Here is a 72,089-nt window from a genome sequence, read left to right as displayed (position 1 = left end):
GTCCATGGTTTGTGCGATACGGGCATTAAAATCTCCCACTATGATTACATACGGAGAAATGTTTTTCAACTTTTTGTATTGACGAAATACTTCATTTAAGATCAGCAACTGTTCAAGAGGGATATATATTACCATAATTATCAGTACTTTATTTTTCAGATTATCGATGATTGGATTGGAAATTAGTAGATGAACAATAATGTAATTATTACTTTGCTGAATGAGTATAATATCGCCTAGCCTTTTTTTAATTATTAAATTAAGTCCGCCTGAAGGTCGTCCCGGAGCCGTAGGTTTTTGAGCCATTTGCGTAACAATGTAATAGTTTTCTTTATCTTGAATCTGGGAATCAGAAGTCAACCAAGTCTCCGTAATGGCTAGAATGTCTGTATTTTTTAATAGATAAACAAATTCTCTGGTGAAGATTTTTTGTAAGCCCTTGAGAGTTCCAATTCACAATAACGAAGTGGGAATTTCTTAGACCACAAATGTTATTATTCGAAGCTTTTGTTTTAACATATACAGCAGTTGAAGATATTGTCGGGTGACCAGATATCTTTCTTAATTCTTGATGAGGGTTGTTTTGATAGGTAATTTGTCATTTTGATTGTGATGTGGGTAAAGTAAACGGAGTAAAAGATTCAGAAAACACCAGTACCTCCCCAAGACGGAGCTATAGGTCAAAGAGTAATGACCGAATAACAGACTGTCTCCTCGTAGTCTGGAGAGATGACCCTCCTTCTTTAGCTTATAGTGAAACGGCAACAGCTTTTTCGCCGTAACGTGGATCCCTTATTAAGATCTTGGGCGATTTGAGTGACTTTCCATTCATTCGATAAGTTTTCTTGCTTCATTTTTATAAAGTTCGTAAAAAAGATATCTCGGATCTGTATATTTTTAAAGGTTAACTTAATGTGTGGAAATTCCGATTTGGACATTGGACTTACGGCGAGAAGATCCTCTATTGAGAATTCTTGTATGTTTAGTATTGACTTGATTAAGTTAAAAACTACTACTTTATTGGGTGGTTCTTTACTAGGATATCTGTATAATATTACGTTATTACGATACTGTTCGTTGACCAATGAGTCCATTCTAAATTGCATACTTTCGTTTTCTATCTTCAATTTTGCAATTTGTTGTTCGAGATTATAAATTTGAGATTTCATCTTTCTATTTTGGTCTTGAGTTTCCTGCACACTTTTACGGATTATATCTAATTCTTCTTTGATAGCAGACATTTGGTTAAGTATTTTTTCGTTGGAGGAAGTTATCAAATCGGAGAGTTTACTCCATAATGTTGTAGTTGAAATGTCGGATGTATTCGTCATGTTAGGGGAAAGAGAAGAAAGAGGTTCAACTGGCTCACCTGGAATAACTGCACTTTGAGGTTCTGTGCCGAGGTTCAAACCAGTAGATGCAGAAGGGAGTTCCGAAGAGTATTTTTCGGTATAAGCATTGTAGTCAGTAATGAATCGAACAGTAGAAGACGAAGATGAATCCTTTTTTCCTTCTAGTTTGGTACGATTGAGTGGTGGCCTTCCCCTTTTTGCTGGAGACCGTTGCATCTTACTTATTATTAGTGAATTATTCTTATCTATTTAAAATTTAACTTTGAAAAACAAAAAGTGGTAAATAGTCGATTGGCGATAGTCGGTCTTCCAGTGAAGCTAAGTGCGTAGAAAAGTTCACCAACAGCACCGAACGACAGTAACGCCCCCCTCAAATTATGAAATGATAATAGTATGATTCATAATAATTGGATTAAAATTTTTTCTATGACAAAATGAAGACTTTTTACAAATACAAAAACACAAAACAATACTGTTTTTATTCTGATGATTATTATAAAAAAAAACCAACAATCAATATAAGATTGCTGTAAAATGAGTATATACCTTTGGCTCTATGATAAAGACAAAAATATCACATATATCAATGTATAATTAGAAAGATTACTTATCTGGAAGCCTTGCTGAATTAAAATTATAAAATTTAAAGCAATATATATTTAATTTGGCAGCTTTCAAATGGAAATAATGCACAAATAATGGAATGCATGAAATTTTGGCATCTACAGATCAGTATCATACCAAGCTGTAATCTGATGATTTGCATCTTGTTGCTGTTGATGCTGAAGTCCAGGATCTAAACCTTCAAAATCAAGATTGTCGAGATCCATTGGGCCGTAAGCTCCTCCACCAACGGGACAAACATTTCCTATATCAATGCCTTGGATGGAATCAATTGGACCATTAGATTCATATCCTAAATAAATAAAATGAATAAAATTAACGTTTGTCATGTATTAAAATAAAGATCTTTAATTTTGTTTTTCTGACAATTAAACTAATTTATTAATCTATTTCTTTAATTCCAGCAGTGTAGATTATAGAATCAGTTCAATTCTGTCTGTTATGATTGGGCCTAATTTGCAATGGAGTCAGCCTAACAGTGAACAAAGCCTAAAATGTCTGGGCCACAAAATGTATCTAAAATTTCCAAAAATCAATAGTTGTTTTCGAATCAAATTTCTCAAAACACACATACTTTTGCCTCACTCATCTGACTAGCTGCATGAATAGTGGATGAAAATATTCAATTCTATTGAAAAAATGGATTCATACAGGATTTGTAGTGTTCTCACATTATATTAATTTAGATTAGCAGACATATTTCTAATTATAAATAGTTTCATTATAAAAACATGACACAGCCTTGCAATGAAACAATGGCAGCTGATAAATAATACACTAACCATTGCAATAGTTTCACACTGTTTTATTAAACATAATAAGCAATTTCAAAAACTTTATTTTGTTAATAATCAAATATTTCATAAATATATATACAATAATTTGTACAGAAAGTTAAAACATAACGGCTGTAAATTGTTATTTCATGTGGAGAATAAAATGTATAATCATAAAATTATTAAATAACATTATGGATTAAATATAAAAATTAAAAATTTAACTTCCATTTAAAATATTTATAAAACAAGTTTATCATCATTCTTTTCCGAGTACCATTTTGTATGTGCTCATATATGCATGCACAAACATAAGTTTATACAAAAATGTGCGCTTAACAATATTGAAAGTCTTTTGGGCATAAATTCGTGAAGTACGCTAATTGCCTTACTAGTCTATGTAAGGCAATTTTTAAAAATTTTGCATCAAAGAAATAAAATTTTTTAAAAACTAATTTCAAACAAATTACTATGAAGTTACATATTACAAAAAATATTAAATGATTACAGTTAAAACTATGATTTATGAAATACTTTATGATCTAATATTTAAAAAAATGTCAATTTAATTTTAACATAATAAATAATATAAAAAGAATAAAATGTAATGTAAAATATGCAATTAAAATTTTTTAGTGGAGATCATTACCATCATTTATTTTATATAAAAACTGTTTTACTAAATAATTTAAACGTTTCTTTTTTATATAAAAAAACAACTGATTCTTTTCTTAGAAAAGCCAGTTTTTAAAAGCACTCTATGTCTTCACACTAATTTCAAAGAGGTTTAATAATGAATTTTTAACACACTTTAGCCAATTACATAATATAAATAGGAAATCTGTTTATGAACACCATTCCATGAGTTATGCATATTCAGTCATTGATATAATTTTGATCTTAGTGAGAGAAAATTCATTAAAATTGGTGACAGTTAACACAGAATTTTAAAATGTTTGTATTGAAATAGCAGTTGCTATTATAAAATGATAAATTTTATGACACACAATACTGATTTTTTAATTTAGTTGCTGACAACTTGTAAAATGTTGAAATAAAAACAAAGATATTACAAAATTTTATATGCTATAAATTAGAAATGAAAAATCCTATAAAATTTACCAGTTTTCCTCCCATATTTGAATTAACATGAATTTCTTGTCCAGATTGATAAATCTGATCATGATTAGGTTCTTCTGATTCAAGAGTATTCAAGTCTGCATCAATGGGCTAAATATTTTTAAAAATAAATATTTAATCTTTTCCGTATATAATAACCTTAATTACAATTTCTATATTATAGAAATTGTTTAAAACAAGAAAAATTGAGACGATCAACTTCTTGCTTGAAATTATAGTACAAATTATATTGCATCGATTACTAGGAGAAACTGGCTTTCATTTAATTGTTGTCATTATTAGATGATGTGGGGAGAAAAAATATGACAAAATCTCAGAAATACAAAATATCTAGTATCAGCAATCTTCTAGCAGAATAACAAAATTGGTATAAAGGAAGATAGATCAAAATAATGTTAAATTAAACTAAATTAGTTAGGATCTGTCAAAGTACTATATATATATATATATTATATTAAATACGAGCATAATCTATTTTTTATTCAATTTAGAGGTACTGAGCAAGTGTTTGTATCGACTAAACAGGTTGTTTCGTTTGTATTTTAGTTTTCAAAAACAATATGGTAGGTTGTTCTGCACCAAACTTCTCATAACTGCAGACATAAAATATGTAGATTTTTTTATTTTTTTCAAGTGATGAAAATCGTCGAAAAATGTGGCAAATAAGTTCGAGAAGGGACTTAAACATATCTTAAAAATGTCTATTTACCTAAAATTAATAACTGAACGGATGATCTATAACCGAAATTTAAGAATCCACCTCGAAATGCGAGCGGAAAATATGTCACACTCACTTGGTTACGTATGTCGTTTAGCTTGATGGGATTATACAATGCATCTGGGTTTGCGTCTACTATATAATGATTCGATTAATCAACTTAACTGTAACAAGTTGACAACAAATCAACGTGAATTAGTTTACACGTGTTACAGTTAGTTTTGTCTTATAGCAATTAAATACGCAGAAACAAAATGGAAACATGCAATGTTTTATTTAAAAAAACTAAGCGAAGAACAAAAGAAACATTAATTACGTATATAGAAAACAAACAGTGAAAAATTCGACAACGAATTTACAAGAAAAAAGACAATTCGATTTGTGGAGAGAATTAGTTGAAAAATTAAATGCGTATATTGGAACTAAAAAATCCGTTGTTGAATGGAAAAAGTATTTTAATTTAATCCTTTCTTCACATTTTTTCCTTGATCTATTTCTTAAATTGTTCAATGAACTTAACACTTCTGATTAATAAATAATCTTTACATAGTGTCTATGCTCTTAATAATTTATGCGTTTGATTCACTATCATTTTTCGATGAATTAGATACTTCTTTTTATTTTGGAAAAATTTGCTGTATAATTTTATCAAGTATCAATTAAAATTTTTTTATTAGTGTTGACTTGACATGAAAAGAAATGGCATCTACTCGTGGTGAAAAAAATTCGTTGCCTTCTTAAACAACTCTTTCGGCTCTTTCTAATGCTCCGATTGCGATCAGAATTGCATATCAGTCAGCCATTTTCACTTTCGTGTATAGATCTCATATGCTCAACTCAAAGTGAGTAGGAACTCACATGGTGAGATAGGAAAGCGCGTGAGTTATAACTCGAGACTACCAATTCGACGTAAGAGTGTGAGGGTACCACGTGACATCTTCAACACGTTGGGAGTTGAAACAAGAAAAACTTGAGACTAAGGGCCCGGATATCTTTTCTTCCACTTGTCGAATAAAAATCAAATTTTGTAAACTGTCAGACGTCGCTTTTCCTTTGCATTCTAAAAACATTTGAGTTCGATTGTTCTAAAAATGGAGGCAGCAGTTACAAGCGAAGTTGACGTGCGCATGAAGCTTCTTTCTGAAGGTCTTTCAAGCCCTCGAGGAGAATGGAATTGAGACGTTTCCCAGTCTACAGTTATCAGAAAGAGTTCTTGGTAACAAAACGACAATGAGACAAGCGTGTACTTCTGGTGAGTTACACCCAATATTTCCAAGGGCTCGCAAATCTCGGAGTACGGAAAAGGAAAGTTAAGGAAATTATTAGAAATGAAAATTCACCTAGCCAGAGAACAATAGCAAAACGTCTGGGTATATTTCAGTTTACAGTTAACACCATTATACATGAAGATCTGCTAGCAGCTACCAAGAAAAAAGCATATGGACATCGCTTCACATCTGCGCACAAACAGAACCGAAAGACTAACGCAAGGAAACTCTACGAAAGGCATCTGGCTAGAGGAAAAAGCGAGTACATGGCCACCCTAGATTAAGCGTATATATACCTTCATTACTGAAATGGAACTCGGAAAATTCTGTACGTGCAACCCGGACAGGAATTGCCAGAAAAATGGCTTGTCAAATGTCACGGAAGATGGCCTGAAAAATTTATGATTGTTGGAGGAATAACAGGCTGGAGAATACTTCCTCTGATTAGAGCGTCAAAAACTTGTGAAACTTAACGCTAATTACTATGTGAAAAACATTTTGAATCCATACTTGGAACGTGAGATTCCAACGCTATATCCTGGAGAAGAAGCCAAAGTGACTCTTCACCATGACAAAGCGACCAGTTACGTAGCTATACAACCGCTTATCTCCAGAAGTTGAAGGCTGACGATGGATCGAACGACATTCCTGCAGGGGCCGGATGGCCCAGCGGTCAGAGTGGCAGCCTACCGCTCTGGGGACCCGGGTTTGAATCCCGACGGGTCGAAAAATTTCCAGGAGTTTTTCAGGAGGTGGTCCGTCCCTCACCACCCGGCCGCTCCATTGTGGGCCTGGCCCAACCCATAATGGGCTTGTTTAAAGCTTAAAGAGGCCCTCTTAGTGCCCACAGGGCGGAAAGAGTAAAAAAAAACACTCCCGCAGAGGACATACCCACCAAAGCACCTAACATCATCCCCATGGATTATTTTAAATCTGTCTTCCTGAAGAAACGTCTCTTTTTTCGTAAGGCTAAAATATTAGATGGTCTTTGGAAAGTAGTTGAACAGGATTGATCATAAGTATCGGTCGAAACTTGCAAGAAAGTCTTCGAATCGTGGAAACGGAGGTCGTGCTTTGAGCAAACTAGATAGAAAACACAGCAAACAGACAAAGACAATTCGTTTTTTGAGTGTTTCTTGAAAGAAACTAAGCGAAACAGTGAGTCGCGATTAGCAAATCACTTTTTTGTATAGTCTAATCCAGTGTTTCTATATGACGACTCGTTATCTGTACATACCTCTGACTCGTTAGCCCGCATTACAGCGCATCTGCACTCCATATGTTGTCTAAACCGGCGTTTCTATATCGTGTCTCGTTATTTGTACCCATCTCTGAGCTGCCAGTCTGCATAATCACCGCTTTTGTTTCCTAAATGAAGAAATTTATTATTTCTGCCGCGTTCTAAACGGGAAAAGTCGTCGCTGGTGTCTTTGGAAAATGTGACGTTTGTGGAATCCAAGTCTGCTTTTCCAACGGTGATTTTTGTCGTGTTGGCTTTTGAAATGTTAATGTGGGAAAGAAACTTAGCGTACTTTTTTTGTGCGCGTTTTAAAAGAGAAAACCGTTTTATTTCAGAAGTCGTAATAGTAATTCCTTGTTATATAAAAGTTTGCTTTCAGATTTTTCTAATTATGTCTTGAGAATCATGTAACTCCTATTTGGATTTTATTGGTATTCCGTTTACTTACGAGTAAGGTTTCTCAAACGAGATCCCGGGATCCCGGTTGTTCTATTAACCCGGGAAATTTTTCTCATCCTGGGAAATCCCGCAAATTTCTTAAAAGTTCATGTTTTTCTTATTTTGTGTTAAGGTCGAGGAAATTTTGCAAATAGAAAGTATAATTAACTCATAAACTGTCAGAATAAATTTGTATTTATTAATTTTAAACCTACTTATTAGGTTTATTTTTCATTTTTCCTCGTTATGGCACGTCACAAATGGTTAATAATCAATACGCAGCTTATTTGTGGCGGGACTCTGAAAATTCTTTACTTGTCGGAAACTGTAATAATTGCGCTTACGCTGTCTTAATTTTTAACCATGCCCGGTTGCTTCTATAACTGCGTAACGTCAAGTTGTGCAAATTGGGCAAGGATACAAACGAGTACGAAGTCTGCGAGTATGAAGTTTTTCTTCATAAACCCGATTATTAAAGACAGGCCAACTGCCGAGTTATCGGGCTATAAGCTTGGATGTTTCTATTAAAGCAGCCGAGGTAGACAGATCGAGAATACTAGAGAGCAAAAGAAGTTAGAAATCTTTCAGGCTATGGGTGGAAAAAACACATAACATCCGTCTTCTCTTAAATGCATTTAAAACAATTCCACCCACATCAATTGAATCGGCAAGGGAATTCTTGGACTTTTCATTAATTAAATAAGAACCAGATCGAGTGATTGGAATATCGACCATCTTTGCTTTTTAAACGATTACCCAAAGACACTACTGGAAAATAGATACAAAAGATAGTTTTTCCCCCTGTACATTATTAACTATTTAATAAGGATAAATACTTTGTGAAATTAATGTAGATACCTAAACTTTTTGAAAGAGTTAAGAAAACATTAGCTAATAAAATAAATTTAATACCAGAAAAAATGGACTCAACCAAAAAATATTTATATTATAGAAGTAATAAAAAGACAGGAAATAACAGAAGAAAAAGATGTAATATACTCATTCGATTGTAACTGTAGACAAAGAAAAACATATATAGGAGAGAAACAAAAAGCAAATTGAAAATACGTATGAAAGAACGCATTCGTGCTATTAAAGGTAATTATGCAAATTCAGCAGTGGCAATTCTAGAAGGTTGATAATGGCGTTCGCTACGTCTAGCATGGCGAGGAGATCGGTTTAAACTTCTTAACTTTTTTGGGGTGTACTATAGATTACTCCCTATGAAATTTCAGGACTTTGATTATATATTTAAACTCAGGGGACCGAGACGAGTTCAACGGTACCGTATTTTTGGACCGGAAACGAAAAATAAAAAAGTTATCACACTTTTTAAGTTACCATACTTTTTTAATGCTCTCATGCAGAGGCACCGTAGTTGCTAGTATTGCCATCTTGCGGTAAAGTCTGCAAACCGTGACGTCGGACTACGGTCATCCCCGGAGCGTTAAACACGCGATACGAGAGCGGAGAGAGCGACGAAACTTTCGTACATGATCGGTTATCCGAACAACCCCAGTTCCCGATTGATTCGGCCATAAACGACGCTCTACTGTATTAATAAATAACTCTTCAAAGAACATTTCAATAAGAAGTTACGAGTATAGGAATTACTAAAATTTTATCTATAACATTGATCTTATTGTGAAAAATTTTCTGATAAAATTTCAAATTGGAAAAATTACAAAAATTGAGACATTTTGGGAATAATTGACTATTTATCTGGCAACTTTGCTTTTGTATTTATCTTGAAGAAGAATGGCTTCGTCGACGGAAGAAGTTATATCTCAGGAGTCAGATTGAATATCAAATGATTAGCATTAATTGTTTCCTCCATGATCATTACTAAACAAGTAGGTCATCTTATGTTGATTGTGTCTACTTGAACCGAGATTGAATTCTACTACGAATGTCATTATAGAACAACACGTGTCAGGTGGGGACGTCCGCAACTCTTCTCTGCATACGTAACTTCAGCCAATTAATATCCACAAGTAAATGAGAAGTTATCAGGTAAGAAAAATGTTGCTGTTGATGACTTTAATCCGCGACCAAAACACAAGTTTTGAAACTTAGCTCTATTTTAAGGAATGTCACAACTCGCGTAACTAGTGAGTTGAAATGTCAATGTTACAATTTCAACTATAAAATTAGTTATTAGTAAAAGTACAAATTTCAATTATGTTAAATCTTAAACATACACTTGGTTAAGGAAAAGAACCTAACAGAAGTAAAACCCTTAATCAGCACTAGTGACTTACATTTCAACAGATATACACTGACTATAGAAGTGAAGATTAACTTGCTGTATCCAGGGCCGGATTTACATAAGGGCATTTGGGGCCTGTGCCCAAGGCCCCCACAAAACTAAAAAAAATTATGCTTAAACATAATTTTTTTTTCTATTACCGCGACAGCCTAGTGTGGTCTAATCATGAGGGCAACAGGCAGAGAAAACCAAACCCGGAAAAAAACCTATGAAACATCGGAAAATTTCGGGAAAAAATTTCACATAGGTATTTCTCAGTTAAATTAAAATAATTAGTTTTACACAATAAAATATATGTATGTTTACAATAACCTTATTTTTAAATGAAATTTAAAACTTCCTAGTTCAAATCTAATTGAAAGTACAGTATTTTGTGTAAATTTTCTAAATCATCAAATTTGCCTACTCTTAAAGGGAGGACCCCCCACCGAATTTGTGCCCAGGGCCCCTGGATTGGTAAATCCGGCCCTGGCTATATCAGCTTTTTATTTGTTTTTCTACTCCTAGCCTGTGGGCACTCAGATAGTCGCAAGTGGGTTCGAGCCAGGCCCACTGTATAATGTCGAACGTGGCCTGACATATCTCTGAAAATTTCCTGGCAGTTGTCGACCCGTCCGGATTCGTTTCAGGGTCGTAGGCTGGTACCTTAACCGCTCGGTCATTCGGTCACTGGTTTTTGAAAATTAGAAAATGGGTGCAGTGGAACCTCGCTTAACGAACATAATTCGTTTCAGAATCTTACTCGTAATGCGAAACACTCGTTAAGCGAACCAAATTTTTTCCATAGAAATTAATGTAAAATGCGATAATGTGTTCCACGCCGAAAAAGTGCTCAAATGTTTTATGTATAACGTTTATTCAAAAAAAAAAATTGTACAATATACACTGTTAAGAGTAAAATGTCCTGTCTACGGTAAACCCGCCTCTTACCCGTCGCTGGCCGTTTCCGATCTTGGCGACACTCTGAGAATTTAAAGTCCGGTCACATTTTAAATGTCTACTCTAGATGTTAAAAGAGTATAAAGTCCTGTCTACGGTAAACCCGCCTCTTGCGGCCGGATGGCCGAGCGGTCAAGGTTAGCAGCCTACCGCCCTGGGGGACCCGGGATCGAATCCGGACGGGTCGAGAAATTCCCAGGAATTTTCGGGGGGTGGTCCGTCCGGATATGTCGGTCCCCGTCCCTCACCACCCGGCCGCCCCATTGTGGGCCTGGCCGAACCCATAATGGGCTTGCTATAAGAGGCCCTCTTAGTGCCCACTGGGCGGAAAGAGTTACAAAAAAAAAACCCGCCTCTTACCCGTCGCCGGCCGATTCCGACCAAAGCGACACTCTGAGAATTTAAAGTCCGGTCACATTTTAAATCACAATCATCGGAACACAATTAACACTAGCAGAGTCGATTTTATAGACAGAGAACAGCCTATAAGGAAAGAATCAACTCCGCTAGAGTTAATTGTGATCTAATGATTCTGAATGGACATTCACCAAAACTTCAAATATATTTTATTTTTTATCTTCAATATTGTAAAAATTATGACATTTTTTTTGTATCCTTCCAATTGAATGCCAGAGACCTTTCTGCTTCATCTCTTGGCACAGACCTACTTTTGCATATATGAAATCTCAGCAATTATTTAATTTTCCTAACAATAGAATCATCTCTACTGTTAAATGATCTAAACTTTATCCAAATTTTTTAAGAACTTGATCACAGCTACAAATTAATTATTTCAATAGAAACAAAATCAAAATAAACCAAAAAATCAACTAATTTCCTAACTAACAAGAACTCAAATTCTATTAATTAATAGAGTACATAAATGAAGTTCAAATGACTCTAAACAACTTCAAGAACATAAAAAATAGCTGTGATCAAGTTCTTAAAAAAAATTGGATAAAGTTTAGATCATTTAACAGTAGAGATGATTCTATTGTTAGGAAAATTAAATAATTGCTGAGATTTCATATATGCAAAAGTAGGTCTGTGCCAAGAGATGAAGCAGAAAGGTCTCTGGCATTCAATTGGAAGGATACAAAAAAAATGTCATAATTTTTACAATATTGAAGATAAAAAATAAAATATATTTGAAGTTTTGGTGAATGTCCATTCAGAATCATTAGATCACAATTAACTCTAGCGGAGTTGATTCTTTCCTTATAGGCTGTTCTCTGTCTATAAAATCGACTCTGCTAGTGTTAATTGTGTTCCGATGATTGTGATTTAAAATGTGACCGGACTTTAAATTCTCAGAGTGTCGCTTTGGTCGGAAACGGCCGGCGACGGGTAAGAGGCGGGTTTACCGTAGACAGGACATTTTACTCTTAACAGTGTATATTGTACAATTTTTTTTTTTGAATAAACGTTATACATAAAACATTTGAGCACTTTTTCGGCGTGGAACACATTATCGCATTTTACATTAATTTCTATGGAAAAAATTTGGTTCGCTTAACGAGTGTTTCGCATTACGAGTAAGATTCTGAAACGAATTATGTTCGTTAAGTGAGGTTCCACTACACCCATTTTCTAACCTTCAAAAACCAGCGACCGAATGACCGAGCGGTTAAGGTACCAGCCTACGACCCTGAAACGAATCCGGACGGGTCGACAACCGCCAGGAAATTTTCAGGGATATGTCAGGCCACGTTCGACATTATACGGTGGGCCTGGCTCGAACCCACTTGCGACTATCTGAGTGCCCACAGGGCTAGGAGTAGAAAAACAAATAAAAAGCTGATATAGCCAGGGCCGGATTTACCAATCCAGGGGCCCTGGGCACAAATTCGGTGGGGGGTCCTCCCTTTAAGAGTAGGCAAATTTGATGATTTAGAAAATTTACACAAAATACTGTACTTTCAATTAGATTTGAACTAGGAAGTTTTAAATTTCATTTAAAAATAAGGTTATTGTAAACATACATATATTTTATTGTGTAAAACTAATTATTTTAATTTAACTGAGAAATACCTATGAAATTTTTTCCCGAAATTTTCCGATGTTTCATAGGTTTTTTCCGGGTTTGGTTTTCTCTGCCTGTTGCCCTCATGATTAGACCACACTAGGCTGTCGCGGTAATAGAAAAAAAATTATGTTTAAGCATAATTTTTTTTAGTTTTGTGGGGGCCTTGGGCACAGGCCCCAAATGCCCTTATGTAAATCCGGCCCTGGATACAGCAAGTTAATCTTCACTTCTATAGCCAGTGTATATCTGTTGAAATGTAAGTCACTAGTGCTAATTAAGGGTTTTACTTCTGTTAGGTTCTTTTCCTTAACCAAGTGTATGTTTAAGATTTAACATAATTGAAATTTGTACTTTTACTAATAACTAATTTTATAGTTGAAATTGTAACATTGACATTTCAACTCACTAGTTACGCGAGTTGTGACATTCCTTAAAATAGAGCTAAGTTTCAAAACTTGTGTTTTGGTCGCGGATTAAAGTCATCAACAGCAACATTTTTCTTACCTGATAACTTCTCATTTACTTGTGGATATTAATTGGCTGAAGTTACGTATGCAGAGAAGAGTTGCGGACGTCCCCACCTGACACGTGTTGTTCTATAATGACATTCGTAGTAGAATTCAATCTCGGTTCAAGTAGACACAATCAACATAAGATGACCTACTTGTTTAGTAATGATCATGGAGGAAACAATTAATGCTAATCATTTGATATTCAATCTGACTCCTGAGATATAACTTCTTCCGTCGACGAAGCCATTCTTCTTCAAGATAAATACAAAAGCAAAGTTGCCAGATAAATAGTCAATTATTCCCAAAATGTCTCAATTTTTGTAATTTTTCCAATTTGAAATTTTATCAGAAAATTTTTCACAATAAGATCAATGTTATAGATAAAATTTTAGTAATTCCTATACTCGTAACTTCTTATTGAAATGTTCTTTGAAGAGTTATTTATTAATACAGTAGAGCGTCGTTTATCCGAATCAATTGGGAACTGGGGTTGTTCGGATAACCGATCATGTACGAAAAAATATATTTACCTATCCAATTTTGAAATTTTTCTCCGTTACGTGTCACTTCGTGTTGAATTTTTCTCCGTTGCGTGTCGCTTCGTGTTGAATTTTCGTCGATTTTAAGCCTAACGAAAATTTTTATAATAATAATTGAGGCTATTGTATCGTTAAAATCATTTCTTTATTTTGTACAAACAAAATAAATATATTGAAAAATATGAAAACAAAAAATTATACTTTAGAAGTTAATCTAGTATCAAAAACGTTCGATTCAGCACGACACAGTCCGACTGAAAAGCTTTCGGTTAACCGGCGTTCGGATAAACGACGCTCTACTGTATTAGAAGTATTTCGAGTCGGAACTGTTACGGACTCAGAACTACTAAGAATCGTTCCAAGAATCACCAAATATTGAGACCAGAGGGGTCTCAATATTCTGCGAAACAATTTCACTTTAAATCATGGTTCGAAATTCTAATGAGCGTTCTCCCTTCCAACCCACTCCTTCTGCCACAAAGAGCGAAACTTTCATCCTCCCAAAAATAGCGTTTAACCCTTGACTGAAAAATGGTTAATGTGAGCTTAGGCATACAAAATGGCGGCCGGAAGTGCCGCCATCTTGTTTGCACACGCAAATGTGCAAACAAGATGGCGACCGTCGAAAATAACCTAAACGCGCCTATATTTAATTGTTTTTAAAACTAAAAAATTGTTAAAACGTAAATTTGCAACTTACTTTTCCCCCTTCTTTCGGTTACTTTTCCTACTCTTGGACCAGAAACGAAAACTAAAAAAGTCCTCATACTACCTATAAATTCGATCATGGACGATGTGAATTATGAGATTCTATACATCAGTGGTTCGAACAAAATTTGCCTGTATTGTACATAAATTTCACTCCTTTTAAGAACTGCGACTTTTCATCGACGATAGGCAGCGTCTCCATAGAGGTTGGCACCTGCAATCCACGGCCACGTAGCCTTCCATGTGTCGTTCACGTTGTCTTTCGTGTCGGAAATCACTATTACAAATCCTTGGTTATGAGAAATTTAACACGTTTAACACACATTTACACACAAAAACGCACATTTAAATCACGTTTAAACACATTTAGCTCACATTTGCACACTTTTAAACACGTTTAACACATATTTAACACATTTACACACTTTAAACGCAAACTACAACCGCATATAAATCCTTTAAAAAATTTTTACCTCACTTACACAATGTTAACACACCTTTAATACACTTTTATGACATTTAACACGCATTAAACACATTAATGACACGTTTATCATGTTAATTACCATTGACAAACTTTCCTCCTCAATAACTTTTGTCTTCGAGTAAATTGTACTGTACAAACTTTCAAAAATACACAGACACTTTTAAAAAAATAAACTCCGTACATAATCCGTCTACATCGTAATCAAAATTCGAAATTCACATTATTCCTCATGTATCCCGAACGGAATTCTTTGATGGATATTTGCATACGAATGCATCATTACTATCAGCGCTATCTACATTTCTTTTCTAAAAACACTTGCCATCGAGGCTACCGGAAGCGCCGCCATTTTTTATACCTAAGCTCACATTAACCGAAAAAATCATGGGTCGTAGACATTTTATTCGATACGTTTGGACCTGTGTTGGGTCCAAGCTCAGGTTCGGCCGAACCCCTTTACGCCATTATAGTTCCATCACTGGTTGAAACATGTATAGAATGGCAGACGACAGCTGAAATCTTCACGTCATTTTCAAATGCACCAGCATCGAAGATGCAAGACATAAACTCAAAATCTTATGCGATAATAAAAATACTCAGACCACGTGAGCTATGAGGCCTATGGCATAATTAACAAGCAGGCTTTTATAATGGACTTCACCAGCTAGGAAAAGTTCACTTTCAGAGGTTTGATCATCACGTTATCTGAGTTGTCACACTCAGGCAAGAACTTTTTAAAACTAAATGTATATTAAACATTAAATGTAAGTTAAATGTAATATAAAAGTCAAGTTAAATACAAATAAGGATGTATACCTTGACATCTGGCTGTAAACACTTAAAGAGAATCATTTCGCATTTTTGCTCATTCAATGTCTTATAATTTTATTTTTAATGAAATAGCCTTGTAATTTAAAAACTTCGGAATGCATTCTAATTATTAACAGTGCCGTAACTAGGGCGGTGCCAGCGGTGCCCAGGCACAGAGCGTAGACCTTGCGGGGGCGCAGAAATGACCTGGACCAAGTTTTGGATCATAGTTTTGGGGTGTAGTTACAGATGCTCGCATCGGGCGCATAAAAGGCTAGTTACGGCGCTGATTATTAAACACAATTATCAAGCTTTTATATAAACTAAATATAAATAAATGCATGTATACATTCAAAATAAAGGAAACTTCTTTGATATTTTAAAACTATAGTGTATTTAATCAAAATAGCAACTTATTTAATTACGTTGCTTCTCTACAAAATACTTAGAGACTTTTGATTTATTGTATATCAGAGAAAGTAGTCGAAAAGAGCGACGTGCCAAAACGAAAAAAAAAAAAAATTTAAAGTAAGTTTCATAGCATTTAAGATGAAAATTAAATTATTGCCTTTTTTTAGTTCTGAGGATCAGTTGTACTTAAGTTTGAGGTGTTCTTGATCTTTTCATCTACCTCTTATTAACACCTTCAACAAGATCTCAGATCTGTTTTTAAAACAAACTTCGGTAAAAAGTCATTATTCATTCTTTCTATTTGATCTGTTATGATTTAACGTTAACCATTATAATGTGTACTTTTAGTTTCCTTTTAATATTCGAATTACTATTATAATTTAATAATGCCTAGTAGCCTAATAATCTAAAAAATCTCATATTAGCAGCTTCCAAATTATAAAATTTTTAGTTAGAAAATGTTACTTGTGTAAATCACTAATTATGAGACTTTATTAACATTTCTTTTCATATTATAAAAAGGCACAAGGCATATTTTTAGGAGATAGAAACGAGTTTAAAAAAAAAACCGTAATGAAAATTTTATTCGTCAATATCAATTATGTTTGACCCCCACTCAATGAAATGACAGATAACCCCTCTGTATCGCTCTATCCCTGAATTTTGTAAGGGGTTTTATACATATCTTTGGAAAATTTAAGTGCGAAAACATCCAGGAAAAAAACGGGAAGAGATCAAAAAGTTGACGGATTACTACAGTTTTTCAATGTTTTATCACAGAAAAGTAAAAATAAAGGCGTGGTCGGGGTGCCACTAGCTGAAATAGATCGAGAAACGTTAATATATCGTCATTGGATTTTTATTGATATCAAGTTTATTAAAATACAGGCCTATATATAAATAATATATTTTGTTTCAGAAATATTTATATGCCAAACTTTTAACAATTTATTATCGAACAATTTATTACCGAGGTTAAACGCCGGTTTCGAGATTATTTTCATTAAGATTCGGTTACGTTTAAATTCAAGCGACAATTCTTTTCGAAGTGGAAAGAAGCTTAGAAGAAATTTACAAGTCAACGATGAGCGAGGAAAATTGTACTCGTGTCCACGATATTTCGACGATTAGCAAGGAAATGGAGCTGGATGCGATTGCTGTACAAGTGTCGGATAAGAAGGTAAAGGATAAAAGTGTTGGCGGTTGTCGTGGCTGGAATCGCCCAGACGTGCGATTCCCGCCTTTTTCAGTTATAACGTAATTTTTGTATTTCAAATCGATGATTGTTACAAAGTCCGTTGGAGAACGACTGTTAGAAGAACGACGGTTGGGAAAACCGCCGTTTGTTTTGAAATCGGCGATCGGCGATTGGCTAGCGATGATCGTACGTTGGCTGGACGAAACGGAGACATCGGGCGCTGATTGGTGGATCAGCGTGAAACTCAACGAGTATAAAAGCATTAACTTTAGGCGGGAAACGGGTTCCCTTTTCAAAGCCCGGGAAGTGTGAGATTCCCTTTGAACTTGGAAGGGTATGGAGCTCTCTTTGGACTGAAAAGTGCTAGTGTGCTAAAAAGGACTCGAGGACTCTACTGCAGATACGTCTGTGCAAGAAAGGTCGCAAGGTGTTCTTCCAACGGACCTATTATAGATTCAGTGACTATCTGAACTCTTACTTGTGCCTGTGTGGAAACTTGTTTAATCATCGTATCGTTGTTTTCTAGTTGTCGTGAACATCGTAACTTTTGTAATATCCATTTGTTAATATAAATATTTGTGTTTTGTCAACCGTACGTAGTGGTGACACGTTTTTGAATCTGACTGCGGTTATTTGTCCAATGTTCTTCGGGATGTAACACCGGACGTGAAGGATCGCATCCTGGAACTAAGAAATCTGCAAGTCGATACTTCAATAGTGAAGTGAATTATTGTAAGCAGCTTCACCAGCTGGAAATGAAGTACGCGGATATTTATAAACAATTATTCGAAATCAGGTTCGAAATTATCAACGGAAAACCGTCTTTAGACATCAAAGAAGAAATGGAAGAAGAAAAGTTAAACATGGAATCGAACAAAAATAAAGGGGACGAACGTCAAGAGAACCTGGGAATTCCGGATTTTTGATTGACGGTGTTTCTGAATTCTAGTGTCTTGTCTCCCATGATAAACAAGCGGGACAAACTCGTTTTGAAACACCTCAAAGACGTAACCGTCAAGTACGTTTCGGATAATCGGTTGGATTTCGTCTTAGAATTCCACTTCAAACCTAACGAATATTTTAGTAATTCCGTACTGACGAAAGGATATCACTCGAACCGCAGTTTAAAAAAAATAACGAAACCTAAAGAACATCCGAGACCGTTGGTAAACATTCCTTCTTTGATTTTTTCAATTCGTTGAAGCAGGAAAATTCGGAGGAGAAAACAAGTTCGTTGAAAGATGACTTTGAAATTGGACAATATATTAAAGATAACATCATTCAACTTGCTATATTCTATTACACTAAAGAAATGGAAGAGTCTGTCTATTCAGACCAGGATTTAACATTTTCGGCGGAATCATTTTAATTGTATAAAACGAAAATTGTTTTACATCTTAAAACAAATTAAATGGTTGAATGAAGAACAACAAAACAAAAGAAAAATACTAATGAAATACATCAAATATACTATATACTTTTTTACATTAATGTAGTTCGTTGTTTTAAACATTTTAAGAAACGAAATTTGACACGGTACATCGTGAGTAAGGACACTAGTTAAATTTTGATGGTTGAAGATCAAAGAATGAAAAGATACAGGGAGTCGTGTGTTATATTTCGAGTGGGGTTGGACTTAATGAACGTTTTACTTGTTATTAGTATTTAATTTTCTTTTTTTTTTTGTTATACAGTAGACACCTCTATAACACGGGTTCATATAACATGGCGAAAAAATTGCGATCGTGTTCGTATAACACGGTAAAACGTCATCGCCGACTCGTGTCGCGACAGGATTGGTCGAATCTGGACCAATAGCGGATATCGGATTTGGAGTCGGAGTCGTGTAAAAACCTACAGGCTCCACAGCCCTGATAAAAATAGAAAATGTTGACCCAATGATAACTAAAACAAACAGAAATGAATCAATTTTAAAAATAGGCCAAGATGATATAATACAATAAAGAAAAAATATACTCCTCTTTGCAGACAATACATACATAATGTGTCTTTAAAACTAGACTACGTAGACGGACGAGAAGCCTCAAATAAAACGTCGACTCCGCCGTGGAATTGTCTCATCCCTCAACTGCGTGAGAAGGGACGTATAGTTTTAAATAATCCCCAGGAATTTTTTGGGGGGTGGTCCGTTTGGATATGTCGGACCCCGTCCCTCACCACCCGGCCGCCTCATTGTGGGCCTGACAGAATCCATAATGGGCTTGCAAAAAGACGCCCTCTTAGTGCCCACAGGGCGAAAAGAGTTAAAAGAAAAAGCCTTTTACCAATTTAAAAAAATCATAGAGAACATTGTTTGCATATTACCATAATATCGGTTTTCTAAAGACCAATTTTTCATTAATTAATATTACGAGTTTTTCTCCCTATAAGCAATTCGAAAATAAACTGCAGACTGTGCGCTTTAATCTCTATAATAGAATAAATATCCAAGAATTCCAGGTGGCGCATAAGAAAGTCATGCATTCTCATCGTTTGTGAAATATTAGTGTTATGAATTTAACAAAGGAAGATTAGGAAAATTTAAATGTTAATTTCAAACTAATTGCTAAAAGAATCTCAAAAATTACTTGAATTTACCATGGTGCCAATTATACAACCTTACATGGTGAGAACTATTTAATTGATGCTTTGTTGTCAAAAATTTTGTTTTTTCCCCCCCTGATACTGTTGTAAATAATTAATTATTCTGATATAATCGATCATATTTAATGAAATAATTTCAGGGGCGAATCCACAGGGCCTACAAGAGCCTAAGTCAACTCCATTGGTTTAAAAAAAAATTCAAATATTTAAAATTTGAGTTCTCCTTTTGGATTTTTCTGAATCTTCCACTAAGGAATTTTATGAATTAGTAAAGAAAAGAAGGTCCAACAAATCAGATTTACAGATGTTTACAGTTTCTTGGAATCTCATTCAAATTATAATTTATTAATTTGGCATTTTATCAGCATTGTGGACAGAGTTCATAGCAATAAAAAACTATAGATCAATCTCGTTCTGATGTATACAGTAAAATGTTAATATAACAAAATTATGGAATCACTGAAAAACTTTCATTAGTGAAATTTCATTACAACAAAATATAGTAAAAATGATTATGTATGATGTGAAAATTGGGGAAAGGATAAGGGTGTACTATAGATTACCCCTATGGAATTTTAGGACTTTGATTATATATTGGAAATCGGGACTGAGACGAGTTCAACGGTACCCTGTTTTTGGACCGGAGACGAAAAATAAAAAAGTTATCATACTTTTTCACTTAGCATACTTTTTTAATGCTCTCATGAAGACGGCACCATAGTTGCTAGTACTGCCATCTTGCGGTAAAGTCTACAAGCCATGACGTCGGACTACAGTCATCTCCAGTAGGGTTAAACACGCGATACGAGAGTGGAGAGAGTGACGCAACTTCCGATCATTGCGCAATCGCCATTTCGGTTTATGTTACTTATGGCAGCAAACGTGGCGGCCGTTCCGACTGTTTGTGCTCTTGACTGACCTCCCGGAGGGGAGCCGCCGCCATGTGCTAAACGTCACTAGTTATTGATTCACAGTAGTTATTGAACAAAGTAAAAAAAAGAGGGGAAACGTCTACTAAAGGCAATTTTAACGGCAAGCGACGCGACTCCCGATTGCAATAGCGAGGCCGACTATGCGGAGAGAGCGATGCAATTCCCTATCATCGCGCGATTGCCGGAAGAAAGTATGATAACTTTTTTATTTTTTATCTCTGGTCCAAAAGTAGGGTATCGTTGAACTCGTCTCGGTCTCCTGAGTTCAGATATATACTCAGTCCCAAAATTCCATAGATAGTAATATATAGTATCCCCAAGGATAACTTGCTTTTTGTGCTGCATAAAGCCTTGGTCACACTATGCGATTTCCAGCCGCGTAGGCGACTGCAACCGCGGCAGCTGTTCCCATTAACTAGTAATCCCCCCTCGAAAACTGGTGCGACTGCAACTGTAACTAGAAACAAAAAGTTTGTTCTACTCATGATGGTTGCAAATGCGCATCCAACTAGAAAACGTCTTTGTGCCATGTCATACTTTGTGTTGTATATTTGTCAACATATCTTGATTATAACATTTGCATTAACTCAGTTTCAGTACATTTAAATGCTATAATATATTTGATATAAATCAAATCTGAATTTATAAAAGTTATTAAATTTATTTTAAAAAGTTTGATTATTTTTAATAATATACAATTGAATAAAATAAATGCTTATATAAAAGAAAAAATATATCGATTATAAATGAATTAAATCATTCAAGCTTTCCTCTAAACAACACTTACCCTCAAATATTAACTTTTATAAGATTGATAAATAGCATCCAAAACTTCTGGGATAACGACTGATATCGAATTATGGGCCACTCTAGATTGATATGCCAAACTATGAAACATTTTGCCTAAATTATATATAAGTATAAATTATATTCATACGGATATATCTTCTATAACCTTTGGCATCCGAAAGCCTTAATTCATTCATCAGCTGGTGAAAGCACGATTGTTTAGCCCGTTGATTTTCTTTTTGCCAAGTTTTAACCCAGCATGAACGATTTTTCTTATTTTTCTCTTCATGTATTCTCGCCAGCTCTAACAAAATTATTACCTTTTTTCTTTTATTCATTTCAGAAAAGGAACTGCTTGCTATGCTATTTTAATAAGAAAAGCAGCTAAAATTCTGTAAATAATCTGAAGTAGAATGTAAACTCACGAAAATAGACAAAAACAAGCTACTGTAATTTTATTGGTTTATTATAGGGTCACACATTTCGAGTTGCAACGTCAATGAACATTGTGTGACCACGAGAAGACGCTGGCAACTCGCACTTGTTGCAGTTGCAGTCACCTGCGTGGCTGGAAATCGCATAGTGTGACCAGGGCTTAAGTGATTAAAAAGCTCTTGATTGAAGAAATCTATATTAGAGGAGAGAAACAGTATCCTCACATTTAGTGTGCATTGCTTCTCTCTTGACATCATGTGCCAGATAGTTATTAAATAATGAAAATCTCTTACACTTTGAGAATAAAGAAGTTTTAAAATCAGTTTTTCTAATATTTCTCGTTAGGCCAGAACAAATTTCTATTTTTAAAATGATATAGGAAATTCCAACAAATTGACAATTTATGTTTGTAACTTTTTCATTTTTTTTCTCTGCCCTGTAGTTGCTAGGGATTTTTTTTCTATGCACAACATAAGTAATAAACATCTCTAAGCCTGATGAGTATGTAATGAATTACCAACAATCGTCTTAAGTATTGGGCTATAATTTGGTTAATTAAATGATTGATATAAAGCAATTTGTTAGTAGAGGTAGATGTTAGGCACCATCTCTTAACTAAATTAATAATTATAATTTAAATAAATTATTAAATAAATTTAGAACCTTCTGAAATAAAAGAACTGATCTGAGGTGGGGCTTGAACCTACAACATCTGCTTACTATGTGGTGCACTTGCCAATTATGCCACCCAGACCATAAGCTAGTCTTTGTTTCCAGAGATATATTAATTTAGATATAACCTTACTTGGTTAAATACGGCACTGGCTGGAGATGACTTCTATGTCCACGGCCTAAGAACATCTCCACAATGGCACTCTTTTTCTTCAGTATTTTTGCCAACACTGAAGACAAAGGAAAACCCATTGGGAGACCCTATTGCTATGAATGAATATTATTGAACACAAAATAATTATTGTCAACAATAAACTCATTCACATTCCTAAGCCATAGAATGACATGCAGTGGGAAGCCTTTGTTTATTTGCAACATTTTGGTAAGCATTGTCATCTCAAATGTAGTGACAGAAGGGAACAAAGATATAACAATCTTTTAAAACTGAAGACAATCAACAATCACTAAATTAGCAAAAATCATTTTTTCCCTATCCTTGGACGATGTGCATGCAAAAAGGTATTAATCTAAGATATTCCAAAGAAACTTTGACAAAGCTTTCTCTAAATTATGTATGGGATATGTTGTTTTGTTAACTGATGGTCTCAGAGGCCAGTTGCTTTTGTAGATCTTAATTTTAAAAAAAAAAAATACCATTTGGGACAAGATGTATTCAGAGACAGTCTTGAGTCGGATACTGAATGTGATAGCAGCTTGGGCTTTAATAATCCTACTGGTTTTATATAGTAAGCTCTGAGGTGCATCATGATGTAACAGATGGCAATTTTTACATTTTTAGGAGAAAGTCATTCATTCTATAATTAAAATAGGATGTTCTTACTATACCATTGTTCCAAATCACAAATTGTTCTGTTACTATGATTCTTAAATTATTGTCTATACAAAATTTCTTAATAACATGAGATGTGTAGGAAGAGCTGGAAACCTCATTTTAGTTGTGTTGTTTTAAAATATGCTACAACAAAATTAACATCTTGCTTATGTTTGATGGGATATTAGAAGTTATAGCCATTATAGCAGAGATGAGAGTGGCAACATGTTTTGACTAAGTTCTGGTATATATTTTGGACCTTAATGACACAACAGACTTGTGAAGGTGTCTGCACAGACATGTAATTTAAACTTTTGTTTGAGAAAATGGTTATACCCTACATTGGAAAGATGTCATATTAATAGAAATGTGTATTTGATCAAAAACAAAAATTTATCTGGGAAACATTACTGGTAAGGCAGAATGAACCCATTAACCAGCTAACCATGGTAATCATACATAATTTAGTTTGTTAAAATAAATTTTTACCTGTCACAAATGCTGGCTAGTAAGATATGGGATCAGAGAGACAACCATTTTTGACAAATTTTGAATTGGCCATAGTGGAAAACTGGAGCAGACTCAAGGCAGTAAACTTTGATCATAAATTATTGTCTTGAATAAACAGTTGATGCTATGCCTTTAATTTAGGTTCTTTCCATCAATATGGGAGGAGGCAAAGTTAGTAATTATTCCTAAACAGGCCAAATTAGATAAAAGCGTAGCGAAGAGCTACAGCTGATAAGCCTCTTACCAATGCTCGGCAAAGTCCTTGACTTTTGATCAGCCAAAGGATTATGGCACATATCACAATAAACCATTTCTTAAGTGTAAAACAATACAGGTTTCTCCCAAATAGATATACTGATGACATTATCTGCAAAGCAGTGAAAGGTATTGAACAGATACTAATTGATGATAAGTATTGTTGCGGTATAAGCCTCAACATTAAAGGGGCATTTGACCACGTGTGGTGGCCCCTTATACTACAGATGCTAAGAGAAGCTGAATGCCCAGAAAACATCTATTATATGGTCAAGGACTAACTCCACAACAGAAGAATAACTTATTGTTCAAATAACACAAAGGTCAGCATAGACCCAAACAGATGATGCCCTCAGGGATCCAATTCCAGGCCACTGTTTTGGAACCTAGTATACGATTAGTTCCAGAGTACAGAGAAAGGGCCAGGCATTCTGGAGCTGGCATAAACTGATGATACAGTGATAATTTATGGTGTGAACCCTCAGTGAGGGATAGAAAGAACTGGTAGCAGTGTGGTTGGGAAAGTGAAGGTGAAAAACTGAAGCTCTCCTTCAATGCAAAGAAAACAAGGGCAATTATATTCAGAAAAGGTCAAACACCTCTAATTGTGGAAGTTCTATAAGAGAACTCCCACGATTAGAATGAGAAGTGAAAGCATAAAAATAGAGAAGCAGTTCCAATACCTAGGAGTTATATTAGACAACAGACTAACATGGCCTCCTCATACAATAACAAGTAGAAACAAGTATTAATATGTTCAATGCCCTTGTGAGGGTGGCCAAGGAAACATGGGGCTGAACAGGGAGGCCATTGAAATAATATACAAAGGAACCCTTATTCCAAGGATTACCTATGCAGTGGCCACCTGGCACCTGGCAGCTGAAAAAGACATTATCAGGAGGAAATTATACAGTGCACAAAGGTGTGCACTACTGAGGATAATGAGAGCATTCTGTACTACATCAACGAATGCAATACTAGTAATAACAGGAACCCCGCCAATCGATTTGATATTATTAAAGGAACAAGCTACTTTCTACTATTGTAGAAAGGAGTACAACATAAGAAAAGGTGGAATAGAATATACGGAAGCAGACATTGATTTAAAACCCACCTCACTAATGCTGCCCAAACCATACGAACGTAGAGGATTAATATAGCTGATGATAGCGAGAGAGGTGAAGTTGAACTGTACACAGATGGTTTGAAGGTGGACAAAGGAGTGGGAGCAGCCTTTTTGACAATGCAAAACGGAAGACAGATCTATGAAGGAAAGTACAGATTAAAGGACCAATGCTCAGTTTATCAAGCTGAACTGTATGCAATAGAGAGAGCAGTCCAATGGGCAATCTTGGCCTAGACAACTGGCCTAATTATAGTGAACTCAAACAGTAGGTCAGTGATCAGCACATTACAGCAATTTGCTGATACAAATACAATGGCATAAAGAACATGATAGACAGAAGTAACATAAACATAAAAGTCAGATGGATAAAGGCCCATAGTGTCATAGAAGGTAATGAACGAGCAGATCTATTGGCCAAAGAAGCAGCACACATGGTGAGTGGTTCAAAGTAAAATCCCTATTTCGGGAATTAAAAAGATGATAAGAGAAGAAACAAATACAGAATGGCAAGATAGATGGACATATTCAAACAAAGAAAGGCACATGTTTTGGCTCTTGCCAAGCATAGAAGAACATACTAAAGGCCTGTGTTGGCTTCCAGTTAATTACATAAACTGACAAATATATACCAGACATTGTAGTAGTAGTAGTGAATACCTAAAGAGTATTGGTAGACTACAGACCGCAGCTTGCAACTGTGGAGAGGAGATACTCACATACTCCTGAACTGCTGCAAATTCGAAAGAGAGAGAATGGAGATATTAATACTACATCAGCAACACAACAAAATACCTAATCTGAAACTTTATAACATGATAAGGGACAAAAACCTTGCTCAGGACCTCAGGACTTTTGCGAGGAAAATACTGATGTAAAGGCTAGGGAGACAAGCCATATCCCTGGTCTACATACCGGCAGGTGGCCAGTACTATCTTGTATAAGTAAGACAAGAGCATTGTAAATATCCTAAGTGTTTTTTCAATCTTTGTATGCTAACTTGTAAGTTAGATTTATTGAAGCTAAATAAATGAAATGTTCTGTGCTGCATTAGCAGCACAAGGATGACTCTGTTCCCCGTAAGGGGAAATGATAACCATCAAATGAAAAAAAAAAGCTGATGCATAAAGTAGCAGCAGCATAACTTTTATTATGTTAAACTGAAAGTTTTGTTGTGATATGTATTAAACTAAAACATTTTTACATTGGGCTGTATAGTAAATTAATGGGAGACTGATGATTGCAAACAAATTTGTTACACTGGTGTTTGCTATAAAAGCATTTTATTGTATTCACATAAGTTAGATATTAGTCTTGCTACATTAAATATTTAAGCTACTTTCATTCAAGATTATTGTATGATCTCACTTTTTCTTACTTGAAATCAATATTTCTAATTTTCAATCAATAATAATTTAGATTAAAAATTTACAGTGGGAGTCTTAAACATATAAAATTGATATCAAACAACTTTTATTCTTTAACTTGAAAATAATTCTAATAGAACAAAAATAATTTTGATTTTTACTATAATAAAATTATATATTATTTTATTATGTATATGTAATTCATTATTTTTTTGTAAAACTAACTATGTAGTAAAATTTTTAAATATATTGTGAAGCAGTCTGAAATAAAATATACTATATTGCAATAATTTAAATTTATCAATAGATTTAATATTACAATTGTCACAGCTGTAATTTGAAAAAATTATAGACCTGTAAATTCCCACTGCTGTCCGTCTTTCCTTAATCTCAAGAATGGAGTTAAATCAGTGTTCTGCAAACTTTTTGTGTTCAAAGTACACCTACCAAATCAAGAAATTTTAGAGGTACACCAAAGAAAAAACCAATGTTTATTTAATATTTATTTATTATAAAAATCAGTATAATGTTTAATGAGAAATGTGAGCTTGCTTAACTGAGCACAGGTGATCAAAATTTGGAACAATCGTTGATAAGACTGTTCTCATCTCTTGGTCGATCGTCCTCAGGCATTCTCTTTTTCTTGATTTAATAGTAGTGAGAGTTGAAAACCCCAATTTGCATAAGTAGGTCGTGGCAAATGGTAAGAGAATTGCAATAGCACACTTTGAAAGCAGTGGATACTCATTTTTTATATGCAGCCAAAAATGTGCTAGCTCTGTTTCGGAAAATTTTAGTTTTAATGTCCGATCAGTTTTTAGCTCCATGAATTCTTCCTGCTTGTTTATTGGTAGGTGTCCAATGGAAATGCTATCTGAGAATGGATTTTGTACCCAGTCCATAAGTTGGAGGTCACACTTAGGAAAATGAGAGTTCATTTTTTCTCCTAATAGCTCCAAGTGTTTCACTATCAAAGCCTGCACTTTTTTCTGAATTGCCAGCCATGACATTTGGGAACATTTCATTACTACCATTGGTAGCTTGGCTGATCCATAACACCAACTTAGCACGAAAGCTTTCAATCTTGTCCGATAAGGTTAAAATATTAAAATTCCTGCTTTGCAGTTTTTGTTGAGCTCATTTAAATTGGCATATATATCTGCCAGATATGCGAGTTTTGCTATCCATTCTTCTCTTTTAAACAGAGAAGCAAAATCTGAACCCTGGGCCTCTAAAAATGTCTGGGTCTCATTTTTTAGCTCGTAAATTTGAGAAAGCCCTTTTCAGCAAGAAAGCCATCGTACTTCTGTATGAAACAAAAGTGACTGATGATCTGCTCCCATTTCCTGACACTGCATTAAACAGACAAGAGTTCGGCGGTCGCGACTTGATGTAATTGATAATTTTGACGACTTGTAGGACAGACAACAATTCATCAGGCAGAGACTTCGCCATCAGTGCTTCCCTGTGTAAAAAGCAATGTACATTTTTAATATTAGGGTTTTTTTCAGAAACCCTGGTTATAAATCCCCTAATTTTTCCCGTCATAGCTGCTGCTCCATCTGTGCAAATGCTTATGCAGTTGTACCATTCCAAATTATGCTCACTGAAGTACTGCTCTGTTACTTTGAATATTTCTTCTGCAGTGGTATAACCAGGTAGTGGCAGACAAAATAAAAAGTCCTCTTATTTCATATTCATCAGTGTACCTCACATTTGATATGAGATGCGCGTGACCACTGATATCAGTAGCCTCGTCGACTTGTAGCGCAAAAACTCCACCAAGTCTTAATTTTTCAATTAACGTTGATTGAATGTCTCTAGAAATATCATTAATTTGATGTGAGATCATATCTGCTGACGCAGGTATTTTTTCGATTTCCTTAGCGGCTTCTTGGCTAATCATAATCTTGACAACTTCTTTGCAGACAGGTAAAATTAAAGTTTCAGTGAGAGAATAAGGATATTCTTGGATTTAACAAGCATATTAGCGATCACATAGCTTGCTTTCTGCACTTTGTCTGATGTTTTGAAAGACAAACTCATGAGAGTTACCTGTTTCTTAGACTGGTCTTTCAAATGTTGAAAAAGGCTTTGTCTTTTTGAGCCACCAATAGGTGTTTAGTAGTTAAATGTTGTAAAAGTTTACTGGGCACCATCGAATTATTACCCAAAGTTTCTCCACAAACAAGACATTTTGGGATTGGGCATGATTTCTCTCTGCAATATATAAAGCTATAACGTACGTAGTTCTCATCATATTTTCAATTAACAAGCTTAGGCTTTTTCTTTGTTGACTCTGCTTCTTGGGAATCATTAGTTTCACTTGACAAACTTGTGGTACGTTTAAGGAATTTATCCATTATATACACATACATGTATTAGAGTCTATTTATTTGTAATAAAAAAAGTCAATTACGTTTGCGATGACACAATCACAAACTAGCGGCTAGTTACTGGCAAAAAGTGATTTGTTTCAGTTTACAAAAGCGCATGACAACGATGACTAAGCAGGGTGCAGCGTTACAATATCACATTGACATGCGCATGCATGCAGCACGCGGGTGGGCTGTCCCACTCCTCGCGCAATGAAGCGCTTTGCTCGCATAACTCTCAGCTATGTGTAGGTGCATTATCTTCACAAAACTTGACATTTTTCTGCGGCACACCAACTATTGACCACAGTACACCAGTGTGCCGTGGCACACACTTTGTGGAACACTGAGTTAAATAGATGAAATCCGGGACCAGATATGGAAACCTTAGGGACAGGGGGCCTATTGACTATATATGAACTTCTGGTTTACACTGGAAGTCATGTTATTTCAATTCAAAAGTTTTTCCTCTGAAAGCAGTTAATAGATGATTGGTATGACTCTATTATTAAAGGAAAAGTATGATGTACAGGGACAAGATACTACTAATTTGAGTTGGAGAGCATATGTTTTAAATTAAATTAATTAAAAATATGATTAAAAATTTCAGCCCAGCATTGTGACATCTCAAAATAAGTAATCACTTGTTGTATATACAATATTTTAGTTCATAGTATTTTAGTTATATTTATATAAAATGACTAATGAATTAAATCACATTCACAGAAATAACAAATGTGTAAACTCTATTCTCTCTTTTTTCTTCTCATAAATACCATTTTAAATATGCAATACCATGATAAATACCATTTTAACAAAACAAGTGTTATAAGTGTATATATATTTACATCAGTCAGTTTCATTAAAACATTATTTATGGTAAAGATTGAAAATGAGCAATATTTTGTTTTTGGTGCTCTTGTTACTAATTTATGCAATTTTGATAAAACAAAATTTATATTTACAATTCAGTCCCAAAACAATAAACTAATTCTGAATGTTAAGATGGAGGTTGGAGAATTTGTTAGATATTATGCTTGCAACAGAAATTTCTATTGTTTTTTCCAAGTGATAGGATGATGCCAATTTCATATCAAGAATTATAATGATTATTTTTGTTATTTAAAAAATAACATGAACATCTGTTATCTCATAATGATAGATTATTAACAAAGTTATCTCAAAATGATAGAATATGCTCACTGGTAATTTCTAGACTAATTTGTATAAACCTACAATATTCTTGTGTGTTGTAGAAGAGAACCAACCAATAATAGACCATGATTGCATACTTCCACATGGTGTGTAATACCAATGAGAGAGATTTTTAAGCAGTGAAGATGAGATAGTCAGACCCTGCCTGCTATACTTAAAAAGCAAATTATTATTTGTCATAAAGAAGATAAGATAGAATATTATAATAAAAGAATTAGGTATTTACATTTCAAGGGAGTGTATCTAAAGTCATTTCAGAAAATAGACAAAATAGATGTGTCAGGATCTGTTAATGAAAGAGGTCATCCTCAAATCACAATGGCAAAAGGAGATAGCATTTTCAATTCCTTTATCAGAAACAACATTTTAGTATTAATTTATGATGGATTACAGCATCTTATGGAAGGAAAAAATATTTTGATTATTAGATCATCTGTTGTAGATTACAGGAGCTTGAAACTGGTCTACAGTACCCAAAAGAATCCATTACTAATTGCTATACAACTAAGGCATCATGTGGAATGGCCGAAGAGTACATCAGAAAACCTTTAGAATTTTGTGTTCAGTGATGAGAACACATTCCATATAGCCTACCAGTTGATGAACATGGTCATGTCTGGAGAAAACAGGATAGGAGTAAAAATGCTTTCTGCGAAAGTTAAACACACAGCTGGTTGTATGGTATAGGATTACATGACTTCCAAAGATATGGGAGATATTTCTGAACAGCTGGACAGATTCAACAATGTATTAGACCAGGGATGGGCAACCTTTTTCTATGTAAAGGCCGCATTTTAAGACTTTTGAACTGATGCGGGCCACATACAAGAGAAAGAGAAAAAAAATGTTGGTAAATCAGAATTATTTATTCGTATATAATTATAAATTAGCATAGGTATACTTAATTTAGCTTCTGGAACTGATGTAAATGTAATATATTGGAAATATTTGGTTAAATATTCGTCACTGCTAGTTTTAAATTAGTTTTGATGTGTCTGTTAGCTGATTTCTTGTTTTAATCATTACTAAATTCATTGCGGGAAAAACTATTCACATACATAAGTTGTAAAAATAACATTTGAATTTTGTTGCATACTTCCTTGAGCTGGGAAATTGATATATTTATTCACATTTTATGTGTCGTGGGCCGCAAAATATATGAATGCGGGCCGCATGTTGCCCATCCCTGTATTAGACTATTCTGGAAATTGTACTATTGCCTTCTGTGGAGAACCTCTTTCAGGATAACCCATTTGTTTTCCTACACAATCATGCATCTTGCTCACATTTCTGGAAGTACCAAAACCTGGATGCAAAACATGAGCATTAATATTTTCTGTGGCCAGGTAACTCACCTGACCAATAGAAACAGTTTTATTAGATATGAAGAAAACAATTCGGAAGCTAAAATCTCTGCCAAGAACAAAAGATGATCTTCAGATCATGTTCTTGACAATTTAGGCTGTATGGGACAATTTTTTTCCTTCAGAAATGCCACCTTGTGCAGGCATAGATAGAATGCACCATGTCAGGCAGTCATCAGGAGTAAAGGTCATTTAGTGAAAAACTAATTGTGTAGATGAGCTTAAAAGTACAATATTCTATCATTTTGGGACAATGTGGTTGATATTCTGACCTTATGAGACAAAATGTTTTGTCATTTTTTTTCTTAAATATGAAAATTCATTGTCATCAATATGTTTACTCATTAAAGTCCTCTAGCTTAGAACAAACAAAAAAATATCTAACATTTGGGATTGAGTTCAATATGTATAAAGTGAAAACAAAATTTCAATAAGATATTTTGTTTAAAATTTTATCATTTAAGATATAAAAAGTTTTTGTTTATTATTATTTATATTTATCTATTTATTAGCTGTATAAAAATAATTGGAATAATAATTTAAAAAGTTTCAAACATTAAAACAGTAAATTTCAATTACAGTAGAGCATCGATTATCCGACCCCCGATTAACCGACTTATTGGTTAACCGACCGCGTTCTAGTCGGCAAATTCAAATGTCCGCTAGTGATGTGGTGCTACAATATTTGGTTATGTCTTGGCTACTTTAATATTATTTTTGTTAAATTTTTGCATGTTTTAGCTGGCAGCACTGGCTTGACCATGAAAGGGAGGCTAGTATTTAAACCAGGCCTAATACACTATACTAATAATGTATTTTTTCATACTTTTTGGTTATCCGACTTTTCAGTTATCCAACCAATCCCAGTCCCCAATTGAGTCGGATAATCGATGCTCTACTGTATTTTCAAAATTAATTTTAATAAATATTAATTTGTTGTCTAGTTATAGGTGCTGCTACTTGTAAATATAATAAAAATTATAATTTAATATAGAAAGATAAATTCAATAACTCAAACTGGGTATATTTAATTAGGCCAATATTCAGTAGAACTACAAAAATCTACAAAAGCAAACTTTTCATCCGTGTTAAATTGTTAAATGGTCATTGTCAGGCCTGAAAGACCTTTGCAGTTTGAATGGAGCTGTTAAAAAATATGGTTCTAAAAGAATTATTTTTCAGGATTGGTGTTTGCCATCCACATGCTAAAAAGGGGTAACTTAAGAGAGATGGGAAATGGTTGTAAGACTAAAAGGCATAGTGATTTCCATGCAGGGAGATGGAGTCTACCTCTTTAAAATTAATAGCCATGTTTATTCTAGTGCCTTTTGTAAATTTCTAACTGTTCTAAATATTTAAACTGTTCTTTATAGTTGGTGTGATGTACTGGTAGGAGGGTCCCACCTCATTACACCTCCCACAAGGAATGGCTTAAATATTTAGAACAGTTAGAAATTTACAAAGACAGTAAAATTAATGTGGCTATCAGTTTTAAAGAGGTAGAACCCTTAGAGTAAATATTGGTACATATAAAGATCACTGCTAAATCTTTAGATTTCCAGTAAGATACAAATGCACAAAATTAACGAATGTTTTCGATCTTAACCAAGATCTGCTTCAGGTTTTTGGATCACTATCATTCCAAATATGGAATGTCAAGATTTTGAATGTTTTAAATACAAATGAATTTTAACCAGTATAGAATTAAGAACAAAGATTTGAAATAATGTACTAGAATTAATGTATAGACAAAAGTCCCCCATATCTGTATATTAATGCAGGAGCACATCTTTATGGGAATAATATGTAATTATTACTGAGATGCTCTTCACATGCATTTGAAATTTATACAATTCCCTGACAGGTCAGGGAATTGTATAAATTTCAAAGACAGCAATGCGATATCGTATGCATGGTGATACACATGTGAAGAGCATCTCCAGTTAAAATTAATTTGTATTTAAAATGTTCAAAATTCTTGGCATTCCATATTTGGAATGATAGTGATTCAAAAACCTAAAGCAGATCTTGGTTAAGATCGAAAACGTTCATTAATTTTGTGTATTCATATCTTACTGGAAATCTAATGGTTCAGCCGTGATATTTAAAGAAGTAGACTCTATCCCCTCTACATAGCAGTCATTCTATGACATTTAGTCTTACAACCATCTCTATTCTCTCTTACATTGCCCCCTTTTAACATGTGGATGGGAAACACCAATCTTGAAAAATTCTTTTCAAACTGTTTTAACAGCTCCATTCGAACTGGAAAAGTCTTTTAGCCTGACTATGACCATTTAACACAGGTGAAAGCACTTTTCTAGATTTTTGTAGTTTCTACTGGATATTGGTTTTGTGTTTAGTGCTTATGGAAAGATGCTTTTTAATTTTATTCTTATTTTTAATGTTTTGTTTTACTTTATGAATACTGATATTATATACTTAAGATTTTTCTTTTTCTTAAAGGAGGTTGAGAGCAACAGACTTTATTTGGATCCTTTATATTCTTCAGATCCAGAAACATGTTTAAATGCTGTCATGTAAGCTATTGAAACTATTGTTAGGTATTTTTTAGTAAATATTAAAGTTTGCTTTAACATTACTACTAAATTAGTATTCAAAAAATATTACTACTACTAATTAGCTGATGACATTTAATGCTATTGTATTTTATGTGAAATCATATCATAGATTGCATTATCAGATCATATTGCTGAAAATTAATTTATAATTAATCTTTAGGATAAACTATTAGAATAATGAACATGCTGTAATAGTATAAAATTTTATTGATAGATAATGCCATTTAATGTGCAATACATTTGTTACTGTGAATGACTGATATCAGGCAAATGTCGACATTCTCTGGTGAATGTTGCATTCACACAGTCGTTTCATGTATGTACGAAATATTTGCTAAATATCATTATTTCTCACTTACACTGGCAAATGTCAACATTCAACATGCACTGATGGTGAATGCTGAATAAAAATATTTTTATTATGTTAAGACGAAAATGCAACTTTTTAATATGTCAAAATAGGAGAAAGCTTATGTAATAGCACATGTAAATAAACTGTTGAACCTAAAACGAACAGTACATTCTAAATCATTAAAGAAAATAATACAATAATAAACTTACACATAAATTATATTATAAGTTATACAATCTTATTTATTGCAACAATTTAAACTGTTATGGCAGTTTGAATCGCACAAGAGTCCCTTACTTTTACAACTGCATTCATTTGTGGAACGCTTCTTTTTGCAATGACAGCGTGTATAGCCTTGCCCTCCACTTTTCAAATTAGCTGCAGCTGCTTCTCTCAGCGATATTTCTTGAAAAGAAATCTCATCTATGGAAAGTAACTTCTCTTTACAAATTATGAACTGATTATGGGTATAAAGCTGCTTGAGAGTACCATTTTTGTTTGCTAATTTATAAAAGTTGGAGTTTCTATTCCAACAACAATCGCCAACACATTTTGGGCATCTGTACGGCCATGGTCGACATCAGGAACTTGTATTCCTATGGTATCACCAATTTGAGCAGAAGGGTTTTTTTTTTTTTTTTTTTTTTTTTTTTTTTTTTTTTTTTTTTTTTTTTTTTTGAGGTTTAGTTACATTTTCGTTGCTTGCAGTAGAAGATTCTCTTTCGTAGCTGCTCTTTTTATAGAAATAACTTTGTGTTGTTTAGTCAGGACTTGATACAAAGACATGGTAGGTTGCAGCTCCTCTTCAATATTTTCGTTTGAAATATGGTATTCGTTATGGCCACTGCTCAAATTTTCTTCAAAAGTTATTAACAATTTCTTCGAGCTGTTTTTTGGTTTCAATATTTGCGATTTGTTTGCCAGGCAAAGATGACGATGCTATGCCTCTTTTTGATTTAATGCCAAACATGGCTTCATAAGGACTTTGGTGTAGTCCTTCATAATATGTAGTGTTCTTGGCAAATTGTACAAAGGGCAAACTGTCAGACCATTTATTTGTATCGTTATTGTTCATCCATACAGTTAACATATTCTGTATATCTCGATTGACCCTTTCAACTGAGCCTTCTGTTTGACTATGACAAGGCTTTCCATGACCTATCTTAACATCTTTCCACATAGTGCATAGTTTGGATATAACTTGATTACAGAATTCCCTACCATTATCTAAATGCAATATAGCTGGGGCACCAGCTTCTCAGGTGTTGTTTTGACCTCCACCAAAGCTTATCTGTGCTTGTCGACATACACCAGCGATTGTTCGAATGTATAATATTAATAATATAACCAAATATTCAGTCTTTCACTGGAGAATATCGACATTCTCTAATTTTGGTCTTTCACAGTAACGTATTTACTGATATCAAGAAACTGTTAGATGGATACAAACTACATGTGAATGGTCTCTCATAAAAGTTTCAAGAATATACTATACAGATGTCCCTAATTTATGACTGTTTCATTCCAGAATGCCTGTCATAAGTCAAGCATACACATTAAATGGTGGTAATGGTGTATTGTTTCTAAAACTGCACATAAGCCTACAGTATTTAGTCATTCATTCATTACATAAGTAAAGTTTACAAGAAACTGAAGATGTCTTCCCAATACAACAAAAATAATAATTGGTTTAATAAAAACTAAAATCAAAATATAAAATATGAATATATAAAAAAATTACTAAAATGACAATTATGCAAAATTTAAAAATATAGACGAAGATTACAAATGGCTTTAAAATGATTAACACATTGACTATCAGCTACAAATCATCATATAGTTGGTAACTGAACAATAAGTACCATCTACGAAATAACTCATATAATGTTTTCTATCATGTTTTGTCAGATACAACTATTCCCGTAGTAAGTATTTATAACTGATTAGGGCATTGGGAATGAGAACAACAGAGCGATTGGGCATTACAAAACAAACTATAAAGAAGTTTACAATGTGATTAAAAGTTTTCTGGTTTGATTGCCAGATATGAATATTTGCATAGTAAATATACTACCAATTATAGATAATACTATTATTATTCTACTATTATAGATAAGTTTAATATGTTTATTTAAAATTATTGGAAATTTTATATTCAATTAATTAAATGCATAATTGATTTTCAAGTATACAAATTATTTTTTGGAAAAGATTGTGAAAAAATTTTTAAGTTTTATGTATGTATTTGTTAATACTTTTTAAACAAATAAGATACAAGTTTTAGATATTTTGCATTATTTGTAAAAACAAACTTAATTAAAATATTTGATTCGACATTTAGTTTATAATAAACTGTGTTAACTTTTTAATTTATTATAAATTATTACAGTTTTTGTACTTACTTTCTATTATAAGATTTTACACAAAGTTAGTTGAAAAATTCTGCCTAAAAGTATTTATATTTAATAGTCTGCTATCAATTTATGTAGTCAATATAAGAAAAAAGTTGTAAATTATATAAATATTTATATTATGCACAATAAGTATTAAATAATTTGTATAATTAATATATAAATTTTTTTATAGACAATTGAAAAACTCCGTAATTGGCAGCAATAGACAGAAAGGGTTAGTTATTAAGTTGGGTGTTCTTCCAAGGTATGAAAATAATAATAATTTTTAAAGCAAAATAAATAAAATTTTTCATTTTATTTATTTTGCTTTAAAAATTTTTTTCAGGTTATTAAATATTTTAGGTGATGAATCATCTACAACAGAACTTATGGTTGAAACAGTAGTAACCATAGGTAGTCTTGTAAAAGGTACAGATGATCACGTTAAATCTCTGATTGATGCTGGAATTATTCCAGTTCTTTTAAGAGGTAATAAAATTGAATATTTTTGATTAATAATAATAAATCAATATTCTTATTATTTATTTTAAATCTGTTTTTTTTTAATTCTATTGTTGGAATTTGTAAAACACTATCAAAATATACAGTATACATTTATCTAAGAATCCAAAATGAAATAATTTTTTATTTATTGAATATTCTAGGACTTGCTCAGAATCATGCTCCTTATGTTGAAGCTTGTCTTCGTTGTCTTCGAACTATATTCACATGTTCTTTAGCTCCAGTTGATGTTTTGTACAGTGATCAAACAATAATACCACACCTTATTGGTATGGCAGCAAATACAGGTGTATCTAATAGAGAATGTGTAACTACAATATTAAAAAATGCTTGCACAGTATGTTAAAGTTTACATAAATATTTTAATTTTAATCAAATTTTTGTTTAAAAATTTAACAATAAAATTAACAAGATTTTCTTAATTTTTATTAATATTACTTAATAAATATAAGATGAAATATAAATGTGAAAGCTGTATGTTTATAAATTTTTAGACTTCTGAACATCAGAATTTTCTTTGTAATAATGGTGCAGTGGATGCATTAGCTGCTCTCCTCAGTTCTTCAATATATAGGGTAAAATATTTTTGATATATAATGTCATCATTCTTATTCATATTATTGAATTGATAGAAAATTTATTTTAATTATATTTAATGATTTGTTTCAAATAATTACATTGACATTAATGATTATATTCAGTTTATAAGTTATTGCTGAAAAAATATTTGTGCTTTTTAATGGCGATATATTGAATTATCATCAACAGTAAAAATGACATTGATAAAGTATTTTTAATCAGTTATGTTTTATGAATTTAAACAAGGTATACATGTAAGAAATATTTTTTGTATGTTTGAAAATGTGGTGAAAGAATGAACATAACCAATATAGGAAGTTTTCTTTTTAATTTTCATGTAAATTGTAAATTAGCAGAGAAGTCTAATGTTGATTACGGATAATCTAGAACAGTTTAACATTAAGCTTAAAATGATTTCAAAGATGAATGATTGGCAAAGATAATTATATAAATTTCAAATTAGTTATATGTTTATTAACGGATAGAATAGGAACAAATATTTTAAAAACATTAATTTAAAATTTGGAAGTATATATTAAAAGTTTTTTTTCAATCGAGCCTTGTTCAATGCAAAACTGAAGTTCTTAATGCTTTTTAATCTTTGATACATATATGAGGATTATTCAAAGAAATAAGGCACTAAGCAATGCAATTTACAATCATTTTATTTGTCAACTTTACTATACTAACAATATTCAATATCCCCTAATATCTCCAGGCCCCCTTGGAGATGTTTAACTGCTTCTCCATGTTATGATAGTTATTGAATGCCATTTAATTATTTTGTAAAGTTAAGCTATCCAAATGCATTGGTTTACAGCTGCATTCAATAATTTTAAATTGGAAGATGTTAGTTAGTTTGGCTTCTTCAGCTTGGGAAACAGGTTTTTATTAGGTGGATTCATATCTAAACTATAGACTAGAAGAAAGAATACTTTTCATTTGTAATCACAGACCACATTACATGAAGTTTGTATTATCACAAAAAATCAACTTGCCAGTTTGATTTTGGTCAGTTTTAATTTTCTGTTACAACTTTATCACAGAAATGTTACATACTGTATATTTCTGCAGATAAGACGACCCCAAACTATCAACAGCCTATGAATTTAGTTTAGATCAGTGATTATCATCTGGATAATAATACTGTATAGCGTATATGGAATTATATCCTATTTGCAATTTTTCAAATAAACAAATTTTATTTTTTGCCTTGTGATTGTTGCAAACATTCGCACTGATTCGGGCATTCGGGTAATGACCTTGACTATTCACAAAAACATCCTATGGGCTACAACATACCTTACTCTCTACTAGTAAATAATTACGGTTTGTCTGTTTTTTTATAATGGCTTTAATTTATATAAATTTCAATCTAATTTTTTTTTTTCCTGTATCTGTCCTATAAGACAACCTCAGATTTTGGGGGCCTTTTTTTATGATTCAACTATCGTCTTATCTGCGGAAATATATGGTAACAATCCCCACTTGCTGCAAAGCCAATACGAACATGATCTGTGGCAATAAGATCTTCATAATCATATGCCATGATGCCCATTTGTTTTATATTTGTCTTCATTGGGTTAACTTGAAATATTGGGAATATTTCAAGTTAACCCAATGAAGCTACAATCTGCTGTACAGTCAGCACACATTTCTTGCAGCAGTTCAAGAAATTGCATGGGCATATTTCCACAAAGTTGATGTTTTAAGGTATGATCTTTTGTCTAGCAGTGAAACTTGAAGCACTTTTGTTGTCCACTTCTACAGACCCATTTCTACAGAAGGCCACTGAAGTAGCCTGACATGTTTAGGAAAGTTTGCTACTAATATGTAAATCAAGAACAGTGCATATCTGTGGAGCAGGGAAAACATATTCAACATGCATTATTTTTGGGCTAACTCTCATACAATACATTTTGGATTCAATGGTCTCTTTGATTCCTGCATTCAGTTTGCAAAATCATATAAAGAAACACATTAAAGTATGTTAATCCTGTGTTATAATTAATGTACATAAATACATTAATATTACAAGTTTTGCACTATGTGAAATGTGTAACAATTAAAACTATTTATAATAGTGGAATATTCATGGAGTAAAACTAGATATAAATAAATGTTTATATCTGTTTATAGGTTCAGTTACCAAGTTTGCGATGTTTAGCTCAGATGTGTTATCAAAATAAAAAAGTGTCTTCAATCATTGCCACATGTAAGTAAGAATTTTATTCTAAAAATTCATTTCTTTAAGCCAATATTTAATTAATTATTAAAAATGATTAAATTAGAGAGTTTTTTTCCTACTTGTTTTCAGCATAAATTCAAAAAAAATTTGATTATAAAAAATACAAAGAATATTTCTATATTATAGTCGACTCCGCATAAGTCGACACCCAAGGGGAAGTGGAAATGTGTTGAGTTATCTGATGTGACAACTAAAGCGAAGTTGGAAAAAACTACAATTAATAAAATACAGTAGTGCGTTAAACAGTGGTATAGGCTTACAATACATTGGGTCTTCCATTTACAATTACTCTGTGGATGAAAAACTGAAAAATTTGTTCAGTATTGTTTGTTTTGAGCACTTAACTGTCTCGACTTTCTTTTTCAACGATCACGAATGCCTTGAAAACATCATCATCACAATTGTCAATTGTTGGCAAGTAACGTCTAAGGATTCTTAATGCCTCTAGCGTGAGAAAATGCAAAATTGGATTCTAGTGTGACATTGATGTAGATTGTATATTTTCTTTTTGTTTATCTGTTATTATTTTATACATAAAATGTTAAGGCATTTTTATTAATATGTATATATATATATTAATAAATCAATTATAAATAAATAAATTGACTCCCCCTCCTGAAAAAAATGAGTTTGCACCACATGTGCAGAGTGAATTCATTTTTTCAGAAGGGGGTGACGACTTATAGGAGTGTGGGACAGCAAAAATATGTCGACTTATCCAGTGGTGACGAGTTAAATGGTGTCGAGTAAACCGGAGTTTTTTAACATTAATGCCTATATAAGTCGGCCGGGACCACAGAAAAGTGACTACTTAACCGATGGTGTCGAGTTATCCGAGTGTAAACTTATGCGAAACTCAACTGTATATGTAATATTAAAATAACTATTTTTATATCTAAAATAACAGATTTTTTATTCACCAATTTATAGTAATTATTATTTCTTAAGAATAGAATTATTTATTAATAATTTCCACAAATGCAATGGAATTTCTTGAATTAATTACATTTTTAAGAATGTAATTTTTTTTTATCATCATTGATTTATAAATTTTTCCAGCTTCTCTTGCTGATTTCATTTTAATCTATATCTTATTTCAATCATAAACGAATTTAGATAATGTTTCTTTCTCTTAATTTTATTCTGAAAAATTAAAAATTATTTGTGCGCATTAAATGACTTGTACTGTACAATAGATTTTATATGCTTATTCATATTATAATTTTAGGCAGTTATGGAGGAAAACCTATTCCTGATATGTTGGTTATGCTTATGGCCAGAGACAAGTCAACAGAAATGCAGTTGGCTTCAGCTAAATGGTATGAAATTTAATGCACAATAAAATAGTGAATAATTTTTAAAATTTTAAAAAAATATTTTATATTATATAATTTAACTGTTTGAAGTTCATTTTTTTGATTGATTCAAATAATTTGAATAACCTGTTTACTATGATAAATGATAATAATCTAAATGCTTTTTGAAAATTCATATTGTGTTATTTTTATTTTATATTGCTAAAAATCAAATAATTTATAAAATGATTGTTAATATATTTATTGTGAAGAGCAATAGTTTCCTGTATGATCAGAACTAATTTTGACTTTCACAATCTTTCTGAAGATGGTTTAGATTTATTTCATTCCCATTTTTGTATCTCTGCTGCTCAAGCCTTATCTATTATTTGTTACATGTTTCCATAAGGAATAAAATTAAGATGGTACTAATAGCTATATTAATTAAACTATAGAAATTTGTGCAGGAAAAATTCAGTTCCATTTATTGAAATCTGGTTATGAATAAACTAGCAGATAAGCCCGGCGTTGCTCGGCAAAAAGTAGCATTAGCAAAGGTTAAGATTATTACATTATAGCCAATCTTACCCGTTTTCACAGAATGCAAGAATTAGGTCCCCTGTTTCCAGACTAATTAGAGACTTTTTAGATGGGTCTAAAAATGTTTGATTTCCCGCAAAAACGCAAGAAACTGCATCTGCGCCTGTAAATCTTCCTTTTAACACTTCCATTGTTAAGGAATACACTTCTTTCATCCCCATGTGGTACCCTACTAAAATGCAGTTAAAAATAAAAAATTGCATCTAAAATAGTACAGTAGAAGCTGAGTTATTTAGTATAAGCCTTATTCCTTTCCCTCTCCCATCAGAGGGAGAATTTCGAAAAATCCCTTCTTAGTGTACATTTGTGTGACATACCCTAACTGTGTACCAAATTTCAACTTTCAACTCCTAACCGTTTGGGCTCTGTGATTATTATTATTATGTGAGATATACTCAGTTAACACCGGTGACTGTGTACTATGCTGGACCAAAGTCAAGGCATAGTAACCAAAACAAAAATTAAAGTGTATTAATGTGTGTCTGTATTCAGGAATTTCCTCATAATATGACATGTATTCTATATAGTGGCTTTCTGTAGTTGATGTATCTATTTCTATTCAATTGTAATATGCCCAAGCTTTTGTGTAGTGTGTGTGGTATACACCTATAAAGGAGATAACAACAGGTACAATAAGCACCCTATCCATCCTCCACAGATACCTTATTTCCTGGGCAAGTTCTGTGTACTTGCTGACTTTTTCAATGCATGTGTTTTGTACATTGTGAGTGTTTGGAATGGATATGTCTATCATGTACCTGGAACCTGTTACCGGTGTGGGTGATACGACAGATAAATATAATGCAATCATGGATATTGTATCATCCGAAATTATTTTTTTACTTTGCACAAACAAAATATATATATTAAGAAATGTAAAAAGAAAAAAATTATTTTGTAAGTTAGTTTTAATATAAAATTATGACGACTAGTGCCATCTAGTTTCAAAAATGTTCCAATGCTGAAACGAGATATTTTGGGTCAACCTGTCAAGATCAGCACATCACTTCCAGAGATATGTCAGGAATAACACGGGACAGGTAAATGGGTTTTTTCAAAGATTTGTTTGCCAAAATTTGATTTTGCAATGTTTGCATTTCCAATTTCCTAACAAGCAACACATGTGCAAATCTTGCACAAGTGCCTGTTTGTAGAGAGAGTGTCACCATTTTGTATTTTATTTTGACTCGGTTCTTGTCCCCTGATTACCTATAAATCTGGTTTTTTTTTATGCACGCATGGTTTGGGCACCTAATACTCTGTGCCAAATTGCAACTCTTGACAAGTACTCCTTCATACCTCTAAGCTGGTAAGCCAGGTCAGCACCACGATGTTATAAACAATATATAGTCTTGTCAAAAATGTTGAAGTATAGGAATTTAATGCATTTGAATGCTAAGAAATGACAATGAAAAGTCTAATTTATTAAAAACAAGCAGTAATCTTACATTGCAACCTACAATCTACTTTAAATTCAAAGAAAAATACATAATAGTAAAATTAATATTAAATAAAGATACAATAATTATGTAAGAATTATTTATAACAAGTTATTTTTTTTAAAGAAGTTGCTTGTTGTGAGAGTTGAAAAATCTGCTTTAAGTTACATTTTTAAACATGCTAATGCTGTTTCTAATGCATTAAATGTCGTACTTTGCATAGGTATAGTGAGGTATTTGATGCACTGGATGCCTGTGACTCATTAATCATGCTTTCCTATTTGTATCAAAATAAATAAAACTTAACTGTAGTATTGATAACAAGATAGCTTGCTAGCAGACTTTCAAAAGATAGGCATCAATTGTTATTACTTTAAAACTTTAACTTCAGAAATACTAATTTCAGAAATTAATTTCAGTTAATTGACACTTTATTACTTTAATTAAAAGTCAATATCAATTTAACAAATTGTTTAAAATTTCCTTAAAGCTATATCTTAACATTTGAGGAATTGATAGGAATAATTCATATAAATGCTTGACTAGGGATTTAATTTCAGCCAATTTGGTTTGCCTGGAACAGATTTGATATGAGAGTTAAAAATATAATATAATTAGATAAATTTCATTACTTTTTAAATTTATTTAATGAGTTATATGACAGTAATAGCAATTTTAATTTCTAATATTTTCAGTATGACATACTTATGCAGAGCAGAAGCTATTAGCCCCAATGATTCAAGAATAGTGTTTAAGGTGATTATTTATTTATTTTATAAACACATGCAAGATTAAGAAAATACAAAAAATTTCTGTGAAATTTTCTATAAAATTAGAATTTGCGGTATAGTGCTTGAGATTTATTGAGCCTTTATATATATATATATACACACCGTATTTTACGGACTATAAGACGCACTTTTTTCTTCGAAAAATTGCCTCCAAAATTCAGGTGCATCTTATACTCCGTAGCGTCTTGTAGGTATTTTTTTTTTTTTTTTTTTTTTTTTTTTTTTTTTTTTAAATTGTTTAAAAATTAAGGTGCGTCTTATAGTCCGTAAAATATGGTATATATATATATATATATATATATATAATTTTTTTTTTCATAATTAGCATTGATAATCAGCATTATTAGAAAAACTGAATTTATTCAATGAGTAATGAAATTTATTTCATTAATTACTGAATTTTTTTACATTAAAATAATTAGCTTATAATTTTATTATAATGACTTATTAACATGTATTATAGTATGTAACATGCATGTGTTTTTTGAATGGTTTCAAAAATTAAACATTATGCCAAATATGAAATATCAGATTTTTTTTTTTGTAGATATAATTCTTCCTGAATAAACATTATTGTATACTTGTAGGCTAATTAGCCTATATCTTAATTTTATTATCAGATATTTTAGATTATATTTAATTCAGAATTTAAATGCCATATTTATGCTGGTATTATATGATGTAAAACATTGATTTTAATAGTATATTGTATTAATCTTCATTTTGTTAACTTTGTTAGTTTTCAAATTTTTTTCTGAAAGAAAATTGAAAATTATTTAGAAAATTATTATTATTTTTTTAAATTAATATCTAACACACACAAATTATTCCAGTAATCCATAAAAATTCTATCTTCATTTACTATTGAAGTGTAATATGATGATGCCCTATCATAATGTCATTTGATCTAAAAATTATTATTGTAATAAGTTAATACATATGATTTTAAATTGTGTTTAAAAAGATTATAAAATTCAGAAAAATTGAAATTATTATGTACTGTACTTTATTTACATATATGCTTCCCAATGTGTTTATATTTTTACACTACTAAAAAAATACATTTTGTATAATAATGATGATAATTTTAAATCATGCTTTTAGATATTTATTCAAGCATCTTCCAACTGAATAATGAATCTTAGGAGCTGTTGACAAATTTTTGTATTAATTTAAATATATTTAAACAGTTAATATACACTAGCCAGAGTTTTTAATTATTAATTATTAACAGTTTTAAAATGGTTTGATAATTGAATTTTGAAACAGTAAGTTTTTATTATGAGAATGCTTAACTGGAATATGAATCTCTGTAAAATTGCCTTAGCAATAATTTTATTACTGTATTTTACGGACTATAAGAGACACTTTTTTCTTTGAAAAATTGCCTCCAAAATTTAGGTGCGTCTTATAGGTATTTTTTTAAAAAAAATTGCTTAAAAATTAAGTTGTGTCTTATAGTCCGTAGCGTCTTATAGTTCGTAAAATACGGCATATAAAAATAATAATTGTGTGAATTACAAGATTTATTTATATATTGCTGTATTTTTTCTATTTAAATATGTCCATTTGACATTTTGAGTACTCACTCTTTCATATATAATACAGTAGAGTGTCGACAAGTGGAACCAATTGGGGACTGGGGTCCTTCCAGTTAATGATTTGTTCCAGTTTCCAACTTTGTACGAAAAAATACATTAACCTGTCCGATGTTCAAATTTTTCTCCGTTGCGTATCGCTTCCTGTTGAATTTTTCTCCGTTGCGTGTCGCTTCGTGTTGAATTTTCGTCGATTTTAAGCCTAACGAAAATTTTTATAATAATCATCGAGGCTATCGTATCGTGAAAAATTATTTCTGCATTTTGTACAAACAAAATAAATATATTAAAGAATATAAAAAACATGAAAATTATACTTTAGAAGTTAATTTAGTATCAAAAACATTCGATTCAGCATGACACAGTCCGACTGAAAATCGTTCCACTTTCCGGCCGTTCCACTTTCCGGCCATTCCACTTACCGACGTTCCACTTATCGACGCTCTACTGTACTTTGTTACCTCTAAATTGATTTTTGTATGCCAAATCACACATTTATGCATTTTCAGCTGATAAACATTTTACATATTTGTGTAGTGGAATTTGCTGCTCAGTTTGATTTATGTGACAGCAAAATCATTTGAAAAATTAATTTGTCTTCTGTTTAATCTATAATTTTAATGGTTTAAATAATCATTTATACATTATAACATATTCACTGTAAAAAAAAAGGGCAAAGCTATCCTACCTCACATTCTTCTGAGTTCTTTGATAGTATTTTTCACAAAATCATCTATATGCAAATTTTCATTAAGTAAAATTGATTACATTTTCATTTTTTAATATCATGGCATTAATCAATATATTTCTGAAGGTATTTTTATTAATTTAAAAAAAATTTGAATTGGGTGGTCTTTATTTTCAAAAAATTATTTATAAATGACAATATATTAAAATGATTGGTTTTTTAAATATTTTTTTTTATATTAATAGTAGATGAATACATAACATATAATGCAGTCTGTTAATGAATTGCAAATAAATGGAAATACAAATTTTATTATTTATTTGAATATTTCTTTTGAATAAGAAGAAAAACTAAAGATGTTTGAATTGAACAATTGTTTTAACAAATCATTGTCGTCAATTTTAATTTTAAACTATACTCGTCGAAATAGCAGTTACCATTTATTCACTTTCACCGTTCTGGAATACAACTTTTAATGACCACCCTTTGTTCCAGGCCTCTTGGTTGCCAAATTTAAAAAATTCTGTTTTAAAAACAATGAAAAAATATCTAATTAAAAACAAGCAATTTTTTAAATTTTGTACCACATTTAAGTTTGAATTTAATTACCATCCAATGATGATAATTGAAAAGAATGCAAATATTCTACAAAGATTTATCACCAGGGTTGGATAAAAAGTTCTAAGTCGTCATATGGTAATGATATGATATGGATGGAAAAAGGAAAGCTAACATTTGTGTTGTTACCAGCTTGTATTTTTAATAGTGTTTGCTTTAAATTATATACTTTTCATGGTTTTTAAAAGAAAATTTTTTAAATTTAAGTAGCATACAAAGAAAGGTTAGTTCTCAAAACTTATATTCTGGAACAATGAAAGTGAATAAATGGTAACTACTATTTTGACCAACTTTGTTTTCAATTTTAATTTTAAACTTAATTACTATCCAGTGATAAAAATTGAAAAGAATACAGATTATAGTATTTTTAAAAATATGATTTAAACTTAAAAAAATTGAAATTATAATATATAGTAATTGTGTGTTTACAATAATTGTAATAATTAATAATTTAAATTGATTATTTAATGTAATTTCATAAGACACTCCCCACTTTGGTGCGTATGTGCAAGAAAGATCAGTCTCCTGAAGAGAGAGTTGAAGGAGCTGAAACTTTGGCCTACTTGACAGAAGTTGATACGGAACTGCAGAGAGTTGCTAGTATTAGTGATCATTTAATTCCAACTCTGGCAGAATTACTTAAATATCAACCACCTTCAGCTGGTATTGTTGGAACAGGTGCAGTTTCTGCAACAACTATGAAAAAAGTAGTTAATTTCAGATTGTGTTATAATGAAATTTAAGTTTGTTTTTAGTTGACATTGAGATTAATTTCAGTTGGAACAAGAAATGAGACTTGAGCAGGAAATGAAACAAGCAGCATTTAAAGCTTTTGCTTCTCTTAGTGCCAATGATGAAGAAATAAGAAAAAAGGTGAACTATGTAAAATTTATAAATTTTATTTCTTATTATTGGAAAATATTATTCATGTACTATTGCTGTAATTTATATTTGTATAATCTAATTTTTCTCACAGAAAGTTGAAAAAAAATCCATTATTAAGTACACTGCTGGCCAAGCAAAATGCAACATCATGAAGGAAGCTTCCATTGTTTCAATATCTATAGTCCATCATTGTGTTGTATTTTACTTGGCTAGCAGTGTATATTTGGATATGATGATAAATTTCATTCATTTATTACTATAAGCACCTATGAATTTCCATGTTCATTACATTCAAGAGAAATATTATATAAGATTCAAGAATTAGTGAGTTTGCATATGAATATTTTCTGTAGAACTTGACAATAAAAGTAGTGTAACATTGAACATCATAAAGTTTACCCCTAAGCTTACAATGTTATAAATGTACATTGAAACTAGTAGTCATTTTAAAATAATTCAAAAATTAACACAAGTATCATCTGAATAATAGAAATTTGTTCTAAAAGTAGAAAAAATTGGGTATATATTAATCATCTTTTTAATCAATCTGCAATTTTAATCATCTTTTAATTTAAAAAAATCACATGACTTCTGGTTAAGATTAGATGTTTATATATAGTTAATTGGGGCCAGTGGCCTAAGCTTTCCATATTTGGTTTTTATTTTCATCTAACTGCATTCTAAGGAATAATAATGGACAGACAGATGGACAACAATGCAAATGTAGTCTGCAATCTGAAAATTGCAGCCCAATTATATACTGTATAATTTGAGCTGCACAATATAAAGAATGCATAAATTTTTGTATGCATACATTTCAAGAACTATACCAAAGTTCAAGCAAAAACTAGATTTTAATTGAATGTTTCTGTTACAAGTTTCTGTGGATTTTAAGCCTAAAATTTTGGCTTTTTTTCCAGCAACTTACATCACACAAAGGAACTCTTCTTATTGATATAGACTTCATTACTGGATTTGGATATGCATTTATGTTGATTCTCACCCACTGTAATTTGTATGTTTTACAATGGCTTTTAATTTCAACTATTTTGGAGGAAGGATTTTAAACTCACATTTTTAATTTCTGTTCATTAATTTTCATTCAAGATTTGAAACAAATTTCATTTTAAATTTGTTTCAAATCTTACCAACTCATAATTTTACCCATCTACAGCACCTTTTTTGTTTAAAAATCATTATAATGTATCCAATTAATTGCTTGATTTTTATTTAAATTTGTATTCATTAATCAGCTAATATCTGTGTATAAAAAGTAAGGACTGAAGAGGGGTCATAAAGACCCAAAATGCATATCCACATCCAGTAATAAAGTCTATATCAGTAAGAGTTCGTTGTGTGATGTAAGTTACTGGAAAAAAGCCAAAATTTTAGGTTTAAAAAAATCCAAAAAAAGCAAATTATCAAAGTAAAACTTATAATTAAACTTCATCAACTTCCACCTAGCTTTTAAATACCCAGTGTACAGCTCCAATTCAGTGCCGAGTGACTTCCACCCCTTTTTCTGAACTGAAAACGTGGTTAGGAGGGCAGAGTTTGAGACCAATGACTATTTTCAAAACAATGTTAAGATCCATCTCAATTACTGGTGGCAACATTCTATGAAGAGGGGATTTCAAAGCTTGTCCACACACAGACAAATGCCTCAATTTTCACTGTAATTACATCAAAAAGTAACCATGTTTGTACCTAACTTTTGGTAATAAATTCATTTTGTTATTTACACTTGTCTTTGTTTTATGGTTCGTTGGAGGTTGAAAAAAAAACGATTTATGTATATGCAAATTAAATTGTGATTTTTTAGAATAGAAATAGATATTATACAATAACAATTTTTATTCTTTTGTATAATGATTTAGGAGGGTTTGACATGATGATAGTTAATAACAATATGTTGTCTCAAGGTTGCCTTCTGTAATTATTGTATTTGTATGATTATAATGTCTGTATAATAATTTCATAAATATGCCTTACTCCAAAAACAACTGTTAATTATTGAAAAAATCCAATCACTATTTTTATATGTATCACCTTTTCATTGATATTTCATGTCTTTTTTTCACTAGAGGGCTACTAAATTTTTGGAAATTTTTAGATTAGCTATTACTGTATATTCTTGATTATAAGGAGTACCTTCATCATACTTCTCGAGATTACTAACTACTGTACTTTAAGGCCTACTGATAAAATGCTCAAATTGATGTGAAAAGAAAATTTGTGCAAATAAACATCCTGTTGAAATGCCATTATGCTTCTATTTGTACAAAATGTAATAAAATATATTAATGTAGTACCTGTAGAGTAGTTTCCACCTAGTGAACTGTCTAGAACTGAAACTTTTTTTTGGCATTGGGAATTGTGGCCACTCGAGAGGTGACTAAGAATTTTAGACAGTCGCAAAAATTTGGAAAAACTAAGGTATGAAATAAGTATGAAATGTAATGTATGAAATAAGTATAGTATATAAAGGAATGTGTTACATATTTGTTAATAATAATTTTTTAATGTTTGATATATTGAAATAGTATGAAAAAACATAAATTTTAGCTTATTCCCATTCAGAAGTTTGTTTTGCATCATATATTATAAAGGAGAGTCATGAAAACTTCATGGGGTCTAAAAATTTTTTGTTGTAAGAGGTTTGAGCAGATAAAAAGTTTGAGATTCTGACACAGTGCGAACCTTGTTAATATTTCTACGGATAAAGGGTGTAAGTATAAAGGATTGAGACTGATGGATTTTACAATAGTTTTAAGTGAAATATGATGATTTCAAGGGGCAGATACAATGATTTTCTCTTGTAAGGTTGTTGTGTTGAGGTAGGGGAGATCATGTCTGGACAAGTGAGAAAAGTCAGAACCATTTTCTGTAGGAGAATTAACACATCATGACAAAAATTTCTAATTTCACTAACATCATTTTCAAGTGCAAGAAAAGTATGTATTCTTACCAAAAGAAAATAGAACAAATTTCAGTATTCTTAACAATTTTTTAAAATGTAGAATAAACTTACGTCCATGTGCATGCTCCATATCATTTAGTATTACAGAAAGCCATCATATAAATCTATTGCTGGAAAATACATGTTTCATATGAGATAAACAATAAAAGTACATTGACATTGTAAATTTCCCATGTCAATCGTCTTTCCCAAAGTCCTGGAAAAAATAATAGATTGAGAATCCACTGTATATCCAAATGAGTGATATAATGAGAGGCTACTGAACTTACAATATTTGGAAAGATTTCAATTGAAAGCAATAATTTAGTATCATATTTAAAAATTTCACAAACATGGTATTTAAAAATAGAAACTGCATAAAAATATTTGTTTACATTTTCTAGTACTAGATAAATTTTGATAAGTTATTCAATATTTATCATCAATATTTCTAATATCTATCAAATATTCTAATTAATATAAGAAACATAAGTGATAAACAATGATGCATAAACGTTCACTAAATGGGCTACTTTATCAATTTTTCAAATAGTACAGTATATTGATATACACAATTACCACACTTAAACAGAATAAAATCTGAAAATAAATTCAATTCAGTTTTATACTCTAGCAAGCATCACATGATTTTTAAAATTTACACACACACTACATACATACAACACTTTATATCAAATATATATGTATTATTATTATTATTAATTTTAAATCAGTAGTAGTACTTTTTGTCAACTGTTTCAATTTTTAAAACATATGTCAAAGTATTTGAAATTACAGTAATTATAAAGTGAAATCATTTATAAAAATAATTAAATGTATTAAACAGGAAGATATTTTTAATATATAATAATAATCTAATAATATAAAATTAATATGTTAATTCATAATTTAAAATTTTGTGAAGAAAAATTATGTAAAATATGAAGAATCCAAATACATATATTCTATAATTTTTAATTAATTTTTTCTTTCATAAATGCGTTTGTTATAATATATATTCATATTTTTTTGTAGATAATTGAAACAGATTTCTTAATGGAGCATGTGGTTACCGTTTTATCAGATCCTAATCCACGTCTTCGATTAGCTGCTGTGAGATGCCTGCACAGTCTTTCTAGATCTGTTCAACAGCTTCGAACAACATTTCAAGATCATGCTGTATGGAGACCTCTTATGAAGTTGCTACACAATGCTCCTGATGATATTTTAACTGTTGCATCGAGTACTTTATGTAATCTTCTTCTGGAATTTTCCCCCAGCAAGGAGGTACCGTATTATGTATGTTTATTATGATTTTGTAATTTTATTATACATAATTATATATTTCACTATATATAGTCTTAAAAATTTCATTAGAATAATTAAAATTTTTGTACTAATTTAGTTTGAATTATCATGTCATGTTAAAGTTTTAATTATAAAGAGAAAATATCAGTTGTATAATTGTCAAATATGTTGATTTAGATGTAGGTTTGAAAAAAATTAGATTTTAAATTAAAGTAAAATATTTTATTATATTAGGATTAAAATTAAATATTCTAATAATTTAGGTGGAGTAACTAGTGCATCTAAAAACTTTGCTATCATCTTTATGAAAGAATATTTGAAATAATTAAATTGTAAAAAGTGTAATACAGTAGACCTTCCTATAACATGATAGATACGTTCTATGTTATATGAATCCGTGTTGTATGAGTCACTTAAATACATGAGCCAATCATAGCCCAGCGCATGTGCAGTTCAGGGGCTACGGCTGCTTGAAAGGTTTTCTTCCGTAAAATTAATCGATTCTAGACTAATTTGACTCAACATTTCCAAATCTCGTATAATTTTTTGGGAATAATCCATATAAACTATGCTATAAACAAAAACTTGTAGGATTACTTACCGAGTGTGCACCGTTCAATGACACCATTGCTTAAGCTCGTTTTCGTTGCGGAGCGGCTCATCGAATGGTAGACACGTGTTTCCTGATCAGCGAATTTTTTGCAGAAAAATAACTTAACTTTGGAGACGTCATTAATAAAAATATAATTTTTATGGCCGTTGAATAATAAATGTTTTTTAGTAGGTCCAGTACTCGTTTAAACTCAACGGTTTGTACAATATCCGCTATTTGTCCAGATTTGACCAATCCTGTTGCGACACTAGTCAGCGATGACGTTTTACCGTGTTATACGAGTCTCTTTTAGCGTGTTATATGAATACGATTGCAATTTTTTCGCCATGTTATATGAACCCGTGTTATAGAGGGGTCTACTGTATGTAAATCAGGCCTTGGCAACCTATGACTCGTAGGTCACCGAGTGACCCACTTGAGTTCCGAAAATAAAGTACAATACAGTATATATAAATAAATTATAAAACATAAATGTGAAACAAACACTTGAAGAACACAAAAAATTAAACTGAAAATAAATAATTAACAATAACATTTTTGTTTGATTACAAAGTTGCAGTAACAAATATGCATTTTTATTTTTAAAAAATAAAAATTGTAACATAATTTCAAGGAGAAATCAATAAGTTTGGCAATGCCGATCCACAATTCCTTGACAGACGTGTGGTAACACTGGTGTCCTCTCAGTTCTCTCTCAGTTGTAGCACTTGTTCAGTAGTGTAAGAATAGTGACACAATTATAGTTACACAGTGAAATAATTATCATTATTTAAAACAAATTATTGCCATGGGCAAACAAAAAGCAAAATAGAGATTAAAATGTGTGGAAAGAAAAGTATGGATGTATCGAAAATGGTGACAAATTGATATGTAAAAGTACTTTATGCACAGATGTAATTACCACCAGAACTAATATTGAGTGACATTTTTTTCAAAACATAAAAATGTGAGTGAAATGCCAAATGAAGAAAAATTTGAATACATTACTAAACATGTATTAAATTTTTGGAAAACAAAATAAATTGTTAAAGCGTTTTGCTACCAGCCACAATCATTCTACATCTGCCAACTTTGTTGCAGGTCTTATCATTTGTACCAACAGAAAACTGTTTACAGATGGCAAATTTTTGAAAAATGCATTCATAAATTGTTCCAAACACTTACTTAATGACTTTGCAAATAAAAAACAAATCATTGAGAAAATTAAAGAAATGCCATTGTCAGCTAGAACAGTTCAGCATCGCATTGAAGATATGGCCGAAAATATTTGTGAACAGATGAAAAATGATTTTTATCTAGTGATGTAATTATCATTGCACTTGATGAAAGTACTGATATAAATAGTATGGTAGGCTTGCAATTGTCATTAGATATGCATTAATAAATAGTTCAAAAGTCAATGTAGAACTTTGCGGTCTTGCTTCTATTAATGACATGACCAAAGGCACTGACGTTGGATAATGGATAATGAACTTGACCACTCACTTTTATCTTTTCATTGTATCATAAACGAAGAAAATTTATTTTCAAAGGCATCTATGCAACAAGTTAAAGATGTAATGGAGAAGGTTGTTAAGATCGAAACATGATAGTAGCACAATCAGCATTAGTACACAGGCACTTCAATGTTTTTTACGGAAATTGAATCAAAATATAGAGATTTGCTGTTACATTCGGAAATACGATGGTTAAGTCAAGGCAAAGTTCTTAATAGATTTGTAGAGTGTTTTGATGAGATACAAATATTTCTTTGCGAAATCAGTGAACGTGATCTCAGACTCAATGATAAAGAATGGGTTTTGACTTTTGTTCTTAACAGACAAAATGAATCATTATAATAATTTCAACCTATGACTCCAAGGAAACAATCACACAATTTTAAAAATGTACGAGGAATGGAAGAGTTTTTCTTCAAAATTAATATTACTTGAAATAGACATTAAAAAAAAAGAATTTTGTTTCTTTCCTTTGTTAAAAGGGCAACATCAAAAAGAAAATATCGACGAGAGCAATCTTAATATGTTCAAAAGTTGGATTTTGTGCATTAAAAGTGAATTTGAAAATCGATTTTAAATTTTTAAGAAGCACAGCAAAATATTTACTTTTATAATAACTCCTGACGAAATAGAAGAAAATGTTTTAGATTTACAGTATTTTCATTATCTTAAAGTTGACAATTTTAGTTTAGAAGTGATTGATTTTAAAAGTTTAGCGTTATGGACGGATAAATTCAAGACATTGCAGAAAGATTTTGAAAAATCAGAAGATTATGATCTTTTCATGATATCAATGTGTTGGGCATCACTTCCTACAAAGTTTCCATCTCTGAAAAAAATTGGCTTTGCCATTTTTTCTGCATTCGGTTCAACTTCTAAATGCGAGCAAATATTTTTACACAAAATTTATTTTAAGTAAGAACTGGAGCAGCTTAACTACTGAAAATTCAGATGCTTTGTCTTAAAATGACGAACTATAAGCCAGACTTGACTAAATTGACGTCACAAGTTCAGCATCAGGGGAGCCATTGATATCAAAGAGAAAAATAAAGTTCATTCAGTTGTTTTTATAATAATTAATAAAGTTCATGTTTGTTTTTATAATAATTAGAATTATAATTTTAATTCTTATGATTAAAGTTTAAAGCATATTGTAATTATTTTCTCAATAAAACTTATCTTATTATTCACCAATAAAACTATTTTAAAATGAAAATACCACCGACCCAAAACATCTTAATACACACATTTTGGTTGATTTTGATCTGCAGCCAAAAAAGGTTGCCGACTCCTGATGTAAATTATAGTTTATAATCTTTGTTTATTTATTTTTTTTAAATATAAAAAGATCAGTGAAGAAAAAGCTAATGAATAAAATCACAACTGATAATTGAGGAAATCAAATTACTTTTTTATTATTGTAATGTTTTCAACTTGATGAATCATCTTCAGTATTTTAAACATCAGACTATTGAATACGAATTGGAAGAACAATTTTTAAAACATTATTGAAACACCAATTAGTGTACTGTACATAAGCAATACATACTAGAACAGATTTGAACAAGTAAAACAGCAAAGCCGTATTTGGGACAAGACTATGTCTCAGAGACTAACTACTAAGCGGGATCACTTCGACACTCAAGGCGAGTCTGTGACGTTCACATTCTCTAATCTTCTTTGGTATGACTGGTTTTGAGCATGATCATTCAAACTTCGCCAGCCACGGCCATAAGGTCATCCACAATGCATTTTCAGTGAAATTAACCTATCCGATTTTGAAATATCTCTCCGTCGCGTGTTGCCCCAGGTTGAATTTTTGTCAATGCCTAATGAAAATTTCCTGTTTTTCAAAAATATAATCCTAGCTAGCGTATTGTCTGAAATTTTTTTATTTTGCACAAACTCCATATATGTATGTATATATATTAATAAATGTAAAAAGAAGACACGTGTGTGTGTGTGTATATATATATATATATATACATATATACCAGTGGCGTGCCGTCATTGGAAGTGATGGAAGCGCCGATTCCACCTTCCAACGACCTTCCCTTGTATTTTATAAAATATAAATTTTCATATTTTAATGTACAGTACTTTGAATTAATTAATATTTTATTATAACTGCATTATGTATCTCTTACAAATTTCTATACTACATGTGAAAAAAAACGATAACATTGCTATTGTATATTCGAATAATTCAGTGGCGGAAGGAATGTCGAAACCGGGTCAGTTTCCAATCAGCCAGATTATATAGGCATTAGCACATGCGGTTTGCAGTGCAGCAACCTCACCCGGTTTAGCTGGTAGAAGCAACACACGCGTAAAGCGTCCAACTTTATATCCCGGAGCGGTTGTGGGCTGTTAGCTGCCTGCCTGCTAGATATTCGGCCACCCTCGCCCGATTATGTGAATCGTGAGCAGACTAGATCAACGGCGGGCCAGCTACGGCTGGCGAAAAGTTTCTATCCGGCCCGTGAGATCTTTAATAGATTATTAAATTGGAAAAATAACTAATTAATAGTTATTTTTCCAATTTTTTGTAATTTTCAAAAACGATAAAAGAAATAAATGTGGTAATTAATTTTTTATTTATTTATTTCATATTTGCAGACTATAAAAATTAAGAGTCACAAGAAAGCGTCAATTAACTACTACGGCCGCGGAAAAAAATGTAAAATTTATTCTGGCCCACGTTATAAAAAAGGTTGCCCACCCTAGACTAGATTTATAACTTAACCCAACCGATAGGAATTTACTGGCATGTTTTTATGATAGTTCTGTATAGTTGACAGGAGTTTTAAAAAAATCCATTAAAATATTTGATACATTTATTCCGCGTTTATTCTGCTCTCCCATCTTATATTACTTACGGATTTCAATGTTAAACCGGTGATATTACGATTTAGTATGTCCTATCTGTAAGCGGGTGCAGATAAAACGTGTACAATTCTTGTACAATGTTAAAAAATTAACTGTTACTCTGGCATCATCATTTACAACCAAATTTAATGAATGAAACGCACAAGGTACAAAAGGTTCTAGAATTTATTTTCCTTAAATTTACGATCTAAGTATCCGTTGTCATAAAAATTTGTCTTTCCAATGTTTTCCCAAGACTACAGATATTCAAGTTCAAAGTAACTGGTTTCGATTTATTTCTACTTAAGAAGTAATTAAATAATTAAGAGATCAGGGAATGGGGACATAAATAAAACCCTGTTGAAAGAGCCAGAATTTTACTTAAACAAAAGCTTGACCGAACCAATCACTCGCTCAGTACAGTGGAGAACTGATTTCCGTGTACACCTGGTATTAAAACGAATTAGTTAGAAAACAAATGACTATTAAGTTTAACATATTTAGATTTTTACAGCTATAGCGAGAAACGTTTAAAATTTACAACAGCTTTGTGGCGTCCTTTGAGATATACTAGCGATGCGACAAAAGAGGCATTTGACATTGACCGGTATTGGCACCTTCGGCATTTGGCACGCACACACTACATACCTAGCTGGACCGTCTCAGATTCCATCTATTTGCTACTCGTATCGAGCTATTTGACTAAGTAAATTGTTTTAAAATTTAAAAAGTAAAGAATATTTTATGTTATTTTTATGTACGTTTCTTTACAAAGCTATATTTTAATTATAATTTTTTTTAAAAGTATATTAATACAATTGAACAATATATTGTACCAGGTATGTATATCCATCGCAATTTTATTTCACCGAGTAAGTTTTTATAATTTATCTTTAATTTTAGCACTTATATCGTGGCTAGCAATTCAGAATGTAATTGTGATATTAAAAATACTTTTAGAGAAGTCTACAGTTTTTACTGGCTTATCGAACAAATGAATACAAATGGACCCTAGACCAGTGATTCTTAACAGAGGGGCCGCGGCCCCTGGGGGTCCATAAGAAGTTTGCCGGGGGCCGCCAAATTATGCAAAATTTCCTTCGGAATATAATAAAAAGAAAATTGATGTATAACCGAATATCGTATTGAAAAGTGAAATAAGAAAGATAAAGTTTTCCTATTTAGGTTTTTTTTTATTTGTTTTTTATTTCTTCCTACATACAACTTTGTAAGTACAGAAGAAATAAATGCAAATATGCTACTTATACCGCAGTATTTACTTCTTTTATTCCAAAGTAATTCTAAAAAACTACTTAGGCTTGGAATTTTAAAAATAATTATGCAAAAATAGTAGGCTTAGTAGTAGGGTTAGAAAATTTAAATATTTTTGCAAAAGTTATGCAAAATCTTTACGACAAGTTGTGGGTGTTTTAGTTTACTTTTAGCATGGGCTTAGAATCTAATAATAGTGCATTTCTTTCTTATATTGTGTGTTTAGTTTTAATTATTTATAATTAACCCACAAAAATGAGCAAAAAACAGAAAGGAACATTAGAAAATTTTTTTAATGTAAGTAATCACGGACCTTCAAAAAGAAAATATACTGAAGAAAATACTAGGGAAAGTTCTGACGATGATACAGTGAAAAACGCAACGGAAAAAAACCACAAGTCATTAGGTCAAAGGTATAAAATTAAGTAACATTAAAATTAGAAAATACGAATATGGGTTCGTAAGAATAGAAGTTCAAGGAATTACAAAATCACAAGAAATCTCGTTAAATTATTTTCGAATATTTTTTGTTTTTTCTATGAATTTTTAATTGTTTATTTTATTTTTTGTTAAAAATAAATGAGTTTTTATATTTAATTGTGAAGTTTGAATGTTATTTAAATAGAAAATGAAATAATAAAGTTATGATTTACATTTATTTTATAAAAAAATAAAGCAATAATAAAAAAATCAATTTATTATAGATAAATTATCAAATATAAATTATTATTTAAAAAAATAAGGGTCACAAAAAATTATGAAATATTTGGTGGGCTGCGAGTATAAAAAGGTCAAGAACCACTGCCCTAGACCATCACTGACGCGCAATTAACTGATTGCCCCTGGAAGTCGGCTTCTTACAGAAACACAGTTTCCCTGTCATCAAATGTCACGGCACACCACTGATATATACATATATATATGTATATTGATAAATGTAAAAAGAAGACACACAAAACTACCTTCCGAAATATAAATATAAAAATAAAATTATAACAACTAGTGCCATCTACTTTGAAAAATGTTCCGATGCTGAAACGAGATATCTCAGGTCAAACGGTCAAGGTCAGCACGTGGTAACCAGAGATATGTCAGGAATAACACGGGACAGGTAAATGGGGTTTTTCAAAGATTCATTTGTCAAAATTCGATTTTGCAATGTTCACATTTCCAACTTCCCAACGAGCAATGCATGCACAAATCTCTCACTACTGCCTGTTTGTAGAGAGTGTTGCCATTTTGTATCTACAAGTCTGGTTTTTTTTTTTTTATGCGTGCATGATTTGGGCACTTAATACTCTGTGCCAAATTTCAACTTCTGACACTTACTCCTTCATACCTCTAAGCTGGTTACCCAGCAGGCAGTACAATTTTATAAACAAGACAGAGTCTTGTCAAAAATATAATTTAAAATAAAATATTAATACAATATAAATGAAATAAAATAAAAACAAAAAGAATAGAATAAATTTAATGAGGAACTTTTACTAAACTCTGAAGGATTTAATGACATTATAATCTTGTTATTAATAATAAGCAAATGTTTAGAAATGACAAAAATGTAAATTTGTTCCAAAATTCTAATTTTAGATCTGTTGTTACATTCTTAAGTGTAGAGATGTTCCAAAAAGCCTTTATATCTTTTCACAAGCCCAATTCCTGACTACTTGGGTTATATATGGTAGCACATTTATATTTATTACTGTTTTCTTACTAGATCTCAAAGCAGACCCTATATAAAAGAAATATTCGTTGTTTTTTTTAAATGTGACTACATAGATACCTGATTTTAATCTAGTGTTCAATTGTTCCTTATCATAGTGTAAATTGCTCATGACTGTTGGTTGATCCAAATTTTGTAGGATTCTTTCAGATACAGGAATAACTAGATAAATATTTTATAAAGAAAAATTAAAAATGAAATTCTTACAGAATGTGTTAATAGATTAGCAACCTGTTTTATATCAAACTTCAAATTTTCTTTCCAAATGTCTTTTGTATGTTTTCATTTTTTTCACGCTTGCACTCTTGAAATATCAGTTTTCATTTTTAATCCTACATCTTTGCAGTTCTGACCTGCAACATCTGGGTCAAATTTTTTATATATTATCCACGTAGACCTTGTTTGTAAACAGGACTTGTTATACTGGTGTAGTTTCGAATTAGCAAAAACAGGAAAACTTAGTCAAAAACTACCAGTGTAATAAGTCCTATTTACAAACAAGGTCTTTGTAGATAAATATTTCAAATTTGTTTATATATAAAGGACATAGAGGCACAAAGAATTAATCTAAGTGAAATATTGACATATCATCCAAATATTCACTGATCTGGGAATGATCATCATCCTCATGTTATCCACTCATGGGTTGAGATAATCCACAAGTATTTCTGAAGTCTCTGTGTTCACTAATCTTTCTAATACAGATTGGTCATTGCACAAAACTTTTTCAATTGAATAAGGTTTGAGGAACTTAGGGTTAAGCTTCAGTCTAGAGCACAATCGTGATCATTTTTTAAACATTTTTGATAATTTTTCTTCAGTATGTTGTTTTACTTTTTCTTCTGTAGTCATTTTCAAATTCTCAAACTCAAAGTACTTAATGCAATAAATACCTCTAAAGTCATTAAGAGTTTATATTAAATTATTTCATTTATATTGTATTAGTATTGTATTTTAGTTACATTTTTCCCCAATCTGTTCTAATATGTATTGTGGCATACACTAACGAGTGATTCAAAAAATTGTTCTAACTTCCAATTTGTATTCAATATTTTCATGATTGAAATGCTGCAGATGACTTGTATTGAGTCTAAAGCATTACAGTAATATAAAGTAATTAAAATCATGACTGCTAATTGAGGAAACTATTTATTTATTTGGTTCCAAGTTTCAAATTGGTTGTTCAAAAGAAAAAACTAATATTAATGATGATAAACTGTTTACTGTTACCTGATAATTTGTGCTATAATCTCTCAGGTTTTTCCGGTTTCAAAAATTGATTTTCTGTAGAGAATAAAAAATATTTTAAGAATTCTTAAAAATGGAAGAATGAAAAAAATTGTATTACAAATTTTTTGGAAGAATTTCTTAAATGTTAAGAAGTTCCAGAATTCCTGTCATCAAATGATTTATTACTATTTTTTATTGTTGGCTATGACAGCTATGACATTGTATAAATAATATAAAGTCATTGTCTGTGTTTTTAATGTAAGAATAAGAAAGAGAAATTGTTATTATCTTTCTATTCTTAAGAAATTTGAAATTATGCAAGATTGTGCTGGCTATTAATTTTTTACAGATTATCAGTTCTCCCTTAGATTGGTCAAGAGTTTTCTTAATCAACAACTAGCCCTAAATGTTAGAGAAATATCAAAATAAATATCATTTATAAAATATAATAGAAAATAACTTTACTAAAATCGTAATGATATCTTGAGAAAAAAAGCAATAAAATATTTTGGAAGCATGTTTTATAGAACAGGCACTGCCGTAAAAGAATGAATTAAATATACAGGGTTCCTAGGCATCTGGAAAGTCAGAGAAAATCAGGGATTTTCATTCGTGTTCGGAAAAAGTCATGGAAAGTCAGGGAATTCGTCTGCTTAGCTGCGTTGTTGATTTCGTTTGTGGAATATGGCTGACCAAGTGTAGCCATAGCCATCTGCAGGCAGCAAGAAGTAATAATGCAACCTCTATTATGAATATAGCAGAATCCATTTTTCTATAGAATCATTTTTAATATTAGAGGACACCACTAGATATACAAATCCATCTTTTATAAAATTTTTGTCTTATGTGCATAACTACTTTCCTTATCTGATATAATCGAAACCCTCTTCCAAAAACACTGAAAATTTTTCTGGGACACTTAGTGCTGAATCTTGCATATTCACATAAAATGAATTAATTTTAATTTTATGCATGTAATAAGTCTTACTTTTTGTTCTATTATATTTTAAGATTATATTTTAAAATCACTCAAAATCAGAACTTTAAATCCCATGAAATTATTTAATTTTTTTAAACATTTTGTTTCAATGTTTCGACAGTTAGTACAAAGGTTTACTTTTACTGACAGTTGGAGGTCACTTTTAAAACTAACATTAATTAATTGTTTATGTGAAAAATTATTATTAAATGCAACACTGAGGAAAGCATTGCAAAACTCAAGGGATTAAACAGTCCCTAATACAGTGGTGCCTCATATAACGTACTTAATCCATTCTAGGTGCACGTCCGTTATACGAAACGCATTTTCCCATAGAAATACATGTTAAAACATCTAATTCGTTCCACAGCATAAAATAACCATACTGTATCATTAAAAAATGAACATGGGGTGCGTTCTTTTATTCCTCCGCGTAACTCTGCGCGAGCGACATCCGTTTAAAAATTCCTGCAGAACGCATTCCTAAATTCCAGTGGGAGTGCGCACCGTCGAACAGCAAAAACGACCGCTTGTAGCAGTAGTTTATCTTGGAAAGCAACATGGCATCCTCCATGGCTCAGATAGTTTTGTTACCGGGTCCATTATGTGGTTTTATGAATGAAAATTGAGAAATTGTGAAAGTGCGAGTTAGTGCACGCGGTGATGTGTCTTTACGAATTTTTTTCGAATGGTAGCAGGCATTCTAATTTTTTCGTGGCTATTTTAATGCTCTTTCAATAAATAATCCATTTTATGGTTAAATTTTACAATTGGGACCCTTCTTTTGCCTTTAAAAGCTCATATTTTAGAATTATAGATTCTTCCATCACGATACTATCGATAGTGCGGGCACTGCCATCTTTCTTTCTTTCTTTCACTATCATTCCTAAATGCCTACAAACAGCAGCTCACTCCCGTAGTAGCGGAGACGCAGAGCGACTGCTATTAAAGAACGCACCCATAAAGCAGTCACCAATTATGCCAGAAAGTCCGTTGTTCGCAGCGTACGTTATACGAGGCACCACTGTATAATATACTGTCAGATCAATCAGCATTTTTAAATTTTAAACATTTTTAAATTTTAAAAAACACACTATTGTGACAAACATTTGAGAGAGTAATCTGCAATACTCTTGATAATGTAACAGCAATTAAAATTTTGGAAAAATTTTAATTGCTGTTACATAAACCCTTTTCAAACCCACCCCACAATTATAGTTTATACCCTCAATTTGAGGTAAGGTGTCAATGAATTGATTTTAAAAAATGAGAACAAAGTGTGAAAATTAATAAATATTTGTAATTTATTGGTGTTATTTACCATTTTTTATTTTAATAATTTTTATTGTGTAACATAATTTATAATTTCTTTCCAGTATATTAAAATTTTTATAAAATATATTAAAGTATAAGTTCATAATGTGACTGATTGTAACGGACTACAGAATTCATAAATTTCCTGCACTTTATTAAATTAATTATTAAATTATGTATCAGACATAAAGTTGGGTAACAAATAACACTGATTTTGACAAATTTAAGGCTAAAAAACTGACAACATTGATCATACCTGTAGTAATACTGTAGTATGTTATAGTTTTGAATATCAACTAGGTAGCCTGATCCTTTTTTTACATGAGGAAAAAATGCTGTATTTGAAAATATTTAAATTTATCTTCTTGTTTAAATTATGTTGCCCTTTTTGTTGAAAGATTGGTTTTAAAATAACATATTTCTAAGTCAAGAGTTCATTTTTTTTAAGCACAGTTCAGTACTATTTGTGTATCAGAGCAGTGTTTCTCAAACTTTTTGGACCGCGACCCCCCCTTCTGCACTTAAAATTTCAAAGGACCCCGAAGAATGAGTGTGTCGAAAAACATCCCGGAGGGAGGGGGTTAGGCTCGTATTTAAATATTTATATTGTTTGTTATTTATATGTGCAATTTATTAAGTAAAAATTATTTTATATACTTTTTATTTCTATTATTTCTAAACATGAATCCATAGTAAATTTATAAAATATTTGAAAAAAATTGATCTGCATCAATTTTTCAGCGACCCCCCCCAAATATTTTTCACGACCCCCACTTTGAGAATCACTGTATCAGAGAATACTGTTTGTTGATTTTAAGTTTCCTTGTGTTTACTAGATTTACATACAAACAATAATCAAATCAAATCTTTATTAATCATAATAGGCCATAGCCTGTTATAACAGGGTGTTAGACTTACATTGTATCAAAATTTACTTTTATCTACATAAACAACAATCATGTAAACTTAAGTACTCTGAAATTACAATACCTATGTGTATCAGGTTTGTTACATATAAATTTAGAGAGAATGGTTACAAAAAGTTTTTGCGAAATTATACAATTTGTATATCGTAGTGTTTGCTAAGTGAAAGAACTGATACATTTGGTTTTCCTCCTTAAAAGTATTTAGTTGTTTTAGATCAGCTTTAATTTTTAGTTCCTGGCCTTCCTTGCACTCACAAAACATATGAAGTTTAGTCAATATTTCTTTGCATCTTGACAGTGTGCTTTCTTGAATTCATAAAATTTATTATTTACCATAATCATCTTTTTGTTTAATCTAAGTTGGATAAAAAATTTCTTGGTTGAAAAAAGCATATTAAATAACATGTGGTTACTATTAAAGGGGTAATCCAGAATAATGCTGTACCATTCTGGTTATTTGCAGTTGTACATTTGTGTCTTGAGATAAAGAAATTTCTAATGTATTTTGGATTAGTTGAGTTTTAACCAGGTTGCTAGTTTGATTTTTTCAGCAGTGGAGTTATTGAAACACCAAAGTCATTGACAATATTTGTCATTTGGTTCACCCAAGATCTTCTCTGTGGGTTCTGATAAGATTTTTGACATAACAAGAACAACAGTTTAGAAGGTAGATTTCCATTATCTCTAATTATGAAAAGAAAATTAATGAACATTTTTACAAAGAAAGGAGTTAGTTTGAATCTAAGTTCTAATCTGAGGGCATATCCAGGAATGTTATATTCTAGAGTAAAAATTTTGCAGGTGAATTTGTTTTGAATTATGTCAAATTTTTTATAACTCGTAAGGCTCCAAATTGGAGAGGCGTAACCTATGGCATTAATGATTATTGAGTTAAACAGTCTAAAGTGAACAAATGTATTCTTAAGTTTAATTTGTGAAAACAACTTCACCATATTATTGATCAATAGGTTAGATTTGGAAATAATTTTTTTATACTGTTTTTTGAAAGTTAGTCTAGGAGGCAGGACTAGTCCCAAAAACTTAACTTCTTGTACTATTGTAAGCTGTATGTTGTTCAGATAAAAGGATGTACTTTTTTTAGCAACTGTAGACCCATTCCGGAAAATCATTATTGAAGATTTGCTTGGATTAATTTTTAATTTTAATTTATCGAAATATTCATGAGCTTTTTTAATTTTTCTACGAAGAGCTGCAACCATAGGGGCAACTATCACGACGACATCAGCATGTGATATGGAGTGAACTATTTGGCCATCAATAGAAAATTCATAGTCTTCCCAGTCGAAACATTCATTTATATCAGGGCTTCTTAAACTTTTTTTCTTCACAACCCCATTTATGACTGTGATTTTTTTCGTGACCCCCAAAAAAATAAAATAAAGATATATAGATATTTTGCAATAAACATATGAAATACAATGAAAATATACATATATATTGAAGATATATACAAATTTGCAAGAACAATAATGGTATACTACCACAGTTCACTCTTGTGTTACAATGGAACAGAGACAACTGAATACACTGAAAAGCAACAACACTACACTAGTTCACACTACAATCAGTGTTGCTGAATCATTGTCTCGCTGCACCAGAAGTGACACAAAGTGCTACTCACGAAACCTATGACACAAAGCATGCCATTTTCACACTCTCACAAATTATTTTCAATATTTTGCATTAAAATCTCGTGACCCCAAGATTTCGCTAAGCGACCCCAAATGGGGTTGCGACCCATAGTTTAAGAAGCCCTGATTTATATCAAACAAGTAAAAGTTAAAAAGAACAGGGGACCAAGGGTCACCTTGTAATAAACCTCTCCACTTGTAGGGATGGCCACTTCCTGTTAAAGTGTTTAACTATCACATCATAATGACCGAATAATTCTCCAATTATTCTTACTATGTTGTCATTCGCTCGATATTTAATCAATTTACTTTGTTATGTTGTAATAACCACAGAATAGTACACTTTTTTAAGCACAGTATAGTGCTCTTTGATATCAGAGAATACTGTTTGTTGATTTTATGTTTCCTTGTGTTTATAGATTTACATACAAATAATAATGATAAATGATGATAAAATAAAAAAAGCTCATGTTTTGTTTGTAAATTACTTACTTTTTCATTATGTTGAAGTTGTGGATTTTATCAAGCATTTTTCTACAGGATGTACTATACTTTTTTGCACAGACTTTGGAACATATCAACTGTGCAAAAACAGGGATAGATGTACTTGATGTTCAAAGTAAGTAAAATGCTGTTATGGTATGGAATACTGACATAATAAAAGAAATGTGAGTGTTAAGGAATTTGGACAAAGTTGGTAAGGGAAAATTAGGGAATTCATAACAAAAATTTTGAGTAGGAATCCTGAATATATTAAATCATTTTTTGTGAAAGAAAATGTATGTGTATGTATATATTTTGTAATATTTTACAAAATTTTTACTTATAATTGTGTTTTTATATTTTATACTACAACCTTATTGTTGCAAGAAAATACAGATAGTTTGTAATAATTTGTAGAAAATGCATTATATTAATATAAATGAATTAATATATATTAAATAAATATTATATCATTTTTCTTGCATCTGTAAGAATAAGCAATTATACAAATTAAATAAATATAAATTAAGTATTTTGTACAGTATACATATAATTCTTTGACGTGTGTGTTCATAAATTTTTCTCATCATAGTGACTATAAATGTATTTTTTAAGACAATTGATCTGATTTTAATATTTTGAGAATTCTTATTAATTTTTTTATTTCTATTTATATTCATAGCCACTTCATATTACATTGTATCTATCTTAATATATAAAAAGTATATATGTTGTACCTATATTTCATTTATAGAATGATGGCTTTAATTATTATTTAATAAGATTTAGTATATTATTAAATTCTGCTGTAATCTGTTACAGCCAATTCTAGAATGTGGAGTAGTAGAATTATTGTGCAGTCTAACAAAACAGGAAGATCCAGCATTAAGGTTAAATGGAGTTTGGGCTTTGATGAATATGGCATTTCAAGCTGATCAAAAAATAAAATCACAGATTCTCACTACATTAGGCACAGACCAAATTTTTCACTTGCTTACTGATCCAGATGTCAATGTTCTAATGAAAACACTTGGTCTTTTACGGAATTTACTTTCTACAAAACCAGTATGTTTGTTTTGTTATAATTATTATTTTACAATAATATGAAATTATTCATAAATCATAATTTTCAGCATATAGATCACATAATGGGACTTCATGGTAATCAGATAATGCAGGCAATAATTCTTATATTGGAAGGTGATCATACAACTGAAGTGAAAGAACAAGCTCTGTGTATCTTAGCTAATATTGCTGATGGAGATTCTGCGAAAGATTTTATCATGTCTAATGAAGATGTTTTAAAAAAACTAACAACTTATATGGTATGTGTATTTTTGCTGTATTGAATGCTTTTTTTTATGTAAATATTAATACTCGCATGAAATATGATTTTTTATTCATTTTTGGACTAAAAATTAAAATATTTATAGATTCATGTTTACAGTTTGAGCAGACTTAATTTTTTTTTTTAATACAGAGGTTTCATAATTAGAAGTTTCCATTTTGAAAAGCTGTAACTGGAGAACTATATAGTGGAATAACTTCAAATTTAATGTGAAGATGTGTTCAGTGATGGAATTTTATTTGGTGCAGAAAAGCAAATTAGTTCTAAAAATTGCTGCTAGTGATATATGGTACTACACCATTTTAGTAATAATTAAAAAGCATCACAAAATGTATGGTTGTGGGGGACATCTAAAAGAAGTTGTTTATTGTAAACAAATAGCCAACTTGGCAGACCTCAAGACCAGCATTACACAACATGTCCACATCATTTTGAGAGAAACTATTTTTTGTGTTGATCATACTGTTTTGCAATTTCAACACATCTTGGACAACATATCAAACATGTTATTGTGTAACCACAGATGATGTATGTGTTTCATATATTTTGTTACACTTTTTAACCACTCAGCAGTGAGGGACGTGTGTATATATATATATATATATGTCGAGGGCAATTGTGTATATATCCGCCAAATTCTTTTGGGGTATCTACCATGAAAAAAATGCACATAAAAAATGAATTATGTAACAATAAAAAAAAGACTTTTCTTTACTGGACATAACTGTTTACAAAATCTTTTTCCGAAACAGTAACGAGAAAAAAATGTGTAAAAAATACTTTAAAAATTTTCCAGGTATATTCTCCACTACTTTGGGATAGCTCATACCTGACCATCCCACTGCTGAAAGGTTAATTACTACTAAGTTGTGACAGTGTCATATATCACCCTAGTGGCAATTTTCAGAACTAATATTTTTTCTGTGCTAAATAAAATTACATCACTGAACACATCTTCATTTTAAATTTGAAGTTGTTCTATGCAGATTTGCATTGTTATGCAACAACACAACATTGAGGTGCTGGGGCATCCTTCCTATAGTCCTGATCTTGCTCCATTAGGCTATCACAAGTTTGGTCCCCTAAAAGAAACTCTGAGGATGGAGATTTACATCTGATGAAGAGTTGAAGACAGTGATGCATCTGTGGCTCAGTTCAGCTAAAAACATTTTTTAATGAGGGAATTTGAAAGATTGTTGACAACTTGTCAGTCTTTATGGAGTTGTTTTATATAATTGGTTTTAATGAAATGGGACTCTACATTGAAATTTAGATATAACTAATTAGCAGTTCCTCACCTATTTTGCTGCTTATATGTCACACACAAGCTTGAACATTCCATTTCTGGAAAAACAATGAGTGAAAATGTGATATTTTTCATTGAGATTTCCATGCAGACATGATTTAAGAGCACCATAGTCCCCAAACATTCTCAAAATTTAGCTTTTAGCAAATGAAGTTTCTACAAAATGTGTGCTTTCAATTTTTGTGATTTTTTTGAAAGCATACATATTTTGTACACATCAATAGTTTAATTCAATTAAAAGAAATTTAATTCAATTCAGTTTTTTATTGTATGAACCTTAGATTGTTACAAGAGGGTTAAAGTATTACATAAAAACTGAAGTTAGTACAATATAACAAATTAATATAACAGCTTAATACTACAGAGTAAAATACTGTAATAATCATTTTTACACATATTATGTAAATCTGAAATTAGTAAAATTTAACAAATTAATTAAATAGCTTAGTACAGGATAACACATAATCATTTTTTGAAAATCATTGTAAATTATATCTTTCCAGGATTTAAATCTCAAATACTTTTTCCTATTTGTTTCAAATTTGACACAAAGAACACATTCCCAAGTTCTATGTTTGCATACTACTGTTAAAAGAAATTCTTTTCCATTAGGATGACACTGAAAAACTGATGAGTTGAATGCTGCATATCTTCATGTCTGAGTTTTCTTTTCTATTACTTAGATTTTAAAATTAACACATACATTTGAAATATAATAACTAAAAGAATAAAATATAATAGAATAGGATATTTGATTACTTTCTACTGCTTAGATTTCTGATATAGAAATATTCATATTATATCAATTTATCAAATGTCTTCTAAAACAATATAAATTATGATTTTAATACATCAACTGTAACTTTTTCTGTAATAATAAATAAAAACATACATTATTTGTATATGATAATGATCTATCAAAATGTAAATAATATTTTTTTTATTTGAATTACATTTAATCTGAAATTTTATTGATATTTGTTTTTAGATGCATTCTAATGTCAAGTTACAAATTTCTGCAACATTTTGCATATGTAACTTATCCTGGAATGAAGAAGAAGGTCAGTAATTAATTTCATAACATTAACAAATAGATTTATAAAATAGTAAAAATAATTTTTTGAATGCAGGAGCTTTAGAGAGACAGGCAAAATTAAGAGATTTGGGAGTTCAAAAATTACTACAGCAATTGCTTACAACAACAGATACAACGTTATTTGATAAGTAAGTATTAAATTATATTATTTTTATTGTAATAAATTACAAAATTTATTATAAATCACTTATTTTACAGAGTGAAGACTGCTCTTCAACAATTTACCTGACTGGTATTTTTACCATCAATGTGTGTAAAATATTATCTTTTTTGTATATTAATTTTTTAATGATATTTTAATTGCTATTCATTCTAGACTTTCATTTATGAAATAAAAAATATTTGAAATGAAATTTTTGTGTATTGTTTATTATTACACAAATATTAAACCAATAACAAAATTTTTGTTATTAAAGTTTATCAAAAGAGAAATAAATTTAAAATAGGATTTAAAAATTCTTTGATATGATTTGAATATTAAATTTTATTTTAATAAAATTAAATATATTATAAATATTAAAAACAATGTCAACAGTATTTCAAATAATTTCAATTTTAAATTGTAATCTTTGTTTTTATTAAGAACAAAAACAACAAAATTTTTAAAAATCATATATTGATTATTACACTCATAATTTTATTGATAGTTGATCAGCATTCCTAGTAAATAACTATTTCAAGATTAGATGATATACAATTAAATACTGCTTAAACATTATCAAAGCTTGCTTTATATTTTTGAAATGCTATAATGCTATAATGAAATTGCTATAAACTTATGAGATGAAAAATAGCACAAATAATGCAATTACTAATACAGTAGCCTCTAGTTATATTGCATAGGTCGGGATACAAATAGATTGTATCACATGGGGCAATATAATCGATGTATCTATCCACCAGTTTTGTCTATTTTCAATCTCCATCCTGACTTGCTTTTTTGTCAGTTGTAAGTTTCAAGGATTAAAATAAGGTAATATTTATTTGCCAGTAGAATT

The 72,089-nt window shown here is 31.3% G+C and overlaps 1 protein-coding gene and 1 pseudogene across 2 annotated transcripts; both read left to right on the top strand.

The window, feature by feature from the left end:
• Positions 1-18,087: 18,087 nt before the first annotated feature.
• On the top strand, positions 18,088-18,824 carry LOC136987663 (nucleosome assembly protein 1-like 1; annotated as a pseudogene).
• Positions 18,825-19,904: 1,080 nt separating this feature from the next.
• Positions 19,905-71,444, top strand: LOC136987783 (armadillo repeat-containing protein 8-like). Of its 2 annotated transcripts, none has more exons than XM_067285556.1 (17): positions 19,905-20,081; positions 34,395-34,468; positions 37,449-37,520; positions 37,602-37,744; positions 37,921-38,114; positions 38,272-38,352; positions 40,496-40,571; positions 41,833-41,923; positions 44,634-44,694; positions 48,116-48,340; positions 48,411-48,506; positions 52,513-52,764; positions 68,164-68,406; positions 68,475-68,666; positions 70,984-71,056; positions 71,126-71,219; positions 71,290-71,444. In XM_067285556.1, the coding sequence occupies exons 1-17, from the start codon at positions 20,055-20,057 to the stop codon at positions 71,318-71,320; spliced, it is 2,025 nt and encodes a 674-aa protein (XP_067141657.1). In that variant the 5' UTR covers positions 19,905-20,054; the 3' UTR covers positions 71,321-71,444. The 2 variants fall into 2 exon arrangements, with proteins under 2 accessions (XP_067141657.1, XP_067141648.1); XM_067285547.1 differs by having other exon boundaries at positions 52,513-52,776.
• Positions 71,445-72,089: the final 645 nt, after the last annotated feature.

This window comes from Centruroides vittatus, unplaced genomic scaffold (assembly GCF_030686945.1).
Source record: "Centruroides vittatus isolate TY-2023 unplaced genomic scaffold, ASM3068694v2 contig_1229, whole genome shotgun sequence".
Lineage (NCBI taxonomy): Eukaryota > Metazoa > Arthropoda > Arachnida > Scorpiones > Buthidae > Centruroides > Centruroides vittatus.
This window is presented reverse-complemented; position numbering and strand designations above follow the sequence as displayed.

What these genes read in the sequence shown, in the direction of transcription:
- LOC136987783 (XM_067285547.1), top strand. Translation starts at nt 20,055, where the DNA reads ATGGTGCCAATTATACAACCTTACATG. An exon ending in TATTAAAAAATGCTTGCACA is followed by an intron (nt 38,115 to 38,271) that starts GTATGTTAAAGT and finishes ATAAATTTTTAG; the next exon opens with ACTTCTGAACATCAGAATTT. An exon ending in ATCCTGGAATGAAGAAGAAG is followed by an intron (nt 71,057 to 71,125) that starts GTCAGTAATTAA and finishes TTTTGAATGCAG; the next exon opens with GAGCTTTAGAGAGACAGGCA.